General features: G+C 29.4%; 5 protein-coding genes across 12 annotated transcripts; 4 read left to right on the top strand and 1 right to left on the bottom strand.

Annotated features, from left to right (window-relative positions):
• Window positions 1–1,382: 1,382 nt before the first annotated feature.
• Window positions 1,383–9,695, top strand: LOC119608816. The gene is made up of 3 exons (XM_037963350.1): window positions 1,383–1,393; window positions 7,480–8,225; window positions 8,289–9,695. The coding sequence occupies exons 1-3, from the start codon at window positions 1,383–1,385 to the stop codon at window positions 9,563–9,565; spliced, it is 2,034 nt and encodes a 677-aa protein (XP_037819278.1). The 3' UTR covers window positions 9,566–9,695.
• A 1,472-nt stretch (window positions 9,696–11,167) lies between these two features.
• On the top strand, window positions 11,168–18,370 carry LOC119608820 (thioredoxin-2). The gene is made up of 3 exons (XM_037963353.1): window positions 11,168–11,382; window positions 17,683–17,829; window positions 17,898–18,370. Exons 1-3 carry the CDS (start codon window positions 11,359–11,361, stop codon window positions 18,045–18,047), a joined length of 321 nt encoding a protein of 106 aa, XP_037819281.1. The 5' UTR covers window positions 11,168–11,358; the 3' UTR covers window positions 18,048–18,370.
• A 2,704-nt stretch (window positions 18,371–21,074) lies between these two features.
• LOC119608815 (galactosylgalactosylxylosylprotein 3-beta-glucuronosyltransferase S) lies at window positions 21,075–29,765 on the top strand. Of its 8 annotated transcripts, none has more exons than XM_037963343.1 (6): window positions 21,081–21,446; window positions 21,626–22,070; window positions 27,486–27,761; window positions 27,821–28,083; window positions 28,219–28,570; window positions 28,634–29,765. In XM_037963343.1, the coding sequence occupies exons 2-6, from the start codon at window positions 21,839–21,841 to the stop codon at window positions 28,693–28,695; spliced, it is 1,185 nt and encodes a 394-aa protein (XP_037819271.1). In that variant the 5' UTR covers window positions 21,081–21,446; window positions 21,626–21,838; the 3' UTR covers window positions 28,696–29,765. The 8 variants fall into 8 exon arrangements, with proteins under 8 accessions (XP_037819269.1, XP_037819271.1, XP_037819274.1 ...); XM_037963346.1 differs by having other exon boundaries at window positions 21,082–21,352; XM_037963345.1 differs by having other exon boundaries at window positions 21,082–21,352; window positions 21,593–22,070.
• Window positions 29,766–33,827: 4,062 nt separating this feature from the next.
• Window positions 33,828–48,070, top strand: LOC119608821 (lysine-specific demethylase lid). Its single transcript, XM_037963354.1, has 4 exons — window positions 33,828–35,039; window positions 40,897–42,287; window positions 42,352–43,763; window positions 43,915–48,070. The coding sequence occupies exons 2-4, from the start codon at window positions 40,955–40,957 to the stop codon at window positions 46,429–46,431; spliced, it is 5,262 nt and encodes a 1,753-aa protein (XP_037819282.1). The 5' UTR covers window positions 33,828–35,039; window positions 40,897–40,954; the 3' UTR covers window positions 46,432–48,070.
• A 9,229-nt stretch (window positions 48,071–57,299) lies between these two features.
• Window positions 57,300–59,032, bottom strand: LOC119608822 (very-long-chain (3R)-3-hydroxyacyl-CoA dehydratase 3). The gene is made up of 5 exons (XM_037963356.1): window positions 58,732–59,032; window positions 58,547–58,663; window positions 58,242–58,476; window positions 57,839–58,184; window positions 57,300–57,777 (listed from the first exon to the last, which is right to left on the bottom strand). Exons 1-5 carry the CDS (start codon window positions 58,879–58,881, stop codon window positions 57,450–57,452), a joined length of 1,176 nt encoding a protein of 391 aa, XP_037819284.1. The 5' UTR covers window positions 58,882–59,032; the 3' UTR covers window positions 57,300–57,449.
• Between the last annotated feature and the right edge of the window lie 13,057 nt (window positions 59,033–72,089).

The raw sequence follows: 72,089 nt of genomic DNA, 5'->3' as shown, positions 1-72,089 counted from the left end.
CTATTATCCAACCCCGGCTATTAGGGGGAGTGAAAACTAGAAATATATGAAAAAACTGTTTCAAAAGGCATTATTTAACCAAAAAAAGTTAAATTGAAAAAATTTCCAATTGAAAACCAGATTTCAATATAAATTTAATTAAAACCACTACAACATTAATAAAAAATAACAATTAAATTTATTAAAAAAAATATGTTTTAATAAACTACCACCAGGAATTTTCGAGTATTTTTTTTTTTTTTTTTGTTAATTCTCTAACAATTTATTTAACTCTCTCCCACAGACTCTTCAAAGCAATTTCTCTTGGTATTTCAATGAGCATAATTAACACACACATGTATGTGTGTATTCCTGTTAACAATGCATTTCAAATTTTTATCCGACCAATCACAAAACAGCTTTGACTGTTTACTGTTATATTTGGCCTGTGCTTGTGCTTATGTATGTGTGTTGTGTTGCTTGTTTATGTTTAGTTTGTTTAAACTTGTTAGTGCATGCTAGCTTGCTTTGTATGCTATAGACATTAATGTTTTTTGTTTAGTTTAAGGGGTTTGGAGTTAGTTGGATATGTAACGGAATTGGAGTTTTGTCGGAATTTAATGTTGGATGCTTGCTCTTGCTCTTTCTCTCTCTCTCTCTTTGAATTTGAAACTCAGCTCTGTCTGTCGTTCTTTATACAAAGTTTATGCGGGTGGCTGGTTATATGGCAAAAATTTTGTTGAGTATTTGTACTCCTTCTGGTTTATTTGTTTTATTTTTTTTTTTGTTTTATGGTCTTTAGTATTAAATTTTTTTTTTGTTTAGTTTTAGTTTTTTTTTGTTTAGTTTTTTTATTTCTTCTTTTTGTTTGCATTGTTTTGTAGGTGGAGTCTCCTATTGTTTTAGTTCTGCTTGTTTTCATACATTTTACTCCCAAAGTAACCGTTAAGTGTATGGGATTTACGTATTAGTATCACAAAAGCTGTTTTGGTTTTAACCCGTGCAACGGATTATTGTTTAGTAACGCCACATAATAATTATAAACAATTTAAACAATTAACTATTTATAAACAATACAAAACAATTTGCTTAATATTTGAAAAAAATCTAGTTAAGAAAAATCTTTATAATTAAAGTTTTATAACAGAATTAAAAGATGGCTAAACGTTAATTTAAAAGTTTTGTGTGTGTGTGACATTTAATATTATAAAAATTATTAAAATTATTGTTAATAATACAAAAAAAAATATTATTTAAGTTAAGAGCATAAAAAGCAAAAAATTGAGAATATTTTAATATTTTTATCAAAAAATTTGAAAATTGAAATTAAAAGAAAGTAACTTCTTAAAGTTTTAACTAACAAATTGAATGGATTTGAAGGTGTTGCTGTGATCAACAGAAATATGGTTATATTGTAAGTCAATATTATTTAAACAATAGTTTGAAATTAAAAACTTTTTCTAAGGAAATTGTGGACTAAAAATACCAGAATCCAAATCCATCAGAATAAACTCTCTGGTCTTGTTAAGATCATTAGATATTTCTGGAAAACTTATAATTGCCGTCGCAACTGTTCTTTTGGATTTATTTCGTTTTTAAACCCAAAATTAGTTTACTTCCATAATCAAGAATCCGTTTCATAATTGATCAATATTAAAGAACTCGAATTTTCACTAAAAATTAAATTTCAATAAAAATTCAAATTTTCATTAAAACTCAAAATTTTTTGACATAAATTTTCACTAAATATTCTATATTTTCACTGAAAATACCGATATAACTTCGCGATTCTTTTACTAGAAAGTCAGATTTTTTCACTAAAAATGTAATTTTTACAAAAATGTAAATTTTCACAAAAATTTCGAATTTAGATTAAAAATTAGATTTTTTACTAAAATGCGATTCTCTACCAAAATTTCCATTTTCCACAAAAATGGCGAATTTTTACTAATAATGCGATTTATCACTAAAAAGTGAATTTTTTCACTAAAAATTTAAAATTTCACGAAAAATTTTAATTTTCACATAAATTCGATTTTCCTCAAAATGTGAATTTTTTCGCTAAAAATTCGATTTTCCGCCAAAATCTTAAATTTTTACCAAAGTGATATTGAAATGTGAAATTTCAAATCTGAAATTTTAATAAAATTGAGAATTTTGTATAAAACAAATTGCGATTTTTCACAAAAAATTGTATTTTCAAAATTCGATTCTCTACTATAATTTCGATTTTCCACAAAGATTGCGAATTTTCACTAAAAATGCGATTTATCATTAAAAAGTGAATTTTTCACTAAAAATTTAAAATTTCACGAAAAATTTAAATTTTTACATAAATTCGATTTTCCACAAAAATGTGAATTTTTTCACAAAAAATTCGATTCTCTACCAAAATTTTGATTTTCTACAAAAAATACGAATTTTAACTAAAAATGCGATTTTCACTAAAAGATGAATTTTTCATAAAAATTTTATTTTTCATAAAAACAAAATTTTGTGAATTTTTTCACTAAAAATTCGATTTTCCACCAAAGAAATCACTAAAAATTTGATTTTTCACTCAAATTTCAATTTTGAAATATAAAAATGTGAATTTTAACTAAAAATGTGATTTTTCACTAAAAATGCGAAATTTCACCAAATAATATGAAATTTCAAATCTGAAATTTTAATAAAATTGAGAATTTTTAATAAATTTTAGGGGATTATTGGTTAAATCGGCTTAAGTTTTAGATTTTAGTTTTTTGCGAAAGTTTTGAAATATAATTCTTGTGGAAATATTCCAGTTTACAGGGAACTGACTCAAGGTGGACCGACAACAGTTTTCTAAATTAAAATTCCACTTTTAACTAAACATGTTTAGGTTTTTATTGGTTAAATCGGCTTAATTTTTAGGTTTTCGGTTTTTTGGGACAATTTTGAAATTTAAGAATTCCTGTGAAAGTATTCCAGTTTACAGGGAACTGACTCAACATGGACGAACAAAACTTTGTTAAGAGCTCATTTAGTTTCTACGTTCCGTTCCGTGAGGAATCAGCTGATTCGTGTTTTCCATACGAAATGACAACGTCAATTTCACGATCTAACTAAAGGCTTACACAGACTTACGTAAGCCAAAAAGAAAACAGCTGATTCGTTACGGAACGGAACGTAGAAACTAATTAAGCTTTTTTCTAATATTTGAAATTAGAGATTCTCTGAGGAATTAGGTTCAAAGTGGGAGGTTAGAAATTAATAGGAGTTGTTTAGTAGGTGACTTATAATAATAAACTATAGTTATAATCTATAATGGAGCGAATAGAATAAACATATTCTCTTAACAGAGCACTCTAGATATAAAGTCCTCTAAAGAATTACTGCAATTAATAAGGAATAGGGTCAACATGGGCGTTCAAAAGTTAACAGGTTTTGTATATAACATGATCAACAATTGCAGTCCATAGTCCATAGGAATGTTTTAAAGAATGAGTTATAGGTAATTACTAAGATTTATATCAATTTCCGTAATTTGAGATTATTTGAATATTCAGGAAATAGTGTCCATGTAGAAGATCAATATGTTATTAGATTTTTACAAAATAGGGTCTACTACTTCAACTTAAATAACTTTGGCAGTAACAGTAGCCTTTCTTGTGTTATTTTCTTTAAACAAATTTAACAATTTGCATTTTCTTTTACATTTAAAATAAAACTAATAAAAAGAGATAGACATTTCAATTTACCAATTTTAATTTCTAATTTTCTTTTCCAAACAATTTAATAAAAACATACAAACACCTACAATTCAATAAATCTCTTAATAATAATAATAAAAAAAAACAACGATAATAGAAACTCAAAATATCTAGACCACACGCACGCATTTAAAAAACAGTTAAAAGAATAGATTTTCCAAAACAACAACAAACTATTAACTCTATCGGACAACAGAACAAAAAAATATCCATAATAAAAACACGAAAACATAATTTACTCATTGATAACAAACATTATAATGATGTCAAAACAAACCAAAACACAACAAAAACAAAACAATAAAGTTGTAGTATCTCTAATACCTTGTTGTCAAAAATATAAAAAAAGGCCTAAAGGTTAAGAAGACAACACAAGACAACAAAAAGAAAGGACCGAAGAGTACAAAACAATAGATGGATGCTGATGCTGATGATGATCATCTTGTAGGTGACAAACTTATTATGTTCAATGTTTATAAAGATCATCGAAACGACTAAACTATATGACACACTATCAGCCACACAAACAACAACAACTACAATACTAAATGTGAGAAAAAATATATGTAAAAACAAATGACCAACAACACTAAGAAAGTAACTAACAACATTAGAGTGTTTGAAAGGCAGTAAAAGAAGAAGAAAGAAAGCCTTATTTAAAGATTGGGTTTTTTTTTAAAGATTACATGTTGGAAAAAAACATTGACAAAATAGAAACATTAATTAAATACTAAACAACAGCAACAACAATAACAAAAACAACACGATGGGATTATAAAATAAACAAAAGATTTTAACGCCACCAAAAGAAGGCTAAACGAATTTAAACAATAATAAACACCGTGAGTGAGCCAGTGAGTCAAAAACCACACACTTAAATTGGATTTTTAAAGGGATTCTCTTAAGTAGGGTCTTAAAGTAACTCTTATGAATGTAACCGTTAAGTGTTATAAATAGTTAAGGAGTTGCCAGACTATGATTTTTGGAAATTTCGGTATTTCTAATGCAATTTACAAAGAATAGGGTTAAGATGGATGGAAAAAAGTAAATAGAATTTGTGGGGAGTGTCGTCGACTATTACAATCCATAGTTATTAAATCCGCTAACCGAACGTGTTGAAATTAGTTATTAAGATCTTTTGCGATTTAGTAATCTCTGAGGGATGACTTTAATTATAAGGGATTGGGATCATTGTAGCCGAATGAAAGTTAATGGAATTTGTAGAGAGAGTTGCCTGATATTGGAATCAATAGTATAAATATTGAACAGGGTGATTCGAAAAGTGAAATTCTCTTAACAGGGCACCTTTTATAGAAATTGTAAAATTTAGGATTCTCTAAGGGATGACTTGAGTTTACAGGCGAAAGGATCGATAGATCTCTATCATAGAATTTGTAGACAACATATCAAGCTATTATGTTCCATAATCAGATATACTAATGGAGGGAGGTGAAGCTAGTTACTGAGATTTTTTTCCAATTGCAAAATATCGGTAATCATTGAAGGATATGACTTCAATTTTCAGGAAATAGGGTCGTCATAAGTGGTCAAAAGTTAATATGATTTGCACAGAAGTTGATCTTCTATTATAAACTATAGTCAGAATCTCTAAGAGAGTAAGTTGAAACAAGAAATTCTCTTAACAAAGCTTAATATAATGAAATTGCCCAATTTGGGTTTCTCTAAGGGATGACTTCAATTTACCGGGTTAAGGATCAATGTAGGTGGAATAAATATAGTAGAATTTGTAGACAACATGGCAAGCTAGTCCATAATCAAATTCGCTAAAAGATTTAGATTTTTTCCCAATTTCGGTAATCTTTGAGGAATGACTCTAATTCCTAACAAAAGGGGTCAACAAGGGTGGTCAAAAGTTAATAAGATTAGTACAAAAATTCGGCTACTATTATGAACTATAGTTAGAATCTCTAAAAGAGCGAGTTGGAACGCTAAGTTCTCTTAAAGAAAATGCCGAATAAGGGTTCCTCTAAGGGATAATTTCAATTTATTGGGGAAAGGATCAATGTTGGTGGAAAGGAGTTTATAGAATTTGTAAACAACATGGCAAGCTATCGTCGTCCATAATCAGATCCGCTAACGGAGCAAGTTGAAGCTAGTTACTGAGATTTACAATTCCTAGGAAATGGGGCTAAAAATGTGGTCAACATAGGTGATCAAAAGTTATTTGGATTTGTACAGAAGTTGGGCCAAGCTTATAGACCAAGCTTTTATAATCGAAAGACATAGACTCGCTATAAGAACAAGCTGGCGCCAGTAATTAAAGTTTAACCAAATTTCATAATTTAGGATTCTTTGGGGAATGAACTCAATTTACTGGGAAGAAAAATATCTGAAGCGGGCAAAAGTTAATGGGATTTGTAGGAAAATTTACCTATTATTACAATACATAACCAGAATTTGTAAGAGAACTAGTTAGATCAAGAAATTCTCTTAACATAACGCCAAATAAAGAAAATTCCAAAAGTAAAAATCGAACTTTTAACAATTCTGATAGATCTGTAACTCTGTGTAAGTAAGTTTTCACTTGTAGCTTAAATTTTGGAAATTTTTTTTGCAAATCAATCTGGTAACATTGTTAACCCCCAAGAACATTAGAATAATCACCTACAAAACTCTAGTCTATTAAAGAAAAAAGCTGAGAAAATTTGTGTTAAATCACAACTTTTTTTATTAGAGTTATTAATGCTCAGATTTATATGTAGACCACACTAAGACTCGAATATTCATGTGGTCCTAATAAAAAAACAACAACAAAACAATAACCTGCTGACTTCCAAGTATCAATAATAAAATAAATTTTATGGATTTTTTTCTTTTCGAAAAGTTTCAAATTGATTATTTAGGTGTGTTATTTGTAAGATATCATGGGGTTTTTCTTTAAAATCAAATCACTTTCATTAGTGGTAACATCAGCATTATTTAAATTTAAACAGTTTTTTTGTGTGTGTTAAGGAAATCAATATTATTTGTATGGAAACGTTTAGTGTTCTGGTTGAGATAGTTTTAATTGAAAATCAACACTAGGTTGCGGGAAAAAGAGTGAGTGAGTTTTATTGCCAATTATAATTTGGGAAACAATAGCAATAATAGGTGGTATTAACTTTAGGCCCCTAAAAAGTGTGCCAGTGGAAAACATAAATCTTTTCTAGAAAGCAAAATTAAGTCATAAATAGTAAAGTTTAAGTTTGGAAATATTTGAGGAACAAGTTTGTTTTTGGATTTTAAAGAAATTTATCTCAGAATCTCTTTATATAAGTAATTCAAGCTTTAAGTTGTTATGGGATATTTTAGAGGTTAAATTCAAGCGATATTTATAGAAATTTTTAAATTTTGAATATAATTTTTAAACAAAATTCGACACTTATTATTATGACTGTAATAAATGTTTAACTTAAACAGTTTTGAGAAAATTATTGAAATTAGATTTAGTTTTTAGGTTTAAAATAGGAAATTAAACCGGAAATTTGAATTCAAAATGAGGTTTTAAAATAAAAAATATTGAATTTCAGATATTAAGAAAGGTATTTAAAAGGTAACTGTAGATTTTTATTAGCAATTAAGAGAAAAATTAAAACTTTTTCAAAACATAACTTAGACAAAAATACAATTCTAAGAAGTTGAGCTGATTTTAATAACCAAAACTGTAAAAATTACAAAATAATGAATATTTCGTGATATGTATGAACTATTTTTGTTTAATAAAACTAAAAGAAAGAAATCTGAAATAATCCATACTTTATTACAGAAATGCCTACTGCTTCAATTCCCGCAAACAGCAGCAACTGAATATGAACCATAGATCGAAGAGGGATTGGGATATCAATGATGCTGTTGTGCCGCAAGTAAATGAATCGGATTTTGATGAATTTAATGAATGGACCGACGGTCATGTACGTCTTATATATCCCCTTAGTAATGAGGAGGCCAAAAAACATATATCCGGTTGGGCCATGCGCAATACCAACAATCATAATGTTAACATTTTAAAGAAAAGTTGTTTAGGAGTTTTGGTCTGCTCACAAAATTGCACCCTCTCGAATGGCAATAGAATTAATTTAAGGCCGGCCATATGTGATAAAGCTAGAAGAAAGCAGGAAGGCAAGGCCTGTCCCAATAAGACCTGTAGAGGAGGCAGACTTGAAATCAAACCCTGTCGTGGTCATTGTGGTTATCCGGTCACTCACTTCTGGCGGCATTCTACTAATGCCATATTCTTTCAAGCCAAAGGAGTACATGATCATCCTAAGCCAGAACCTAAGAATTCCAGTGTTTCGAAGAGAGCGTTTGGTAGAGTATCCCTAGTAAGCAGAAACTCTACAGCGGTTACCAGTAAAGCGACAGGTAAAAAGTCTTCTCTGGTTAATAACTTGAGTTCCAGTTTAAGGCAAATGAAAAGTCACAGCTCTTTTCTAAATAAAGTATTAAAACGCTCCACTAAAACCACAAATGCCATGTCACATACAGCAGCCTTGGAAATATATCAATTCAATAGTAAGTTTCCTTGCCCTATAACTAAAATATATATTATTAAATGTTTCCCTTTATATTCCCCAGCTTGCAACAAATGTACCACCCGTTCACAATGCACCTGTGTTATAGAACCTTTAAATAATACATCAAGTCTAAACTATAGCAATCCCTTGCATCATTATGAATCATTAACTGCCTCGGTACCTCATCAAAACTATACACACACACATACACATAATATTTACCAGAGCAGCAGTGAAAGTTCGAATACAAAATGTGAACCCACAGCCCTATTAACCGTTAATCATCAGCATATCACCTATAATTATCCCATATATCATCATACTTCTTTGAATAACCCTACAGCAGCTATGGCTCCTTCCCCTAAAACCGCCGCAGATCAGACGTTACACTCTTGCAACACTTCCCCCTCCTCTGCTGTAAACAGTGTAACACATTATGCCAACGAAACTCTGGAACCCGCTAAAATGTCCTATCATCATTATCACACCACAGCGGCCTCAGGTTATGGCTCGGAATCTTCTTTGTGCTACAATAATAACTGTGATGGCATCTCCAACTTTAATACAAACTTAACAGCAAACTATGACTATGATTTACACCCGCCACCTCCAGCAGCAACAGCCTCCTTAAGCTCCCGACATTTAAGCACACATAATGCTAATCTAGAGCTGCAGGTTCCAGAGCTAAAGCAACCTTATCCTAGCCATACAACAGAAACGTCTGAATTCATTAATTATGCAGATTTAAAATACTCCCCTAGACAGCCCGCAGCAGCTGCCGCGCTCCCCGAAGTGCTTAATAATGAACCAGAATTCATAAACTATTCAGAGCTAAAACATTATCCTCATATCATGGAGTCTTCACAGGCAATAGCGGAAACTAAACCCTCCAAAGTAAACACAAATGAGCAGCCTTCCCACCTTTACCAGCACTCGCATAATAGATCAGTTGAAACCAACAGCCACAACTACGATAACTGTTACTATGCCAGCGCAACACGCACCAAACAGGAAAAAACTAAAGAAAAATTTCATATGGACACCACCTCCCATAATTCCACTACAGCTAATAGTTATGATTACGACTATAATCCTTCTACTAACAATTATTTTCCCCTGGCTACTGGACCCCCTAGTAATAATAACAGTTATGCCACACTTAATAACTACTATGATACAGGACCCTCAAACGCCTCACAGGCCCATTCCACTGCGCTTTATGACTACAATGGCTCGCCTTCATCTTCGTATGCTTCGTCGTATAGTTATGATCAAATGAATACACGCGGTACTAGTTTAATGGCCGGTCCACCACCCTGTCACACTTATGCTCATTAGTTTTAAGGCAACGAACGTAAAGAATTTTATTCTATTTAATATTTAAGAAATATTTTTCGTCTATTCTTCTTTTTTGTTGGCATTGAATGTTAAATTGGGAAAAAATAAAAAAAATTATTACTGATAAAAAGTTTAAAAAATTTTGATTTTATTTAAGATTAGAAAACATACCTTCAAGTTTTGAATTATGTATTAAAAGATTGTTTGGCGCTTTACTGTTTGCAAACATTTACTGGCTTAAGTGCCACCTGTATTTGAAACATAAAAATATATTTTTTAAATATTATTTGGTTTGAGTGTTTGCTAAATTTATGATTTCTTTTGGAAATTACAACTCTGTTATTCCTGTCTATGAGACAAGAAACTCAGCTGTCAAACACGTAAAATTCAACTTTTATCTAAACAAAAGACAATCATTCACAATTACAATAACCCAGCAAATAATAATGTTAGGCTTGTGATAAGTATTATTTTAATCGTCTTTCCAAATTGGCTTCTATATTTCAAACAAACTTCTCGACTTTTTGCAATTTCTGAAAAGTCGACTTTCAGACTTTTAACAATTTTGAAATTATCCACTTTTTTACTTTTAGAACTTTTTCAATATTGGCTTTTAACTTTTTCCGAATTTTATATTACAAAATTTCCTATAAAAACATCGACTTTTTTTAAATCAAAGTAAATTGTTCGAAAGTCGATTTATAGGACAGTTATTTCAAAGATAAAGTCGACTAATTTGTTCTAATAAACCGCAACCCAGCAAATAATAACTCGTATCATTAGGATTCTTTAATTCGACTTTCGAATAGAGTTGATTGAACCACGTTTCACAAAGGGTTGCTGGGTTGTTATGTTAAACACAGATATGTCAAACAAACATTTATTTATTTTATTAACAACAAAATGCATAAACCCATAACAGAGATACAAGCCGAGACGGCTCAAATCGGCGGCGGCTGGCCGCCGGTAATATTTAGCAAGCCGCGCCGCCGCCGACTTCTTTCGGCTCAAAGGCTAGGCCAGCTTAAACGTAGCCGCTGATAAAAATTGGAATCGCACATGTCTTTCAGAAAATAATTTCACCAATTTGAACAGAGTTGCCACTATTTTAAATTCTTATGGCAAATTCAAAAGAGTTGCCACACAATATTGTGCTAATATTAAAATAGTGATAACTACTATAACAATGTCCATTTTCTACAGAAAAAACTTATATAGAGACAGGTTTCTATATAACAGACTATTATACAGAGATTTTTCAATATAATAAACGCTTATAAGGTCAATTTCTGAAGAAAAAGTTAAATTGAGCCGGCAATTTAACCGCCGCCGATATTTTCTAATATAAGCCGCCGCCGCCGACCTAAAATCATTTTGCATCGGCTTGTATCTCTGACCCATAATTTTAATAATTATTTAGGTTAATAATATTATCTTCAACCCAAATTATAACCTTAAACTTATTAAATTTATTTTATCTTTTACAATAAAACATGTTAGTGTTGTTAACTACAACCCTGTTATTTAGTACGTCATGTTTATTTTATGCCTCTCCTTATTTATTATCTCTTTTATGAATTTAGTGGATTTTACTTTTGCTCCTCTCTTTCGCTATTTGTACGAATGTCATTAGCGTGTGTTTCTTTTTCTGTATCTTTCTTTACTTTTTAGGAATATTATTAAATAGCGGCATTAGTTAAATACAAGTTAAATCGTGTGGTTGTCGCAAATACTCCGCTCGATACAAGTAAATATTTTCTAAAAAGCATTTAAATTCCATCAACAAAAACAACATGGTTTACGCTGTCAAGAGCAAGGTATGTACCGAAACAAAAACAACAACTCGTAACAGGCAAATTAAATACACTAGAGAAAAAAAAAACTGGGAACTTGTGAACAAAATTAAAATGTGTTGAATAAAATTGATAAATTAATAATGTATGTGAAAGAAATCTACACTCTAAGTTGGCAAGTGCAAAAAATCTATTATGAAAAAAGTATTAAGAATGACGTGTTTTCTATATAAAATGACCCTTTTTTCTATAGTTTGACATGATTTGCTTAAAAATTAGGACATGTGGGAAAATATAAAAAAAAGTGACAGACGTACGATGTGTAGTTAAGTAATCAATGTGTCGGTCGTTTGATGGCTGCTTGGCCAACCTTTATCAATATTTTTTTATATGTGTAGAGTGTGCTATGTTTTATTTGATTATTACAACTTTGTTAAAAAAAATTAATTTTAATAATATTTGTAATTTGCCTGCCAATATCACAAGTGTTTTAGTTGTAGTCTAGCGCTGCAAACACCGACCGCATGATATCATCTCTATATGTATAGAAAGTGGGTTTTTTTCACAAACAAATTTTATTATTTTGTTTGTTAAGATTTATAGTTGTTGTATTTTTGCTTGTTTGTCCAAATATTCCATTCAAGAATTTTAAAATTTCCATTAAATGAATTCTTAATCATGGCAAAATCTTTAACAAATTCTTTACTTTAATAACTTAATAATTAACAAAGTGGTTGCTTTGCTTAATGTTCATTATTGTTGTTAATAATGCAAAGAGAAAGAGAGAGCATGAATTGACAAAAAAACCGAGAGATAAGTTGTTTTGGTAACAGGGTGAGTCATATAAAGGCAAAACAAAAGAAAAATAACGTTAGTTTGTAAAATTTTTAGTTTTAAAGGATTTTTATGAAGAAAATAGAAATTTTCTATAATAAAATGATTAATTTGTATAATTTATTAAAGAATTGTGCTAATTAAAACTTTAAATTTGTATTTTAACAAAGAAAATGTCAAAATTTTCATGAAAATGTTATTACTTTTACTTTTGAAAATATGTATTGTTTATCTTTAAACTAAAAGAGGTATTTGTTACTTTAGATTACATAATACTTATGTAGGTTTATTAAAAATCTATTTTAGGTTTTCTATGGCAACATAGTGGTCATAGTTTAATAACATTTGATATGTTTTATTTGGTGGTCATTTGCAAAGGTTAATGAAATAAGTTCTAGTGCAATTCTAGTTTAGTTCAGTTCTAGCTCACTTCTAGTTTAGTTCCTTTCTTGTTCAGTTAATAACAAAATCAACTAAAAGGAGTGTGAACTAATCGCGATGCCTTTATAGCGTTCATATATGATAATCAGCGGCTTTATAATGTTTGCTTTCACTCTATATCTACATAAAGTGATTTCATGGTTCTGAGGTGGTTATTTTTACAATCTATGAATAGGGTATAATTTGTCTAGAATTTACTTTTTTTGGGTCAATAGTGGTTTACTAACCTCAATTACAGATAATAATTATGCACAAATTTGATAAGAACCAAACAATCTACAGCTCTCTCACTATATAAACACACATTTTTATTAAAATACTTAATATTTGATAATAATATCGAAGTACAAATATACAAATAAAAATAGCAGAACTTTTTTTAATATAAAAAAGAAAAAATAGCAAAAGTTCAGCAGAGAATTATAAAAATCAAATTATAAATTTCCAGGAATATGAAAAACTCGGGTTTTTTTTTTTCAATAACGATCGAAATCTCTATAGAATTTAAATGTAGATTCATATTTTATGGAATACCGCAACGCTTTTATTTTTAGAAATATGTATTAATAAGTATGGGCTTCTCAGGTTTTTTTTAATTTTAAATAAATTCAAGGAATTTTACTTTTTTCCATGACTATTAAAACATATTTGTAGAGAATTTATTTCAATGTTAAGTAAAAGTTGTATTTTAATTACAAAAATAACAGATTCAAAGAAATTAAGAGCGAGAGTGAAAACCACAACATCCACTTAATAGCTCATAATTTTAAATGACAAATTTTAGCTTTTAATAACAAACTTTAAAATTCTTCTACTACTTTTGAATTTGTAAATTAAATTTTTTTTTTACAATTTAATATTTTTTTTATATTAATTATTTCCTATATTAGTCATATTGTTTGGATTTCATTGCTTCGTTTTTTACTTGTATGCGACTAATTTGTTATTAACTTTTCAAATTAAACCTGGTTTCTTCTTAGCATACAAAAAAATATTTGTAATCAATGACTCATGAAAAAACTTTTAAGAAAAAAATAGCTACAATTTTTTAAATGATTTATTTATACATAATAATGAAATAATTATTGTTTTTAGAAATAAATATGCAATCATCATTTAAATGTTTAGCCAAAAATTTCTAAAATAAAATTAAACAAAGAAATATCTATAAAAAAAAACAATAAATATATAGAAATATGCAAATATTTATACAAAAAGGCCATATTTAAAACAAAAGCAATATGTTATTTGATGTTTGATATTTTTTATTGCCAATTTTTAATTTATTCAATTTAATTGAATAAAAGTATCTAGGTGTTTAATTTAAAAAGTTTTAGTTCTAGTAGAGTTCTACTTCAGTTCTAGCTCAGTTCTAGTTTTGTGCTAGGTCAGTTCGGTTCTATTTCTATTCTAGTTCAGTTTTATTCTAGTTCAGTTCAGTTTTATTCTAGTTCAGATCTTGTTCAGTTTTAGTTCAGTTCTAGTTTAATTCTAGTTCAGATCTAGTTCAGTTCTAGTTCAGTTCTAGTTCAGTTCTAGTTCAGTTCTAGTTCAGTTCTAGTTCAGTTCTAGTTCAGTTCTAGTTCAGTTCTAGTTCAGTTCTAGTTCAGTTCTAGTTCAGTTCAGTTCTAGTTCAGTTCTAGTTTAGTTCTAGTTCAGTTCTAGTTCAATTCTAGTTCTAGTTCAGTTCTAGTTTAGTTCTAGTTTAGTTCTAGTTCAGTTCTAGTTTAGTTCTAGTTCAGTTCTAGTTCAGTTCTAGTTCAGTTCTAGTTCAGATCTAGTTCAGTTCTAGTTCAGTTCTAGTTCTAGTTCAGTTCTAGTTCAGTTCTAGTTCAGTTCTAGTTCAGTTCTAGTTCTAGTTCAGTTCTAGTTCAGTTCTAGTTCAGTTCTAGTTCAGTTCTAGTTCAGTTCTAGTTCAGTTCTAGTTCAGTTCTAGTTCAGTTCTAGTTCAGTTCTAGTTCAATTCTAGTTCAGTTCTAGTTCAGTTCTAGTTCAGTTCTAGTTTAGTTCTAGTTCCGTTCTAGTTTAGTTCTAGTTCAGTTCTAGTTCAATTCTAGTTCAGTTCTAGTTCAGTTCTAGTTCAGTTCTAGTTCAGTTCTAGTTCAGTTCTAGTTCAGTTCTAGTTCAGTTCTAGTTCAGTTCTAGTTCAGTTCTAGTTCAGTTCTAGTTCAGTTCTAGTTCAGTTCTAGTTCAGATCTAGTTCTGTTTAGTTCAGTTCTAGTTCAGTTCTAGTTCAGTTCTAGTTCAGTTCTAGTTCAGATCTAGTTCAGTTCTAGTTCTGTTTAGTTCAGATCTAGTTCAGTTCTAGTTCTAGTTCAGTTCTAGTTCAGTTCTAGTTCAGTTCTAGTTCAGTTCTAGTTCAGTTCTAGTTCAGTTCTAGTTCAGTTCTAGTTCAGTTCTAGTTCAGTTCTAGTTCAGTTCTAGTTCAGTTCTAGTTCAGTTCTAGTTCAGTTCTAGTTCAATTCTAGTTCAGTTCTAGTTCAGTTCTAGTTCAGTTCTAGTTTAGTTCTAGTTCCGTTCTAGTTTAGTTCTAGTTCAGTTCTAGTTCAATTCTAGTTCAGTTCTAGTTCAGTTCTAGTTCAGTTCTAGTTCAGTTCTAGTTCAGTTCTAGTTCAGATCTAGTTCTGTTTAGTTCAGTTCTAGTTCAGTTCTAGTTCAGTTCTAGTTCAGTTCTAGTTCAGTTCTAGTTCAGTTCTAGTTCAGATCTAGTTCAGTTCTAGTTCTGTTTAGTTCAGATCTAGTTCAGTTCTAGTTCAGTTCTAGTTCAGTTCTAGTTCAGTTAATGTTGGTATATATAGCATGTTGGTATATATAGCATGACATTCACTTTATTCATATTTACTCTAATTTTAATTTTTATGGTAGTGAAAAGCGAAAAACCCGCTGTGGTTTTTAGCATGAATACATGATTAAAGGTAAAAATTAGCCATTATTAAAAATAAACCAAACCTTTTATTAAATAGACCAACTACTCAAACACAGAAAAAAGTCTATAACTACCAAAAGGGGTTTGTTTTTTTTACCCCGAAGTTAAATATTTATATAAAACCAACTAACCAACCCATCATCACACCATCTAAATAACCATATTGTTATTAGGATTTTTTTATATTTTTTTTTGGATTGGACTGATAAGGAAAAAAAGTGTGTTATTTACCAAATGACAACAACTCTTTATACATACATATATTAGTTATTTATTTTTACATGTGTGTCTTTTTTGTCTCTAAACTAAAATATACCTTTTGAGCATAAAATAGCAGATTAAATTTTATAGCCTGGCGATAATATTCAAACTTATTCTCCAAAGGGGGTGTTTGGTGGAATGAATTATTAATAGTTTATGTATGCGTTAGGGTTTAAGTTGCATGTTATTCTTATTAGAATTGCATATATTTTAAGCGAATCCTCTAAAGGCTTTTAATAAAACGTTAGAAGATAGTTATTTGAATATTAATTTATTATATTTTTATTAATAAAGAAAGCTTAAACTTTTGAACTGTTGTCAAGATAATGTTATGAAATAAAAATAAATTAACTTCATTATAGTATTAACTATTAACTAAATTAATATTATAAAAATTAACTTACTGGTGGACACAAAAGTGTTAATTGTATCTAGTGTATAAAGCTCGAGCATTTTGAAAAAATTTTGCAAATAAACAAGAAAATATTACTCTTACCCTTATGGGTTATTATCAAATAATAAATATATTTTATAGTATATTCTATAGTCTAGTCTATAGTTTATTCTATAATCTAGTCTGTAGTTTTGTCTAGACTATAGTCTAGTCTATAGCCTAGTCTATAGTCTAGTCTATAGTCTAGTCTATAGTCTAGTCTATAGTCTAGTCTATAGTCTAGTCTATATTCTAGTCTATAGTCTAGTCTATAGTCTAGTCTATAGTCTAGTCTATAGTCTAGTCTATTATATAGTCTATAGTCTATTCTATAGTCTAGTCTATAGTCAAGTCAATAGTCTAATCTATAGTGTAGTCTATAGACTTACTTACTTACTTACTTACTTACTTACTTACTTACTTACTTTACTTACTTACTTACTTACTTACTTACTTACTTACTTACTTACTTACTTACTTACTTACTTACTTACTTACTTACTTACTTACTTACTTACTTACTTACTTACTTACTTACTTACTTACTTACTTACTTACTTACTTACTTACTTACTTACTTACTTACTTACTTACTTACTTACTTACTTACTTACTTACTTACTTACTTACTTACTTACTTACTTACTTACTTACTTACTTACTTACTTACTTACTTAATTAATAAATATAAGGGATAGACCCTTTCCGTATCATTTCGTCTATCCTCCACTATATGGTAATGATAACCTCCGTCTATTGCTTCAAACTCAGGCAACTAAAGCGACAGTAAAATCTCTCTTCTCTCTCTCTCTCTCTGTTATGCAATAAATTTACTATTCTCTCAATTACTAAAGATACAGAAACACAATACAAACATTAAACAACAAATAAACTAAAGCATTTTTAAATTTCAAATACTTTCTTTCTAAAAATTAAAGACATGTAATGACACATTCCATTCAGTATTAGAAAAATACCAATCTGATACTTCAAGGTCATTCAAGTAAATAAAACGGGAAGTTTATCTTCTATTCCCCTTTTTCTTAACCCAGTTAGTGCTTAGAAAATATTGTATTGTTATAGGTGTTACCAACCAAAAGTCATTAATATTTCTTTTACAAAATGTTTTGTAAATCAATAATTTCATTTATGACTCACGACACAGCAACTGCATAAAGCAACAAATTACTTAAATTATACGTAGTTAAGACGTTTTACAAGTGAACTTAAGAAAAAATACAAGTCATGTTTTAAACACACAAGTAATAAACTTAAATAGAAAAAAATTGTTTATTACATCTATTATAAACTAATAGAAAGCAAATAATTTAATTATAACAAAACACTATAACAATCAATTAGGTTAAATAACTTGTTTTATTCTATTATTTTTTAATAAGTTTATTGTTCTCTTTTTCCCTACTTACAGTCCGATTTCGATCAACAACTCGAAAATGCTGGTGAAAAATTGGTGGTAGTTGATTTCTTTGCCACCTGGTGTGGTCCCTGCAAAATGATTGCCCCCAAATTGGAAGAACTTTCCAAGGAATATGTTGACAAAATTGTCATTATCAAGGTTAGTTTTAAAATTATACACAATTAATTTGAAACTTATGTTGTGAACTTTTTTTAATTATATTTCAGGTTGATGTTGATGAATGTGAAGATATTGCCATGGAATACAACATCTCCAGCATGCCCACTTTCATTTTCATCAAGAACAAGCAAAAGGTTGAAGAATTTGCCGGTGCCAATGCCGAAAGATTGACCAACACAATCACAAAATTGGCTTAAATTTAAATTTTATAAATTTATAATAAAAATTGTGCATAATTTAACACTCCTCCGCAGCACACTTCTAAATACCCTAACACATAGTCCAATTCAATATAAATATTCATATAAATATGATTTAAAGTTTTTATTTATACCTTATTTTTTATAATTTTTCTTTTTTTAAATTTTGTTTACATTTATTTGTAATTTATTTACTTTTTTTTAATTCTACACAAAATTTCGTTTATTATTGTGAAAATCCGTTGTGAAAAAATAACATTCTTAAAACAATAAAAACCAAAACTTAATAAAAGACATTGAAGTTGTTGTAAAATCAGTTATGTAGTATTGCTTTGCCATTTTCACATAAATATAATTTTTATAAACAAAATATTACACTTACACAGACACCATAGTTAAATAAATCTAAAAATTTCAACGAAAATCGCAACATTTTTTTAGCATTTGTAGTAGAAAATTTTGTCGTTTAAACAGAATATTTTGTAAAAGAAAAGAAATAAAATAAATGTCTACATTTGTTTAAAATCTGGGTTTTAATTTATTAGTGCAATATTCGTGTATTGAAATCTGGGGAGCTAATGTGTATTTTGAATCGAAACCCCTTGTATATATGAAGTTCACAATTTCGAATGAATGTGCTTTCAAAACGAGTTGTGTGAATAGGGTCCTAGTAAATACCGGTAAACCGGTATTTTCCACACAAACTAGTATTTTTACTAAAACCTGTTATTTTTATTAAAAACCGGTTTTTCAGAATTTCTAACAGCATTTTATTAAAAAAACCGTATTTTAGCCAAAAACCTATATTATTTTTTTTTTAACAAAAACTTGTATTTTAACATAAAATTATGTTTTAACTAAAAAAAGTTTTTCATAAAAAACGGTATTTTTACCAATATTTTTACTAAGACTCTTTATTTTGAATAAAATACCGGTATTTTCTAAAAACTTTTGATATTTATAGCAAAATACTGTATTTTTATTGAAAACCCGTTATTTTTACCAAAAACCTATATTTTGGAAAAACCAAACGGATCAAAACCGATATTTTCAAAAACCAGTATTTTTAAGAAAAAAAACATATTTTTGTTAAAAAACAGTATTTTTACCAAACAATTATATTTTCATAAAAAAACAATACTTGTAGCAAATCTAAAATAAGAGGACTTATAACAGAGTATGTTCTTTTATATAAAGCCGGTATTAAAAAAATATTTATAGCACAATACTGTATTTTTATTTAAAAACCGGTATTAAAAAAACTGTTGTTTGGTAAGAAAGATTATTTTAACCAAAAACATTTATGTATTTTCCACTGAAATCCAAAACAAAAAAAACAGTATTTTTACCTAAACCCGTATTTTTACCTAAACCCAAAAACAGTATTTTTACAAAAAAAAAACTATTTTTCAAAAATTTTCATTTTAAAAAATATATAATTTTTAACAAAAATTTATCATTTTAACAAAAATACAGTGTTTTACCTAAACCCTTTATTTTAATCAAAAACCGGTATTTTCAAAAACCAGTATTTTATTTATAATTGTTTAATAAAAACTGATATCGGTTTACCAGTGTCTTAAAAAACGATATATTTCATATCATAAACTAATATTTTCAGCAAAAATATTTCATTATTTATACCAAAGCATGATATTTTATATAAAAATCGATATTTTCAATATTTTTTAAACAAGAAATGGTATTTTTTAACGATGCATTGCATTTTCACCCAAAAACTAATATACATATATACCAAAATCTAGGTTTTTTAAACCGAAAAACATTACTTTTTCTAAAAACCGGTAATTTTCCCCTTTTTATATCGAAAACCTTTTTCATTTCAACGAAATATCTGTTGGTATATTTATCAATAAAGTAATTTTTAGCTTAAAACCCCTTTTTTACTAAAAAAAAAACAAGTATTTTTAGAGTATTTTCACCAAAAAAGTAGTTTTTACCAAATCCTAATATTATGTGTCAATAATAGGTATTTTCCACAAATACGTTTCAATATTTATACTAAATAGTGATATTTTGTATAAAAACCGGTATTTTCAATATTTTTTTTAAGAAAAAATTGGTATTTTTTAAGGATTATATTTTCAGCAAAATTAGTTTTTAAGCAAAAAAAAAAAAAAAAAAAAACATTATTTTATTAAAAGTCGGTATTTTCTTTATAAAAAACAGTATTTTCAAAATTTTAAACGTAAACTGTTATTTGAAAACCAAATTTACGGAAAAAATACTAGCTTTTTCTAAAAAAAGTTCTTTTAATAAAAAACCTTCCTTGTTATTTATTTAAAAAATATTAAAACAAAAACAAATCTTTATTTTTAATAAATACTATTTATATTAAAAATATCTTCTATTATTACAGCTGCTCAACATCCGGCAACACTAGTTTATTTACATAACAAAATACAACCTTCCCAACAGCTGACTAACACAAAAAAATAATAATGTCTCGAAGGCAAAATAAGCAGAGCATAGCATACACAGATGTCTTTCAGTATCCAGAATGTCAAATCACATATGAAAAAAATATGACATTTATTGAAATCACATAGAAATATTTTCACAAATTGTCATACGCTGTCACTTTATCTTTCAAGTTGCTATAAAAGTTACTGCGAATAAGCAGATTTGGCTGTGCACCTCACACAAACACGTGTATTTCTTATGGAACCTAGGCTGCGTATCCCTAGGGCCACTTTAATTTGACGCAGCACATATAAAAAAATGATATTGCTGTGCACAGCTTGAAGAATTTTCTGTGCACAACAGAATGCTCTCTTCTGTCTCTTCTAGCTCTCTCTTAGTTCTCTCCTCGTTTTGTTGTTATTGTAAAAACTAAATAGCACATAAACAAGGTATACTAAACAAGGTACCAGCACTTGAAAGCAACTGCACAATTGTCAATTTTTTTTTATATGGAGTTTGACAAACGTGCGGTTTTTAAGTCTATGTATAAAAAATTGTAAACAATAATCAGCTGGGCAAGTGATGTCACCTTGTATTTAGTACACCCTGCACATAAATAATTAAAATTGTGCACAAATTTTAGTCGTTTAAGGAAAAGTGTTAAAAAAACATCGGGTTTAGTATTAAAAAAAAACGGAAACAATTGTATATACTATGCATTAATATATGCACATTGTATATAATACATTATACGCAATTAAAAAGTAAATAAAGTGTCTAAATTAAGCAAAAACTATTATTGTACTAAAGCTAAAATTATGAAATAATTAATTAAATCAAATGAAATGAAACTGAAGCAGAGATTTGTGAATACAAATGTAAATTAAGCAGAAAATTAAACAATAACAAAACAAATATTTACAACAACTACTGTGCAAAAAAACATAAATTAACCAGTTAATGAATAATTAAGTGTGTTGTGTTTTTTTAATCTTTTTGGTTTTTTTTACAAATGCTAAACAATTGTTTATAACTTGAAATTGTTTAGACATAAAAAGAAAAAAAAAATCGAAAACGAAAATAAGAAATTTGTATTAAAAAATTACTAATCATTAAAGAAAACAAGATAAATAAAATCGATTGTTCAACAGGAGTTAGTGTGTTTGTCAATAGTTCGTGCTGAAAGTGCTTGCAAGTGCAAATGTTGTGTAAATTAATTGGAATAACAAGTGCATCATAACAAAACACCCAACACAACCTTAAGAGTCTGTCATCAGTCATCAATAACCCAAGGTGGTAAGGGTGAGAGGCAAGACGGCTACAGCGAGCTATATAACTATTGTTAATCAATTAAAAGTGATATCATGCCCACAGCCCAGTATCGTCCTTTAGATACTGGTCATGGCAGACCAGCACAAAGTTCCGTATTACGTGGTGCTCACGGCAGCAAACTACGAGCACTATGTCCCAAAACAGCCAATAGCCGGCGTATTTTTGTTTGTGTCCTGCTGCTGATGATGCTGCTGGTCTATGTAGTCTGGTGTGCAGTGGCCAATTATACGGATGATGGTAGAGCCGATACATATACTACCTCAGGTAAATTACAACAACCACACAGTACAACCGCCAGAAGCCAGGGTTGGAATTTAGTTGCAGTGGCCGCTCCTTTAATGCTAAATCAATTAAAGACCCAACAAAATAGTAGTGCTGTAGTAGAAGCTAATGTTGTTAATGTTGCTAATAACCTGCTTTATTTTAATTCCTCAATAATTGGATTAGGTTTGAGCACCCTATCACCAGCACCAGCCGGCAATAATGGCAGTGCACGTGATATGCAACGCTTGCCAAGTGAGTAAGCCAATAATTTTGGTTGTTGTTTGTTGTCGTTCGAAAACAACAAAAGGTTACACAGGCGCATTGCATATCTTAAAACATGCGCTGGTTTTTATTATTATACCAAAAAAACAAACAGGATGTAGACATCCATGCTACCAAATTCACTATATATCACACTTACTTCATGTATATTAGACCATCTCACAGAAATGGAATTAAGAATATTATCTCATAATTTAGTTTTGTTTTATGATGATTCAAAAAAAAGTTTTAATCTAGTCCAAACTTGTATATATTCTGGTCTACAGTCTAATCTATAGTCTAGATTGTATATTACAGGCTGTAAATTTTAAACACTTGCGTCTTGCGTCTTGTTTATAGCCTAGACTAGAGTCTAATCTATAGTCAAGACTAGAGTTAAGCCTATAGACTAGAGTCTAGCCAATAGTCTAGACTTATTTTTAGTCCATAGTCTAGTCTGAGCTCTATACTAGAGTCTAAACCGTGGTTTATACTAGAGTTAAGTCTGAGGTTTAGACTAGAGTCGAATCTATAGTCTCGACTAGAGCCTAGTCTATAGTTTAGAGTGCAGTCGTCTATTCTATAGTATAGAATGGAGTTTTGTCTAAAGTCTTGACTGTAATCTAGTCCATAGTGAAGACTAGAATCTAGTCTTTAGTCTAGATTAGAATCTAGTCTTTAGTCTAAATTAGAGTTCAGTCTAGAGGTTTGTCTACAGTCTAGACTAGCGTTTTGTATATAGTTAAGGCTAGAGTTTAGTTTATAGCCTAGAGTTTAGTCTACAATGGACTCTAGTAAAGCTAGAATCTAGTCTATAGTCTAGATTAGAGTTTAGTCTATAGTCTTGACTAGAGTTTTGTCTATAGTCTAGATTAGATTTTAGTTCATAGCCTAGTCTAGGGTTTTGTCTACAGTGTAGTCTAGAGTTCAGTCTATAATCTAGATTAGAGTTTAGTCTATAGTGTATACTAGAGTCTAGTTTATAGTCTAGATAAGAGTCTAGTTTATAGTCCAGTCTTAGGTCTATACTAGAGTTCAGTCAATAATCTGGTCTTAAGTCTAATCCATAGGGTCTAGGATCTTTTGTATAGTTATGACTGGGATCAAATCTATAGTTTATAGTCTGTAGTCTAGTCTAGATGCTAGTCTGTTGTCTATTTAAGCAATCATCTTATAACCAAACTATAAGAAGGTGTTAACAGTATTTCTCTTTCTCCCTGAGACGCTCCAATATACAAATATTCCCTATTATTTACATTTAATTTTTCCCTTTAGCACAATAACCTTTTTCCAAGAAATTTTCCATTAAGCAAGCACCATCATTTACACAAATATATTGCATGTTAAATTGCACTTTAAAATCACCACACACAATCATATGGAAAAAGAAAATAAAGGTGTCATTTGGTGATGGAGCGCTGTTCTATGTAAATATTATTTATAAACATTTATTTTTTTGCTGCTATTTACATATGCATTCATTAATATATTTAATTACTATTAGCTATAGTTAGAGCAGGTAATAAGTTTTAATTGGTTTTCTATTTTCTAGTTAGAAAGATTGATATCTATAGACATTAGGAAAGTAGAAATATAGAATTTGGATGAAAAGAATTTGGAAAATAGTAACACAATGTTAAAGTTCAGTTAATAATAGAAATGCCTCATTTATATGGGAGTAAAGTTTATTTATGTTTTGGCAGGTTCGTGTTGAATGCTTAATTTAGTAATAATTGTTTTATTTTTATTACAAATCACAGCTAAATCTTTGAAAACCCTCCAATAAAATAATAAACATCCAAAAATATAAATTATATCAATAAAGGTTTCTCAAAGATTTCTCAAATACATACTCGTGTGCATATAAAAAATGCTGCGATAAGGAGAATTATTTTACAAATACCATAAAATGTTAGGTTCATTAACTTATAAATTGAAAATTAAGCAGCTACTGACCAACCCCCCCCCCCCCCCCAAAAGCAAATACTAACAGACTGAGAAACACCTAACATTTATTCAATTAAATTTTTATATAAAAGAAATTTGTAATTATAAAAATACTAAACTAAAACTAAATTAGAACAAAAAATTCACACACTATCAAATGAAAACAAAACTAAATCTAGTAGTTTATTTAAATAATAAGAAGCGCTAATGTTATTAAATGTTCAATATTTATTGAACATAAAAAAACCCCTAAACTATTATCGACATTTTAAGCATATAATAGTTATTATTAATCTATAGACCCAGATAATGAGCCTAATATATTTAAACAAACTCACACGTAATACATTCAATACGGGAAAACGTTAACGATAACGCAAGGGGGAGAAAGAATAGTTTTTAAACATTTTTGTTTATCTAGAAACAAATTTATTTGGCAATAGTAATGAGTAAGGTAAATAGTATTCATAAAAAATTAGGGTGACGTCGTAAACTATAAGTAATATATAGAGTCAAATTACGGCACTTAAAACGATTGAAATCTTAATAGTATTTGAATGAACAAATGCCCAAGTTTTTGTGATAAATTTATAAACCCGAGTATTTGGAATGTATTTATTTGGTCCATATATTAGGATGTTGTTGTTGTAACAGATTGACTGGATGTTATTCCTGGGGAGAATCGGGTCATTCCGGATCGGGGATCCAATTGTAGTGGAAACGATATATTCGGTAATGAAACCCTGTGTTTCAGTTAGACATTTTAAAACTTAAACTACTTTAGTATTTTGAAACTGAAAAATTAATTATTTTTTTTTATTGAGTGCCATCCTAATAGACATATTTAAATCTAATCTTAATTTTGTTATTTTCAATGAAAATTGTACTCTAAAATTGTACAGTTTATTGTAGATTTAGTTCTATTGGTATCTAACGAACTAATGATCTTTGAAAAAATGTTAAAAATGAGTCATTTCACTAAATGGCTAAGATTTTACTGAATGATAAGAATTTGTAGCGATTTTAACACTTGCAACTTTCATTGATTACAGAATGTATTTTGTAGATTAGACAAATTAAGCATATTTGCTAGACTTGCAAAGCTAATTACTAGCAATTGCTTTTCTAACGATTTTCTTCACTAAAACCTCACAAACTAGTTTGATATAACTTCTTAGATGTGGAACGTTTGCAAGGGTAAATAGCAAAATGTATGTTATGGTTTAGCATGTTTGCTAGACTTACAAAGCTAAATAGTCGCAAGTACTTTTCTACGAATTTTCTTCATAAAAGCCTCACAAACTTGTTTGATATAGCTAGCTAGATGTGCAATGTTTGCAAGGGTGAAAAACGCCAGTGTTTTTCTTATGATTTTTTTTTTTGAAAATCTCACAAATACGTTTGGTATAACTTAAATCAGTTGGCTTGATCTTTCAGATCTTCTAGATCTAGTTAGCAATGAACTTTAGTCTTGTAAATTAAGCCAATCTAGTAAAAGTTATCATGTTTGCAAGGGTACTTAAATACTTTTCTCAACAAATAACTTTTTTCACAAAACTCTTACAAAATGTTTGATTTACTAATGAAGTTTATCTTTGTTTTGCTCTAGCATATTTGCTAGACTTTGTTTGCAATGATTTTAGGTCTTGCATATAAGATCAAGTGTGGCAAAACAGAATTAAGTACCATTTATTATCGAGGTCAAGGAACCTAATGGAATTTGCAATGTTTACCAGAGTGTAATTGTTAGACTTGCTATGTTTGCAAGCGTAGTTTGCAATAAAGATTGATTACTGATACTTTTTCAACAATTATTTCTTTTTTGTTAAAATAACATAAATAAATTAGTTTTAGCATCAAAATTCTTCTCTTTTATGGTCTTGCATATTTGCTAGATCTTTTTTGCAATGATTTTTAGTCTTGCAAATTCAAAAATTTATAATAATTCACATTTTATTATAATTTATTGCTATAGTTTAGCCACCAGAATGATCTTTATTTGATTTACTATATTTACAAGACTTGCAAGAGTAGTTTACTATGAACAACTCAAATGACTTTTTTAAATTATAGAAATATCTAGTCGAATCATTTATTTGTTTTGAATTTGCATATTTTTTAAATCTTTTTGCATTAATTTTTAGTCTTGCAAATTTGATAAAGAGTTGCAAATCATAAATTTGTATCAAAATATTCTAGAAAATTGCTATATGTTTGCTACACTTTCTATTTTGGTATTGTATAGAAACCTTATTTGCAATGATTATTACCCTTGAAAATTAGCCTATGTTTGCAAGACTTGCAAGATTAGTAAAAGAATGAATACCAGTGATTCTTTTTACAAAACTCTCTGAAAATAGTTTGGTTTAAAGTAAAAAACTCTTTTCTACTTAAGTTTGCTTATATTTTCTAATCCTATTTGCAACGATTTTAGTCTTGCAAATATGATCAAAAACAGGAAATTACAAGCTGAAGGATACATATTCAACTTGCTATGTTTTCAAAGTCAGTTTATTAAGTTTTTTCCATGTCAAAACACTTTATTCCCGAAACTTCTCGAAAACTAGTTTTCTAGTTTGTTTTCTAGATCTTGTTTGTTATGATTTTTTGGTCTTGCAAACTTGATTATTTGTAGTAAATCATAATTTCTTCTTGCCAAGGCTGTTTACTAACAGCAAAACAAGATTTCACTGTAGACATTAAACCCCTTAGTAGATTTTCACTTTTATTTATCTCAAGCAATGTTTCAACATGTCATAACCCAATCAAGTGAATATAATTGATAAAAGTATTATACATAATCACGTGTAATTGTTATATATATACTATAGGTGACTGTCATTAATCAATGTTGAATGTTTAAGATAAGCGTTAAAAAATATACTTTTTAATAAGTTCCCCTTTGCCTTAACATTTTATGACTTGAATAAAAGTATATTACAAAAAGAATATTTAAATGACATTGAACTGAATTGTGTGTTTCTTTAAACGAAAATGATTGCATTTTTCTTGTTATGCTGCTAGACAATAAATTGTTATATATTATATATTTTTGTACATATGTAGGAAATATTGTTCAAATCTTTAAATAAATGTTAGCTAATTTATTAATAAAAAAAAACTAAAAAGTGTTTTATCTAGCTGTAAATAGAAAACATTTAGTAACATACTTTAAGGCTTTTATAAAATTTTCTTTTATATTTGCAGATCTATTTGATAGTAAACAAACCACAGAATTACCCTCCATACCCTGCACTGAATCTTTCGCCGATACACGTGTTTATATACAGGATAAACCACGTCAAGAATGGGATAATTTAACAATGATATATTTTGTTACACCCACTTATCCTAGACGGGAACAAGTGCCAGAATTAACCAGATTGGCTTATACCCTACTGCATGTACCACGTATACACTGGATAGTGGCTAATGATTATAATGCCTGCAATCCTTATTTGGATATTTTACTAAATAAATTTGGTAAGTTTTTTTTAGACTAAGAAAGCATTTTAAACATTAATTTGTCTCTTATTTTGTAGGCATACCCTTTACCCATTTATCTAGTCCCATGCCTGAACGTTTTCGTAATGTTAAATCCAAACCTAGAGGCGTTTCAAATAGACGAGCCGCCATGCAGTGGCTGCGTCAACGTAATATAACTACGGGAGTTTTATATTTTGGTGATGATGACAATACTTATGATCTCAAGTTATTTAGCGAGATACGTGAGACCAAAATTGTTTCCATGTTTCCCGTGGGTTTAATAGCCAGTTATGGTATAAGTGGTCCGGTTGTAAGGAAGGTAAGAGAAATTATATATTTATCCAGATTTTATAACTCTGTTAGTAATGAAATGGAATAATAAAGCTTAATCACGAGGGTAAAACCCATTCATTCAATTAACATATATTTTTTACTTTTTCCTCCTTCCCCGTAGGGCAAAGTTGTCGGTTTCTTAGACTCCTGGGTAGCTGGACGACGTTGGCCCGTTGATATGGCCGGATTTGCTGTAAGTTTAGCCTATATGGCAGAATATCCCAACGCCAGCATGCCCTTTAAACCAGGCTACGAAGAAGACTACTTTTTGCGTAGTGTAGCTCTGACTTTAGATAAAATTGAACCCAAAGGCAATAATTGCACCGAAATTTTAGTATGGCATACACAAACTAAAAATCATCCACGTGAAGCCGTAAAAATAAGTCAAGAATATTTAGATAATCGTTCAAATTTGGGTGCATTATTTAAGGCGCTAAATGAAATGGGTGTTTCGGAGGCTTGTGAAGAAGAGGGTAAGTAGTTTTGCTTTCTATGTGATAGACAAGTAATATTTAACTTTTTCCTTTTTATTGCAGGTAATAAGGCCATTATCAGCAGTAACGGCAAGGCTAAAGCTTTAAGTTATTATCTTAGCTGAGATACAATGCCATTTCAAGATTTTTTTCAAAAAATATTTTCAGTTTGAATTTAATTATTTTGTTAAAATTTTTTGTTATTTTTCTTTACTTTACTTTATTTTGCCAAAAAAGCACAATTCTAAGGTCAAGGCGTGAATTAAAGTAAAGTTTTGAAAATTTGAGTAAAAATATCTAACTAGAGTTAGTTAGATATTTAGCCCTATAAAATACTCTTTGTGTAATTTGTCTTCGCATATACGAGTACATCCTTAAGGATGAAAATATAAACCAGCCATTATAAATCTATTCATGACATTTATACAGATGTATGGTTATTTGTTTAATTTTGAAATTATCAGTTCATATTTTCTGACTAATACCTACAACAAAACTATTATTTAGTTTTTTTTTTTAATTTTGTAATTAATTTAGTTTTAAATTAACTTATTGCTTTCTTCTACTATTTATTTAAATTATTTGCTTTTTGTTTGTGATAATATTTAGGTCTCGCTTTTTGTAAATTAACTTAATATTTAATAATATTTTTAATTAATTTGTTTAAGCAGTGGGTATTTAACTTTAAAACAAAGTAAATTAATTACTACACAACTGGTACAATCAATCAAACAACACTTGGCAAGAAAACAACAAAAACAAATTAATTTTGTTTCTAATGAAACATTTCGAAAAGTTTAGTTGATAAAATATTAAATAGTTTATAATACATTTACATTAATTACAAATATAAGTAATAGTAATTTCCTTATTTTGTTTTTGGTTTTTCCATGGTTGTGTTTGCCAACATATATTTAATAATTGTGCGTGAATGTGTCATCTTAAGTCATTTGTTGCTATGCAATATTTTATAAACTATTAAGAAAAATTAATTTATTTTTTTGCCTTAAAAATTATAAGAAAAATTAAGATAAAACGAATAAATAATAATTATGCTATAAAACTGTAAGTCATCAAAACTAATAACTTAAAGAATAAGAAAAAGAAAACAAATCAAATCTTTAAATAAACAAATAATTTAAAAGAAAATTTAAAATTAATAAAGTAAAAGCACATAATAATGTTGCAACGAGTAACTAAAAAGAAACTATTTTTTTTTTATTTCTAAGGATTCAAAATTGTAAGTCTTTTCATCAAGATTATAGAACAGTTTAGAGTCAAGTCTAGAACAGTATAGCTAGGACTATTGAACAGTTTATAGTCAAGGCTAGTTAGGACTATAGAATATCATCTAGTCAGAACTATAGAACAGTCTACAGTCAGGACTATAGAACAGTCTATAGTCAGGACTATAGAACAGTCTATAGTCAGAACTTCAGAATCAATACTTGTCAAGATTATAGATCAGTAGGAGTATTGACAAACTTATTCACTTTTTGGCAACTTTGGTGACAAATTTCTTATGTAAACAGAAACACCAAATAAGACTACATCGATAGAACAACTTTTCACCGGCTAAATCAAAAGTCTCTTAGAGCGAAGATGTTGAGGGCGGTTTTCCGGCCAAAGCAAAACAACATATTGGCGACTCCTAATAAGACTACATCGATAGAACAACTTTTCACCTGTCCGACTAAATCAACAGTCACTTAGAGCGAAGATGCTGAGGGCGATTGTCCGGCCAAAGCAAACCCATATATTGGCCACTGGGAAGAAGCTTACAATAGAAATTCCGGTGTCAATAGGTTCACCTTTAGTTATAATAACTTTATAAATTAAGTTTTTTACTTCCGCCAGCGTAAATAATATACTTCCACTTTGTGGCCACCGGCGGAAGGGTTTCGGTTTTGACAAAATTTCCCCTAGACAAAACTAATTGTTGTATAAAAACTGAAACTCCGAATAAGACTACAGCGATAGAACAACTTTTTAACTGTCCGGCTAAATTAAAAGGCACTTACAGCAAAGATGCTGAAGGCGGTAGTCCGGCCAAAGCAAACCTATATATTGGCCACTGGGAAGAAGCTAACTATAGAAATTCCGGTGTCAATAGGTTCACCTTTAGTTATAATAACTTTACACATTAAGTTTTTTACTTCCGCCAGCGTAAATAATATACTTCCACTTTGTGGCCACCGGCGGAAGGGTTTCGGTTTTGACAATATTTCCGCTAAACAAAACAAGAAGTTTTGTACAAATTCTTTACAACATATAGCACCCACAACACTCAACATATTACACAATTTCATTCTAAACACAAATTTATTTCCTACTTTTTTAATTTGCCTTAAAACTTAAGTGAAATAACTAAGAAATCGCCATATTGTTTTGAGACTTCTAGAAATTACCCTACAAGAAATGAATGACCGAAACTAACACATACAAAATTATTTTACTAACACACTTGCAGATTTTTTTTTAGAGAATTCTATAAAAAAAATTATAATTCCATCAACAATGACAGCCAAATGACTGGTAAAATGACCGACACTGTACCAAACGTGTGGTATAAGGTTGCATTTGCATACGCAAGAGTGAAACAACTACATTTTGAATAATATTTTATTAAATTTTATATTACCATCAACAATGACAGTCAAATGACCGATCAAATGACTGTCACTGTGTTTCAGAGTTGTATTTTTCGTCGTTATAAATTCATTATTTCTGCGAAAGCCAAAGATCAAGAAGCGAAAAATTACAAAAATTTACAAAGTCTATAAATTATTAAAAATAAAGAGAATTATTATAAACTGAATTTAAAAAAAGTGGAGGAAGTGGAGCTGAAGATAAACACTTTGGAGTTTAATCAATCTATGGTAACATGAATACTTACTTTTGATTTTTATATTTCGATATTTATATGTATTTCTTTACAGACTTACTTATTTCCACAAATTAAAAAGAGCATCAGAGGATTTAAGATTCTGCGAGGTATGTAAAATGGTGAAATGATTATTAATTTATGTATATGCTTACTATATTAATAAAATTAAAAAAATTTATATCTTAAAATATTAATAAATTGTGTTTTATTATAAATTGATATAGCCGTCAGTTTTAACGGATATATTCATCAAGTATGATTAGTAAACAATGACCGATTAATACATCATTTTTTATTTGTTAACTGTGATGGATATATCCATCAAGCATGATCAGTCAATCGTGACTAATATTTATATCATCCTTGATTACTAAACATCAAAAGAGTGAGCAGCTCAAATATATGTGTTACAGTCGATATAATTCATAAGTGCGAGGGTGATGCAAGATCACATGGACACGAAAGTTTCCATCAAGTTTTTCATATTGCCCTTAAGAACTTGATAGAAACTTTGTTCTACGCAATGATCGATATTTCCTTCAGTAGTGTCAGTCAAATGACCGGTCAAATGACTGTCACTGTTCTTGTAGGGTAGTTTCTTCTATGTTGTTGTTGTAATTATTGTTTGCAACTTACCACACACAACATGACTTGCAAATTCTGGAGGCTTTGACAAAGAACACTTTTACTAAAGGAATTTCACTAAAAAACACTTTTATATGCTAATTGCACTTTTATTTAAATAATATAAGATATTTTCTTCTCATAATAAAAACAATAGAATGATTTTTTTATTTTACACTTAGCTTTTTGCTCGGCATTTTGCCCTTTTCTTGAATTGCTTATTTTTCATATATTTTCTTATTAAAATGCTGTAGATTTATTAAACTTTTCATACAAAACTTAATTATTAACACTTTTCCTATATTTTTTATATTTAATAACACTTTATTATTAATTTTCTTTTATATGAGTAACTTTTACACCTGCACGAACTGAAAACACGATCACTACTATTTTTCCTTACAACACTTCTTCTTTTCTTCTTCTTTTGTTTTACATTCAAGGGAGAATGACAATTAAAGAGGATACAGGAAATAATAAAAACACTAGAAGGTAATTATGCCGTGAGACATCTGGTGGAGAGTAGTAAAATGTAAACAAAGCACATTACCACACTGTAGGAAATATATACAAAGTGCTGCCAAGTTTACAAAAGTACTCATTTGAAAAAATAACCTGTACTTTTTTAACAACACTAGCGGAGACAAATAATGTTTAAATTTGGTAAATTGTTGGCCATTCAGAACTACCTACAAAACACTAGCAAAATTGGTCCATTTATGTATGTATATTAAAGTTTGAATTCGAAAAAAACTTGATCGGTCCTATACTTTTCAAAATATTTCTTTTTGAACGATTTGCAGAAGAAAAGTATTGGCCATCTTCCTTTTGATGTAACTAATGAAAAATAAGTTATATGTTGGAGATTATTCAAAAAGTAATGCAAATTGTGAAAAAATATAAAATATGCATTTATTAGATCTCGATTTATAATAACGTTCAAAATCTCAATTTTACAAAATAATTATACAATTTTATTAAATAAGTAAAAGACACAGTAGAAAACTTTGACGGCTTACAACCGATTTTAAGCCGTCGTCGTGATTTATGGTGTCAGCCGTCGCCGTTAAATTTTGTACGCAACAGAGACCAGCGCCGTATCGACCTTAGTCGGCTGAGCTAAACCGTCAAAGATTTTTATCAACAATAGTCGAAAAAGGGTAATCGGCTAAAATACATCCGCCTTTCATAATATATTGTATTTTTTATTTAATTACAAAGGAACAAAGAGTATTATTACTATAGGTTAAATCTTATTTATTTTAGTTGAAATCAGTTTATTACAACCGCACATCTTTGGAACTCATTACTAAGTTTTAACTATACTGCCAATTTTGATAATAATCAGGCTTCACTTGTCCTTTAAAAAATTACGTTAATATTCATAATTCACCTTTATATTCGATTAACTTTTTTATTAATTTAAATGTTCGATTAGTTGACTACTACTCGATTAATTTTAAACTCAAATATTTGTTTTTTAATTTCTCAATATTTTCATCTACTAATAAAAAGAATTGTAGATGGAAATGTGAAGAATAAAATAGTAAAATGTACGTTCAATTAACCGAATAAATCAAAATAATCCGATTAAGTTGAAATGTGGAACAATTGTTTGTTCAATTAATGATTTATAAACACAATCAATGACTACTTTTTTATAGTAAATTAACGCAGTCAAGTTGTGTATTTTCAGCCGGCTTACAAACAATTATCAGACGCCGTCGATAAATTTTATATCAGCCGACGTCGTCAAAACAATTACTCGGCACAGGTTTCTACGACATAATGTCGTCGTGTGAAAGAAAATTGTAAATCTTTGCACAAAAGTTAGAATTGCTCCTGGAATATAACCACAAAATAGTTAACAAATAGTAGAAAAACTTAAGAAAAAAACAAAATAAAAAACATTTCATGGTATTCAGACAATAAAAAGCAGCAGCAAAGTGTTTTAAAAGCAAGAAATTATTGTAAAAGTGATTTTTTAATGACGACGTCAATTTGCAAATAACAGCAGCAGCACAAGAAAAAATTTTCTAATAAAAAAAATTTTAACAACGCTGTCTGCAAGGGATATTGTGAACAGATTTCAGAAAAGAAAAGCTAAATCAAAGAACTGGAGTTTTGGAACTAAAGAAAATATTTAATATTTTTGCAATTGCTAAAGAAAAAATGCAAATCCCTAGACTATTGGCGAGCGAGGTCGACTTTTTCAAAGGCAAAGCTTAGCAGAGCTCTGCGAAATGCGTACATCCGATACCGCAGCCATTAAGGCAGAGAAAAAAGTGAAATTATTATTGTGTGTTAATCAGAAATTATATAGAAAAACTTGATATTTTTTCTTTAAAAAAAGAAGTAAACGTTTATTTATCAAGAGTATTTTGACAACATAAAGAAAAACCCTAAAACAATACAAAGGAAAAATAGACATTTTTGCCTATTTTGGGACTATATAGTGATTTATAGCTCGAGTTTTTTGCTTTTTTTCTGGCGATTGTAATAAAAATTTTGTAAAGTGAACGGTTCGGTTGGTCGTGGAAACGAATATAAAAATTAAAAAAAAATAATATAGAAAAAAATATTGTGGTGTTTGAAAATATACACGTTGGTAGTTTTTCTAACTTTTTAATTTTGATAATTAAAGAAAATCTTTTTAAAATTAAATTAATACAAAATAAAAAAATAATAAAACTTTTTTGTCCATTGTATGGCTGAATATTATGCAAAACATACTGTACTAAAAAAAGCTGGTGAACAAAAACAACAAAAAAAAAGAAAGAACAATATTCAAGTGATTTTCGTGTTTCATTTAAACAGCAGCAGAAAAAAACCTGATTTTTTTCCAATTTGGAATAGGATTTAAGCAAAAATATACAAGAAATTATAAAAAAAGCCTCCGAAAAAAAGAAAATCCAAAAACAAAAAAGAAAATAAAAACAACATTAGTGTGATTTAAAAGTAAGTAAACTTGATTAAGTAAAATATTTTCCAAAAAAAAAAAACTAGGGAAAAAAGTTGTGTATTTAATTAAAGTTTTTTTTTTGGAACCAAGAGTTACAGCGCGAGCAATGAAATTTTGCTTGAATAGAGAAAACATGCACAAACACACATATATTATGCACATACATTAATACACACAAACACTCATATGTATATACACTGTCTGTCCGTCCAACCAACCAACCATTCGTCTGTCTGTCCATCCGTTCATCTGTCTGTCTGTCGTTTTGTATGTATGTTTGCCCATACAGATATTGAAAGAGGAGGTAAAAAATATGATGTCGATTGAATCGAGTGTATATGTTTGTGTATGAATGTGTAATACTACTACTACCACTACTTTAGCTTTTCTCTCATATAACGCTCATTTCCGTAAAGATTGTCATAATTCCAAAAAAACAACCTAATTTTGACAAACAATAGCCTTAAAAACTTTACACCAATTTTACTAATTTTTTTTAAATAATTCTCCACATTTTGGAAAAAAATCTTGGTTACAGAAGTAACTTACAGAACTACAAACGCCTATATTTTATTAAACCGAATAAAAATCCCTGAGTTTTTAACTTAACACATTGTTAAAATAAATGAGCTTTATATGTACTATGTATGCGTGTGTGTTTGTCAGTGCGTGTATAGTGTTTGTTGTTGTTGGTATTTTTTTTTTATTATTTACTTTACCACTATATATGAGAGGTGTGTAAGTGGTTGTAATTTTTTTTATTAAATCTATTGTTTTGAAAAGATAATTTTAAACTTCAGAAAATTTCCCTAAAGTTTTCATCTTTCCAACTCTGTGTTCAATTTCAAATCAATTTAAACATAAAATCCTTTTAAAATACTTACTCTATCTACTACAGGGTGCAAAATGATTCGTTATCGCTTACTCTTAAATTTCACGAGTGTTAGTACAAATGTATTTTCTTTATATAAACCTCGGTGGGGGTTGTTTGCCTGATTAACAAGAACAACAACAACAGCAAAAGTTCCATAAACGGAAAAAATCTATTGCATGAGAGCTTACCCCTTAAAAAAAAACTTTAAACATAATTTGTCGTCTTTCAAACAATATTTATGATGAAACTTTATTAAACATATTGCACTATTTTGTTAAAACTATTAAAAATCTCTAACAAATTTATTTAATTTTCTAGCCTTTTGTTATAAAAAGTAATTAAATTATAATTTTAAAACTACTTTTTAAATAAGTTAATTCTTTTAAAGAAAAATGTTATTATATAGAAAAAAATCTATTTTATTAACTAATGTTTATTAGTCATAAATTTTGTTAAACTTCTATAGCTTCACAACCTGCCCATAGATCATTTTTTCTTTCTACTTTGCACTCTATGTACCACCAAATGCCAGAAATTTGACAAAACTAAACAAAATGGCGAATTTCACCACAAAGTATTTAATCAATTAAAACAAGTATTATAAAATCTTTTTAAAATTACTGAAAGAAACTATTAAATATTATTTGCTTTATAAAAAATAATAAAAAAAATTAAACAAAACTAACAATTGTTTAAAAATCTATAAATAATTCTATATCTTTGTATAAAAAATAGTAAAAAAGTGTAAAAACTAATTAATGTTTATCAATCTTATAATATCTCAATAAATTTTTGTGTGTGTTTTTTTTTTTTAATTTATTAAAAGTATTTAAATATAATTTAAAATGTTTTGTGGTTTTGCTTGCATTAATTTTGAAAACAAAAATTATATGACTAAACTATTAGTGAAAGTGTTTAAAATACTAAAATGTTATAAAAATTAACATTATTATCAATATTCTTTTAAACAAATATGTAATAAAAAATTAGAAAGAAAAGCAAACAATTTTACAAACGTTCTACAATATAATAAAAAAGTAATAAGTATGTGTTCAATGTGTATAATGTGTATATAATAAAGTGATTTCTACTAGACAGGACTATATCCTAAACTATATCTCAAAATAAAGACTAGACGATATGTAGTTCAATCTATAGATTACAGTTAGGAATGTAGACACAACTTTAGTGCAAACTTAAGAAAAAAACTATAGTCTAGACTATAAACTATTCTATAGTCGAGAATAATGGGAAGACTATAGTCCAAATTAAACAATAGACTACAGTCCACAAGACTAGTGTTTAAAATATATGAAAGAACATAATCCAGATTGTAGACGAAACTATCGACAGGACTACAGTTTAGTCCATAGTTCAGACCGCAGTGCAAACTAAAGATTATAGTCCAGACTATAGACAATGCTTATAGACAAGTCTATTGTCCAAACTATAGACAAGACTATAAACCAGAATCTCGACTAGAAATTAGAAACTCTATACTGATCTATAGAGAATATTGTAGACCAGACTTGATTTTAGAAAAGGCTATAGACTATACTAAAGATATATATAGACAAGTCAATAGTCCGGAATATAGACAAGTCCATAGTAAAGCCTATAAACCAGATTCTCGACTAGACATTAGACTTAACTGTAGACTGACCTATAGAGTATATTGTATATCAGACTATTGACATAACTAGACTATAGACTAGACTATAGTTTAGGTTAAGTCTTGACTGCATAGCAGTTTCTTTAAGAATAGTTTAAACTCAAAATATTTTAAAATTATTGTTTTTTTTAATAAAAAGAATCATATTTGCTTCAAACATCGAGGAAACCTTATAATCAACATATAATTCACAATTATTTAACACGTCTCATTTTAACCTTTTATAATTTAGGTCAAAACTTTTGAAACCTTTTTTAGATTTCATTAAACTCTTTTAATATTAATAATACTTTTCATATTAACTATAAAATTTAATAAAAGATTTCAATTACAATTGTTACAACAAAATTTCATTTGTCACTATTTATAATAGAATCTTATGAATTTATATTTGTTGGTTGGTTCGTTTGTTTGTTTGATCTGAGCCAAAGGGTACACATATTGTTGTAAAGCCATTACGATGCACATTGTAAATATTGTGCCGCCAACATATTGTACTGCAACTCTCTACTAATAACATTCATTACAAACCACACATATTTCTTCTGCACTTGCGCAATATTGTTTTTTTCTTTGAATACGTATCACCACATCTTGCCAACATAACTAACCCCTTGTCGTTTAAATTCTACTTACTATCATTTGTTTTTTTATGTTTTGTTGTACGTATTCTTAACAATAACATAAGTTGTAAACGTATTCAACTTTAGACATATTAATATACCATTCTTTTAAAATTGTTTATTTATTCATATAGTAATATGCAAGTAATATGGTAATATTTGAAGGATTTGTTAGATTTTTTTAAATTTTCTTTTAAAGTTTTGTTATGTCTTGGGGTTTTTGTTATGAGACTTGAGGTAAAGTTATATATTTTTAATTCAATTATTATAGGACAATTTTTTTGTGTTAAGAAAATAAAATCAATAATTTGTCAAGTGTCAGTTTACAGGCAATAAAATGTTTAATTGATATTAAAAAGAAATTTGTTCAAAGAATTTGGAATGTGAATAAAATTGTGAAAAAATTGTAAATACATTTTTGTTATTTAAAAGTTTTTTTTTTTTAATTTTGTGTGGTTTTTTATTCCTACATATTTTTGTTTATCGTAATTGCCTATTTTTAACTAATTGTTTTTAAGTTTGAAACAGTTACTAATAATATTAAAAAAATTAATGAGGTTTACTCACTCAGAGAACAAATTAAATTAGCTTTACCTGTGTTGTAGGTGGCAAAACGTTATAAATTAAATACAGTAATTATTTAAAAATTAAAAAAAAAAAAACAGTTCAACAAAGTGAAAATATAATGGACTATAGACTAGACTATAGACTAGACTATAGACTAGACTATAGACTAGACTATAGACTAGACTATAGACTAGACTATAGACTAGACTATAGACTAGACTATTGACTAGACTATAGACTAGACTATAGACTAGACTATAGACTAGACTATAGACTAGACTATAGACTAGACTAGACTATAGACTAGACTAGACTATAGACTAGACAATAGACCAGACTATAGACTAGACTATAGACTAGTCTATAGACTAGACTATAGACTAGACTATAGACTAGACTATAGACTAGACTATAGACTAGACTATAGACTAGACTATAGACTAGACTATAGACTAGACTATAGACTAGACTATAGACTAGACTATAGACTAGACTATAGACTAGACAATAGACTAGACATAGAATAGACTATAGACTAGACTATAGACTAGACTATAGACTAGACTATAGACTAGACTATAGACTAGACTATAGACTAGACTATAGACTAGACTATAGACTAGACTATAGACTAAACTATAGACTAGACTATAGACTAGACTATAGACTAGACTATAGACTAGACTATAGACTAGACTATAGACTAAACTATAGACTAGACTATAGACTAGACTATAGACTAGACTATAGACTAGATTATAGACTAGACTGTAGACTAGACTATAGACTAGACTGTAGAATAGACTATAGACTAGACTATAGACGAGACTATAGATTAGACTGTAGACTAGACTATAGACTAGACTATAGACTAGACAATAGACTAGACAATAGACTAGACTATAGACTAGACTATAGACTAGACAATAGACTAGACAATAGACTAGACTATAGACTAGACTATAGACTAGACTATAGACTAGACAATAGACTAGACAATAGACTAGCCAATAGACTAGACTATAGACTAGACTATAGACTAGACTATAGACTAGACTATAGACTAGACTATAGACTAGACTACAGACTAGACTATAGACTAGACTATAGACTAGACTACAGACTAGACTATAGACTAGACTATAGACTAGACTACAGACTAGACTATAGACTAGACTATAGACTAGACTATAGACTAGACTATAGACTAGACTATAGACTAGACTATAGACTAGACTATAGACTAGACTATAGACTAGACTATAGAGTAGACTATAGGCTAGACTATAGACTGGACTATAGACTGTACTAGTGAATTTAAAAAATAATGAATTTATGAAATTTATTTAGTTTTTAATAAATTTTTTTAAATCTCAATAAAATTTGCGATCTCTGTAATTTTAATAAAATGTCTAAAAACCATTAAACACCACTTGCTGTTACTTTTGATTTTCACCATTTTGTCAACTCCAGCTTTTGAACTCTAAGGAACAAAACTTGTAATAAAAAAAATATTCTGTAACACGTTGTCAAGGATATTATTTCCATTGGTGATGTAAATAGGATCATGTATTACGATTGATTTGATTTACATTTTCATTTCTAACGGGCGGAAAACAAGTTGTGTACAATAACTGATAACAAAAAAATGTAGTTTTACCCTTAAGCACTAGCAAAGCACTGTTATCAGTTAAAACTCCCTTTAATAATAAGAAAAAATCTTCATCAAACCTATACACATAGTAAAGGAAATAGGAATAACTATCTTAATTACCACAAATTTTTCGTTTTTATGAAAGTATCACCCCCCTTACTCGATACACTCGAAAGTTAATAACAACAGCAACAATAAGCAACCATACAACGTAGCCTTTTCAGTGCATATGCAATGACTATGATGAGAGTGTATTGTAACACAAACTGTGTACTTGTGTGTGTGTGTCTATTTGAAAAGTTAGCGAACACTTTCAACCCCAAAACTTTTTGTATTTTTGTTTAAAGCGTTTATTTTCTGTTTCTTTTTTTTCCAAAATGTTGTGTTTCCATTGAATGGAATTATGTAAACAACTTGTATATATCGTTTGATTAATAATAAAGTAAATATTTCTTGTTTGCAGACTCCTTAAACACGCGACAGATAGAGTAGAAACGTTGAAATAGAGAACGCAGAGAATAATGTCCACAAAGATAACTGCTTCAGCCGATAGTAGTAGTAACACTACCGCCAGTCCAGCCGCAACTTCGTCAATGTCTACTGCAGCAAATGGTTCCACAACACCCGCCAGACGTCTACGCACCAGAACCTCAACCGGTGGTAATGTAAGTGGTGGTGAATCAGCTCAAAAGAAATATGGCCCACTCACCGAAAGAAGTGACTCAATTTCCAATGCGTCCAGCACGACTACAGGAAATGAAGACAAACCAAGTGCAAGTAAAAAATATCACAACAGTTGTCCTCAACCGCCAACCAGTTCTGGCCGCAAAGAAAAGAATCATTCTCAACCTCACAGCTCCAGTACTTTCAATATGAATAAAACGGAAGAGTTTAACTTTGATACACCCTTGGAGTGTCCAGTGTTTCGCCCCACAACGGAGGAATTTAAAAATCCTTTGGCCTATATCAGTAAGATACGACCGATTGCCGAAAAATGTGGTATAGCCAAGATTTTGCCACCGGAGTCCTGGTCGCCACCGTTTGCAGTGGATGTGGATAAATTGAAATTTACGCCACGTGTTCAACGTCTCAATGAATTGGAAGCTAAAACACGTGTAAAATTAAACTTTCTCGATCAAATAGCGAAATTTTGGGAATTGCAAGGTTCTTCTCTCAAAATACCCATGGTGGAACGCAAAGCACTCGATTTATACACACTACACCGTATTGTTCAGGAAGAAGGCGGAATGGAGCAGACAACCAAGGAACGCAAATGGGCCAAAGTAGCAAATCGTATGTCTTATCCTTCTAGTAAGAGTGTGGGTGCCACGCTTAAGGCCCACTATGAACGCATTCTGCATCCTTTTGAGGTCTATACATCGGGCAAAGTTTTGGGACAAGGTAGTGGTACTGTAGGCAGTCCAGATGTTAAGCTAGAAGATGGCACCGATTACAAGGCCCATGAGATACCCACACGTCAACAAATTGCTCCACCCAATGAGACCAATGCCAGGCGTTCCAAACGTTTTGCAAATTCTAGTGCCAGCTGTGGCTTGGGCGTTAATCGTGGTGGTGTCAAAACCGAGACCAAGGAAGACTTTAAACGCGATTTATTAAGTTGTTTCAATGCTTCTGCAGCTTCAGCCGCCAATCGGGCAAATGCTGGTAATGGCATTGCCGGCTCAGCCCAAAAGAAGGCTCCCGATCCCAATGCTGCCGTGGATCCTTTAATGAAATACATTTGCCACATCTGTAATCGCGGTGATGTAGAGGAATCAATGTTATTATGCGATGGATGCGATGATTCATATCATACCTTCTGCTTGTTGCCACCTTTATCCAGTATACCAAAAGGTCTGTATTGCACAAAAGTAACAAACATTTCTAATGTTAATGTTATTTTATTTCTTCTTTTTAGGTGAATGGCTTTGTCCACGTTGTGTGGTGGAAGAGGTTAGCAAGCCCACCGAAGCCTTTGGTTTCGAACAGGCCGAACGTGAATACACTTTGCAGCAATTTGGTCAGATGGCTGATCAATTTAAAATGGACTATTTCCGTAAGCCGGTACATTTAGTGCCCACCGATTTGGTGGAGAGAGAATTCTGGCGTATAGTTTCCTCCATCGATGAGGATGTAACAGTGGAATATGGCGCTGATCTTCATACCATGGATCATGGTTCGGGTTTCCCCACAAAAAGTTCTCTCTACTTGTTACCCGGAGACCAGGAATATGCCGAATCGAGTTGGAATCTAAACAATTTGCCTTTGCTGGAAGATTCAATACTGGGACACATAAATGCCGACATTAGCGGTATGAATGCTCCTTGGATGTATGTGGGTATGTGTTTTGCCGCTTTCTGTTGGCATAACGAGGATCACTGGAGTTATTCTATCAATTATTTACATTGGGGTGAACCGAAAACCTGGTATGGTGTACCCGGCAGTTGTGCTGAGCAATTTGAGGAAACCATGAAACAGGCTGCCCCTGAATTATTTGCTTCACAGCCCGATTTATTGCATCAGCTAGTAACCATTATGAATCCCAACATATTGATGAACAATGGAGTGCCCGTTTATCGCACCGACCAGAATGCCGGTGAATTTGTGATAACATTTCCTCGTGCCTACCACGCCGGTTTTAACCAGGGCTACAATTTTGCCGAAGCGGTTAATTTCGCCCCAGCCGACTGGCTTAAAATGGGTCGTGAGTGTATAAATCACTATTCGATGTTGCGTCGTTTCTGTGTTTTCTCGCACGATGAACTTGTCTGTAAAATGGCCCTCGAGCCAGCCAAGCTGACGTTTGGCATAGCCACCGCCTGTTACATTGATATGGCTGAAATGGTTGATTCCGAGAAAAAATTACGTAAATCTCTGTTAGAATGGGGCGTTACCAGGGCAGAGCGCAAAGCATTTGAACTGATACCAGATGATGAACGCCACTGTCAAGAGTGCAATACAACATGTTTCCTTTCGGCCGTCTCTTGTGAGTGTACAAAGACTATAGTTTGCTTACGCCACTATACCGTCTTGTGCACTTGTCCACCGGATAAACATACTTTATTGTATCGCTACACACTCGATGAGATGCCCCTGATGTTACAAAAACTCAAATCTAAAGCTCAAAGTTTCGAGAGATGGTTGTCACGGTGCCGGGACATCGTAGATGCCAATACACCCACTTCAGTAACCTTGCAAGAGCTCCAAGAGTTGTGCAAGGAGGCGGAGATTAAGAAGTTTCCCTCGTCTCTATTAATTGATCGCCTTAATGCTGCTGTCTTGGAGGCAGAGAAATGTGTTACAGTGATTCAACAGTTGGGTATAAATAAGGTAAGAAACTCGTTTCCTAATATGTTAATAGTTCAGTTCTAAGTATGTTCAAGTTCAGTTCAGTTCTAGTTCTTGTTCGGTTCAGTTTTAGTTCAATTAACTTCAGTTCTATAATTCACAAAACAATGCTTATATTTTACTGTCATTTAAGGTTCGCACCCGTTCCGATAATAATTTGGAAGCTGCACAGTACAAACTCACAATGGAGGAACTTGAACTTTTTGTTCAGGAAATCGATAATCTCTGTTGTACCATCGAGGAGGGTGTTTCAGTGCGAGAACTGTTAGTTTTAGGCAAACAATTTGTAGAACGCACCAATGAAATGCTAAAGCATTCATTAGATGCTCTAGAGGAATCGGAATTGGAAGCCATTATCGGAGAAGGCAACTCACTGCGCATTGAATTGCCCCAAATGCAGCAATTAAACATGCGACTCAAACAATTAAAATGGTACAAACGTTCACAAGGCCTAAGGGCTGCCAGTGCAAAACTTACTTACGATGACGTTAAGAATTTGTTGCATGTAGCAGCCGCTGAGATTGCACCCACAGATCCCATAATTGATGCAGAAATACGCAAACTGCAAGAGATTGGAGCCTCAATAGAAGCCTGGGAATGCCAGGCCAGCAAATATTTTAATTGCAGTACGCAACGCCATGAACTGGTGGAAATTGAACAATTCCTTAAAACCGCCACTGATATAGAGGGTTTGGTGCCATCCTATAGTATACTAAAGGATGCCCTACGCAAGGCCAAAGAATGGTTAAGGTCTGTTGAACAGCTGCAAGCCAATGACCACTTTCCCTATTGTCATACTCTAGAAGCAATTGTCAATCGTGGTGCGAGTATACCCATAAGACTGGAGGAACTTTTGCGTATGCAGGGCCATCTGAAAAGTGCTCATGACTGGAAGGAGAATACCGAAAGAGCATTTTTAAAGAAAAACACCTTCTATACACTTTTGGAGGTTTTAATGCCCCGCGGAGAGTCGGTCATTATTGACTCGGATCTAAAGAAAAAATTCGAAGATGATTTCGTTAAAGAAATGAATCCTGCACAAATTGTGGAATCATTTAAAATAGCCGAGGAAAAGGAATTGCGTGATATGCGAGAACACAGACGACAAAATATGACTAAAAATCCTCTGCGCGATGACTACTGTCTCTGCAAGTCATCTTTCCAGGGTGTAATGTACAATTGTCAATTATGCCGGGATTGGTTCCATGAGGACTGTGTACCGCCGCCACCACAAACGAATTGTGCTGCAGACGAAGGCCTCAAAATGAAGTGGTTGTGTCCTTCATGTGTTCGTTCAAAGAGACCACGCCTGGAAACTATATTACCCCTGTTGGTGTCCTTACAAACGTTACCCATACGCTTGCCCGAAGATGAAGCTCTACGCTGTCTAGCGGAAAGAGCCATGAATTGGCAAGATCGTGCCCGTAAAGCCCTTACAAGTCCCGATGTTACAGCTGCCTTAGAAGTTATAGCTGCGGCGGCCCAGCAAAGGAATAACAAACAGAAGAAACGTAAAGGCGCTAAGGAGTCAGGAGCAGCACGCAAACCACGACGCAGTAGTCAACGTAACTCCAAAGATGAGGGTTCCGACAATGGCGATTCAGATGATGAGGGACGTTTACATATAGTGGAGGAAAACTTTAGTAATGATGAGGAGGAAGAGGGCGAAGCGAATGCAACAAACGATAACGCCAACAATACACACAATGGTCTCCAGTTGCAGAAGTTATTGTCCGATAGCGAAACAGACAATCTCGACGAACTGATGATGGAAGGCGACCTTCTAGAAGTATCACTCGATGAATCACAAGAACTTTGGAGGGTGCTTTCCACAGTACAACCAGCCCAGCCTTCCGAAGCAGCAGCACTTGTTGAACAGCATCAAACGATGCTTAAGCAACAGAACCAACAAAACCAACAACCGCCTTCCAGTGTCAATTCAGCAGCCGAAGACTCCAACGACAGCTTAATGGTACAGAGCAGTCCCAACAGCACTAGTAATAGTGGTAGCGGCAATGGACGCTCATCAGCCAGTGTGGTTAAGAAGCGACGTTCTCTGGATCCCACAACGGGATGTCCTGTGCCTAGGAAAAAAATTGCCACACCGAACAAACATAATGCCGGATCAAACACAACTACGACGAAAAAATCTTCACGGAAATCAGATGCCAATAGCAAGTCTGTAGCTGCAGCAGCAGCCGATGACAATTCCGAGAATTACACACCCACCAAACAATCAAATGGCGGTAACCAAAATCAAAACAATAACAGCACTGCTTCCGGTTCGCAAAAGAAACACCGCAAGCGAGTGGGAGGCAATAATAACAACAGCAACAACACAGTAACGGCTAGTCAAAAGAAGAACTCTCAAAGAGCTCAAATGGCTCAGCAGGAGGATGACGAAGAAGAATGTCGTGCCGAAAACTGTCACAAACCAACCGGACGCGAAGTTGACTGGGTGCAATGTGATGGCGGCTGTAACGAATGGTTCCACATGTATTGTGTTGGACTCAATCGCAGTCAAATCAAGGCAGATGACGACTACATTTGCATACGTTGTTCAAAGAATGTCACCGTAACCACAACGGGTGGCGGAACAGCAGCAGCAGTGACGACACAACAAAAAGGCCGCTCCCAAACGGCACGATAAATGTTGATGATGATAATGATGATAAAGGCCAGCCGTCTAAATAATTTCTTGTATACATAATAGTAAATATTCAATCGATATTAAATTTAACAAAAAAAGAAGATTCTGTTTTAAATGGGCATAATTTTTTTTTGTGAAACACACACTTTAATCCCTCCCTAACCCAAGCTACTCCCACATGTTCTTCTCCTACTACTACTACTACAGCAACTTCTCTATTACTTTGTTTTTCTATTTAGTAACAAGAGAATTACGAATACAAAACACACACGCAAAGCCAAGCAAACAACCAACCAACTAATAAACCTCTGAAATATGAAGTAAATGAATAAATGAATTAAGTTATTTTAGCACAGAATTCCTTTAACACGCAGCTAGAAACTTTACTTTCAAAACAGAACTTAAAACTAAAACTCAAAACGACGATGAGCCAAACATCATCCAATTGTTAAGGAAGAAGCAACAATTACAAATGAATTGAAATGATGACAAACCAGAAGAAATCTGCACTTGCAACTTGCAACAACTGTATATGGAAAACATAATTAATAAGAATTATATTTAGCAACAATGTATTTAGTTTTCTTTTTTTTTAATTACAGAAAGTTTTAAGCAAGAGTTCGATTTTTTCTCTACAATTTGCTAAATTGTTACTAATTAAAACGAAAAATTATAGATTGGTAGTAGTTTTTTTGTCTGAATTTTCTTTTTTTTTATATAAATATATACTTATATACATATATATAAAGAAATATATAATATTTTTATGATTTTACTGAAAATAAAAGCGATAACTTATATGTAATTTTTATTTAATTATGTTAGTTTGTATTTGTAATTTGTAATGCTTAATTAGTATGTAACACTCTGCCCAATAATAATAATAATAATATGATTAGAGTATAGCAAATATATGTATATGTGTGTATATACATATAAATATTTATTATTACATACATACATATATGCATATATATTTATATATACTTAAACAAAAAGGAAAAAAAAATAATTAAAACAAAAGAAAAAAAAGTAACAATGAGTATAAGAAAACGAGAAAAAAATTCTATAAATAATTACACCTAGATTTAAATACATAATATACATATGTACAGATAATGTACTACGGATATGTATGTATTATTTGCAAAATTTTGAAAAATATAATAAAACAAAATTTAATCAAAAATAATAACAAAACAACTCTAATAAAAACCATAAATTATATAGAAAAAGACGAAGACTAGAAAAATAAAATGAAAATTTCTTATAAACAGACAGCAGGACTGACTGACTCTCTCTCTCTCTGTCAAAGACTTATCAAAGACATAACTTTTGGACCTAACGTTTGCAACCTTTAAAGTAGTAACTTTAGCCTAAAAAACACAATTCTTTCTTTTCTTTTTAAACATATTGTACATTTTTTATTTCTTTTTTTAACGTGTAAAAATTAATTAAATTAATATATTGACTAATATAATACTTTGATTACATTTTTAGCATATAAAATCCACACACACACACACAGTTACACAACCGTACATATATATACATACATTAATAAATAAATACATACATACTTATATATATATATATTATGAACCCTTAAATTTAAATTTGATGTAATTCTATATGATTAAAAACACAAAAAAAAAAACAAAATAAATGTAGTATTTTAAACATTAGTTTAGTTTTATTTGGTTGAATCACCAGGAAGGAAATCACTTTAATGCAATTATTATACTTAATAGAACCCATGAAATATTTTGATTGCTTCTTAAAGAAGCTATCCAAACGGTTGTCCGAAAACTGTACTACTGATAGAGCCGTGAATTGACAGAATTGAGCACGAAAAGCCCATACGAGTGCCGATGTTAAGACGAGATTTAGAAGCAAAGCAAGAGCACTAAAGACGCAGAAGCAACTTGGCAGCAATCCGATGAAAATCCACCCGGGTTTACAATGGGGGGAAAACATTTGTAACAATTAAGACATCGAAGTAGAAGATGAAGCAAAGGTAATCCTAGCATATCGAAATTCTTTTAAAACTTCTCATATTTTTGTAAAATTTTAAAATTAAGTTTTAATTTTTTTGTGAAAGTTCTATTAAAAAATTCAAATTTCTAGCAAAATCTCGATATTCGTGAGATTTATAATTTAATTTTGTGAAATTTCGAATTTTGTATTAAAATTTCAAATTTTTACCAAAATTTTTTAGCAAAATTTCAAACTTCAGTGAATATTTAAAGTTTTTAGTGAAACTTTGAATTTCCAGTAAAATTTAAAATTTTTAGTGATATTTCGAATTTCTAGTCAAATTTCGAATTTATAACGAAATTTCAGTAAATTTTTTACTCGAAATTGTGAAATTTCGAATTTATGGTGAAATTTTTAAATTATAGTGAAAATTCTAAATTTTTGGTGAAATTTCAAATTTGTAGTGAAACTTTGAATTTCTAGTGACATTTTAACTTTCTAATAAAATTTAAATTTTCTAGGGAAATTTCGAATTATTAGTGAAATTTCGAATAATATTATATTTCGAATTTCTAGTGAAATTTAATATTTACATATACTGAAATATGATTAATTAGTGAAATTTTATACTCAAATTTGTAGTGAAATTTTGAATATGTGGTGAAATTCAGAATTTTTTGTGAAATTTCGAGTCTGTAGCCACTCGAAGTATCGCTACAGACTCTTCTAGTAAAATTTCAACTTTCTAGCGAAGTTTCAATTTTCTATTGAATTTCTAAAGAAATTTCGAATTTGTGGTGAAATTGCGAAAGCATATTTCGAATTATTGGTGAAACTGTATTGAAATTTCGAATTTGTAGTGAATCTTTGTATTTCTAGTGAAATTTCTAATTTCTGCGAATTTCAAGTGAAATTTCACGTTCCTAGTGAAAATTTGACATTCTACAAATTCATTCCAATTTCGCTTTTTTAATGAAATTTAAAATTTCCTGAATTCTACTGAAATTTCGAATATCTTATGAATTTTCCAATTTCCTGTGAAATTTCGAAATTCTAGTGATTTATAGTGAAATTTCGTACTCCTAGAGAAGTTTTCAAAATTCTAGTAAAATTTCGAATTTCTAATAAAACTTCGAATTTTTAATATAATTTCGAATTTCTAATGAAATTTCGAATATCTAGTCGAATTAAAAATTCTAGTGATTTATAGTGAAATTTCAAACTCCTAGTAAAGTTTTCGAAACTCTAGTGAAATTTCGAATTTCTAGAAAAATTATGAATTTCTAGTAAAATTTCAAATATTATGTAAAATTTCTAGAAATTTCTAGTTAAATATAGAAATTCTAGTCAAAATACGAATTCCATTGAAATTTCGAAACAAGTTAAACTTGGAATTTCCTGTGATACTATTTCGAATTTCTTAAATTTGGAATTTTTTGTGAAATATTAAATTTCTCACTTCTAATAAAATTTCAAATTATTAATGAAATTTCGAAAATCAAGCGAAATTTTGAATTTCTTATGTGATTTCGAAAATCTAGAGATTTGTAGTGATTTATAGCTTTATAACAAATATTAAGTAAAATTTAGGTAACACTTTGATAATCCAGCGAAAATCTAGTGAAATTCGAAATTCTATGATTTTTATAGTGAAATTTTCGAAGTTCTAGTAAAATTTCAAATTACTAGTGTAATTTTCAATATTAAGTCAAATTTTCAGTAACACTTCGAAAATCCAGCCAATTTATAGTTAAATTTCTTGTCAAATTTCGAAAGTTTAGTGAGATTTCGAATTTGTATTGAAATTTGAAAATTTTAGTAAAATTTTGAATTTTTTGTGAACTTCGAATTTCTAATCAAATTCCGAAAATCAAATGAAATTTTGAATTTATAGTAATATAACAAAAATCTAGTGAAATTGCAAAATTTCAGTGATTTATTAAAATTGTAGTGAAATTTCGAAATTTTAGTGAAATTTGAAATTTTAGTGAAAAGTTATCAAAATTTTAGTGAAATTTGAATTTCTAGTAATTTTATAACAAATTTATTGGTTAATAGCGAACTTTTTAAACTTAACTGTCAATGGTAATTTGTCATTTCCTGTCAGAAGAAGGAGAATAAACAAATAAAAACACAACACTGGGTATTAATACCGTTATATCTACAAGAGCCGACCAATACTATTTCCTTTTTATGCGTGCTTTTCCCTTTTTTTGTGAAGGCAATTTGCATGTTTTTGTTTTTGGTCTCTTCTAACTCTCTCACTTTTAAGCTTACACTCTCACGCTCTCTCGATGTGTGAATACTGACTGGTGCGTTAGTTTTTTCTTTTTTGAATTGCAAAGGAAACAAATACTCCAGTTGTGTCAGTCATTTAACCGTTGATGAATTTAGTAATAACTTTTTCGCAACTACTGTCAGCTCGTACAAATACAAAAAATTTTTAACGTGCTAAAAACAACAAGAAAAATAGAAGCAAATAGAAAGAAGAAAAAAACTTGTTAAAATAAAATTTATATACACATATAGAGAGATATATTTTTTTGTACAACAGCAAAATTCGCAAGTGAATAAAAAGAAATTTAAATAATAATAAAAAAATTGTAAAACAGTGCAAAAAATATAGAAAGAAAATTATAATGGAAAAGTCTGCAAACAACAAAAAGTTTGATTTAAAGATAAAAGTGAAAATTAATAATTAAAAAAAAGTGAGTGATTTTTACGTATCTACATATTTGTATGTGGGAATGAATGTGTGTGTATGGATATATATATGTATGTATGTAAGTGTGAATGTATGAATATGTATACGAGTGAGTGTAGAGCAATTTGGAAATGTTGCCTTGAAGCACCACACACAGGAGTGATAACTTATCCATAATAGAAAAAATGGAAACACAAAAACAACAATTTGTATAGAAAAATAAAAAAATGTATAAGGAGGTGGCCAACAATGAAACAACTAACCAACCAACCTACCACCAGTCACACAGGGGACTCTAACGTTGGGACAATGGTCTATTTAACAAAGTTATTAACATACAAAAGCAACAAAAATCATAATTGTGATTTTGATTTTTCCTCAACTAATTGATTTGACTTGATTCTTTTGCCTTTGTAAAGGTTTGTTTTTAATAAACCTGCAGAGACAAACAGACAGACAGACACACACACACATAGAGACTTATTAACTTTGTTAGCTGCAAGAGTGGGAGGTGAACAATTTCGCATTAACCCTAAATGACCGCAACACCTTTTCGGTGTATTATTTAAAAGTAACATTTAAACTTGTTTCTATTCATCTACAACAGACAGGCAGACATTTAGAATACTCTAAGCTGACATTTATAACTTTACATGAGAACACTCACTTCCTGCCCTGGAAAATTTGCCTTTTTGCTTTTCGATCATAAACTATTTATTTTCACTTTAATAATCGATTTTAAAATATACCAATGTTCATTAAAATTATAAAATTTTTCCAACACGCACATACAACAACAGCAACAACATCATGTCATGTACTTGAACTGAAAAATTAAAAAAAAAAAAAAACAAAATACAATAACAACAATAGCAAAATACATTCGCAACCAACCACACTTTATAGAAAAATGTTCAAATGGCTCCTTTATAGAGAAAATCATACAACAAAGAACCAACAATTTCTTAATTAAAAAGTTTTTAACTTCTTGCTGCTTGCTGTTGTTGTTATTATTATTATTGTTGCTTTTGTGTGTTAAACCCTTTCGAAAGAAATATGAAAGCATTGTAGCAAGAAATGTTGTTCTTGTTATTGTTATTATTATTATTTTACCATGCCTTCAGGTGTGTGTCCTTCAATGGATTTTTGTTATATAGTTTTTTTTTTGTGTACTCAACTCATCATCATCATCCATACTTTATTTTTTTAGTATGTACAATAGATACGAGGGTCGTTAGAGAAGTGTTTTATACATAATGAAAATTTAAATATTTTGCTAGAAAACGAAATTTTAGATGTTTAGTGAAAGTCTAATTTCTAGTGAACAATTCAATTTCCAAAATATTTTAAACTTTTTAGTGAAATTTTATATTTCTAGTGAAATTTCCAATTTTTAGTGAAATTTTGATTGAATTTCTAGTAAAATTATGAATTTTTTAATTTTAATTCCTATTTTTAGATAAATTGAGAAATCCCGAAATTCTAATAAAATTTGGAATTTATAGTTTAATTGCGAAATTCTAGCGATATTCCTAATTTCTAGTGAAATTTTCAGTTTTTAGTTAAGTTTCAAAAACGTACTTGGTGAAATTTCGAATTTCTAATGAAATTTCGTATTTAGTGAATACGAGAAATTGCTGTTATTCCAGTAAGTAGTGAAGTATCGATTTTTTAGTAAAATTTCGAGTTTCTAGTACAATTTTCGTAATTCTATTTGACTTTCTAATGAAATTTCGAAAAATTTAAATTTTCTTAAAAATTTTTATTAATTTTCGAAATTTTAGTAAAATTTCGAAATTCTAGTGAAATTACGAATTTTTAGTAAAATTTCTTATGAAATATCGAATTTCTCGTAAAATTTTAAATTTTTACTACTTTCGAAATTCCACTAAAATAAAACTTTCTAATTTCTAGTGAAATTTCGAATTGCATGTGAAATTTAAAATTTCAAGTGCTATTTCTAATTTCTTGTAAAATATTAAATTTCTAGTGAATTTTCGAATTTCTAGTGGAATTTAGAATTTTTGGTGAAATTTTGAATTTCTGGTAAAATTATGAATTTCTAATGAAATTTTGAATTTCTAGTCAAATTTTGAATTTCTAGTGAAATTTCGAATTTTTAGTGAAATTTTGATTGAATTTCTAGTAAAATTATGAATTTTTTATGAGATTTTGAATTTCTAGTGAAAATTTCTAATTTTTAGTGAATTTCCGTTTCTAATAAAATCTTCGAATTTCTATTTGACTTTCTAGTGAAATTTCGAATTTATTTTTTTTAAATTGAATTTCTGAAGAATTTTTATTAAATTTTCGAAATTTCGAATTTCTAGTAAAATTTCTAATTTCATGTTTAAATTTAAATATTAAATTTCTAGTGAAATTTTAAACTGCTTAGTAAAATGTCTAGTAAAATTTCGAATTTCAGGTGAAATTTTGAATTTTTGGTAAATTTATGAATTTCTGGTGAAATTTTGAATTTCTAGTGAAATTTCTAATTTTTAATGAAATTTCAAATTTATAGTAAAATTTAAAATTTTTAGTGAAATTTCAAATTTTTAGTCGAATTTCTAGTGAAATTTCAAATTTCTTGTTAAATTTAGAAATCCTAGTAAAATTTCGAATTTCTGGTGAAATATCTAGTTAAATTTCTAATATGTAGTGAAATTTCAAATTTTTAGTGAAACTTCTAATTTCTAGTGAAACTTCTAATTTCTAGTGAAATTTAAAATTTTTAGTGAAATTTAAATTTTTTTTGTGAAATTTAGAATTTCTAGTGAAATTTTGAAATTCTAGTGATATTTTGAATTTTAGTAAAATTTCTAATTCTAGTGAGATTTCGAATTTTTTGAGAAATTCTAGTAAAATTTCGAATTTCATTTGAAATTCCTTATTTCTAGACAAAATTTGAATTTCGAATTTCTGAAATTGAAATGAAATTTCGAATTTAGTGAAATTGGAAATTTTAATAAATATTTAATTTCAGAAGAAAATCAAGTCAATTAAAATTTTTATATTTAAGTACATATACAGTTTTTTTAAAGAAAATTTCGTACGTAACAGTTTTTTTACCATTATATGCATTTTAGTTAAAATTTAGTTTTTAATTGAAATTAACTTTTCAAACTACCCTCGTTACTAAAACAAAATAACAAAATTGTGTGAATGTTAATGTTTATGCATGAGTGCGTGTGCTTGTATGTATATTATGTGTTATACATGCAATTTGTATTGTTTTTGTTATAATGACATTTTCATTCACACAAACAAAAAACCACAAACAAACGCAAACATTCCTGCATGCAAACAAACATATAGAGTTATTTGTATCTGATTTGTATGTGCAATTGATTTGTTGTTTATTTCACATTTAATATTACAACCAACACTATGTATGTGTTTCTAATGTAAGTTCCGCTGATTGTCCTTTCATCCGTATGTTCGTCTGTCCATTTACCACATTCATAGTGCAGTAATTTGGAGTGTCCTTTTTTTGTGTGTTATTTTATAGTTCATTGTCTATTGGTGTATGTATGTGTGTGTGTGTGTATGTTTAAGTTTGCATGTGTTCTTGGTCAGAAATAAATAAATGAATCGATGAGAATGATGAGGTTGGCTTTTTTATATTTTATTTTTTGAACAATATTTCGCGAAAAGTTATTTGTTCTAATATATAGTTAAGTGTTAGTGTGTATGTATAAATGTATAATAAATGCATTTTTCAGTTTGTATCCCTAAACTTTCACTTTTGTTGTTGTTGTTTTATAATATTGCCATTCTTTTTTGACGGTATTATTCACATCAATGTTGCTATGACACAAAATTGTTAAAAAAAGCTCCAAAATGCAAAAGACTGTAATATTCAATGTAAAATGTATAGAAAAAATCTTGGTATAACAGTTTTGTTTATATGTATAACAGTTTTTTCTGTAGAAAAATTTTAGTATAACAGTTATTTTGTGTAGAAAAATCTGAGTATAACAGTTTTTTATATAAAAAATATAAAAAAACTGTGTTCAACAGTGTGTGTTCTATATAATGCAATAATTTTTCTCGAGAAAGATATTATTTTCTATAAGGTATAAGAGTTTTTTCTTTATAAAAATCTAAGTGTAACAGTTTTTACATACATATGTGAAAAATATAAAAATTTTTGTATAACAATTTTTCTATAGACAAATTTGGGTATTACACATACATATACAAATATGTGTATAACAGTTTTTCTATAAAAAATTTGGTGTATAACAGCTTTTTCTATAGAAAAACTTACATATAACAGTTTAATCTATCGAAAAAACCTGTGTATAACAGTTATTTCTGTGCGTATAACAGTTTGTTCTATAGTAAAACTAATGTATAACAGATTGTTCCATAGAAAAATGTGTGTACAACAGTTTTTTCTATAGAAAACTTGTGTATAACAGTTTGTTCCATAGAAAAATGTGTGTATAACAGTTTTTTTCTATAAAAAACTTGTATATAACAGTTTGTTCTATCTATCAAATTTCTATATAATAGTTTTTTCTATAGAAAACTTTGTGTATAACAGTTTTATCAATTTCTATATAATAGTTTTTTCTATAGAAAACTTTTTTCCATGGAAAAATTTGTGTGTAACAGCTTGTTCCATTAGAAAATTTGTGTATAACAGCTTATTTCTATAGAAAAATCTGAGTATAACAGTATTTTCCATTAAAAACCGAAAGTAATATTTTTTTCTATAGGAAAATCTGAATATGACAGTTTTTCTGTAGAAAAAATATGTTTATAACAGTATTTTTGAGTTTTTTCTATAGAAAAATCTGTATAAGAATTCTGTATAACACTTGTTTCTATTAAAAATTTCCTAAATAAAAAACATTTCTAAAACAAATTAGAAACCACAAAACCGCTAAATTGCAACATTTAAGTTTTTCCACAAACATTTGCAAACACTCACTCACACATATTCTGTGTGAGTGTTTATGTATGAAAACTTCGTTGCTCTTTAACGAAATTTCCTTTTCGTGTTTGTTGAAGAAAGTTTTGTTGTTGTTGTTGCTGTTTTTATTCTTTTTGTTCTTGTTGTTGGTGTCCTTGTTGCTCATTTTTAAAACTCTTGGACAAACACTGTTGCTGTCAGTAGTTGCTTTTGTTTTTTTTTTATTGTTTTTTTTTTCTTTTGCATTCTTAAGAAAGTTTTTTACACTGGCTGTTGTCGACTCGAAAAAAAGAAGAAAATAAATAGTTATACTCAATTTGAAGTGGTGTTTTTTTAGTTTGTTAAAATTTTTGAAAAAGTGTTTATAGAAAAATAGTTTATATTAATTTTTAAAGTGCTATTAGTTGTTAAAAAAGATAAACATATTTTGCAACTCTATTTAACAACAGTGAGTAAATACATTAAAACATTTGTGTTTTTTAAGAATTAAGTGAAAGTGTTTGAGATCTTTAAAGAAGTTTGCCAAATTTATGGTACAGATTAGGGGCGCTATTCTGCGGAAGCATTTCTTCCCGCTTTCTCTTTAGTAAGAAGTTTGACAAACTGTCTTTGAATATTAGGAGAACTCCGAATACCTTGAAATTTTCTAATATCAAAGGAAATGCTTCAAATTTTCGAACGCCTTTTCATATCTTAAAGACTTCTTCGACGGAAGCCTTTCTTCCCATCTTCTCTTTAGTTAGTGAGTTTGAGAGGAGGAAGAAATACACCTAGGCCTCCATCGTTGGCCGAGTATGGCCGAGTATGACTTGGTAGTTCCGGTGCGAAGATCCAATTGTGGAACGTCTCCATCGGTTCTGTTATTCGCTAGTGCCTCAGGTGGGAATTGAATCCACGACCTCAGACTATTACAGTAACCACTAACCTACCGCAGGCCACTCCCACCTTCCTTTTGTATTAATTTAATTTATTAGTACGCTTATAGCTGGACTCACGTAGTAATTTGTTTTTAAGGTAGTTTGAGGGATAGAATGATAGAGTTTAGGATGAATCATAACCGGTCTATGAAAAAAGTCTCATTTAAGGTTTTAAAGTTAATATCCGACTTTAATTGTTTATTAAACTGTTAATAAGCCTACTTTGGACGGACGTAGGGATTGGCTTCGTTTGGCAATTACTTTGTTATTAAGCGGCTTTCGGCTGTCTAAAGAACGCTTAATAAAAGTAACTTTTCACTAATTTAATAAAATTTCTTCTTACTTTGGTTTATTTAATTTAGGAATCATTTATTTTATTGCAATGTGTGTCTTTTACAATTAGATGACAAAAATGTTTTTGTGTTTAATAACTTTACACAACACAATGAAATTTTAAAATGTATTAAGATTAGTAAAAAAAAACAAAACTTAACTGAAATTAATCACTATATTTACGGGCACGACGTTTTTTATTCAATTTCTTAGCGCGGGTCTTAGACATGTGAGACATAAGGAAAAATGAACCCGGTAGAATAAGTAAAATTAGATAGATTTTCAAAAAGGTGGGCATATCAAAGGCAAAGTTCCACTTGTTGGGCATTTCCACACTAAAACGTTTGGTTTCCTCAAAATAGGGTATATTGCGCAAAATAATAATGCCCTCACATAAAATACCCATGGGGTACAAAGGTATCCAAATGGTGTAACGCAACCAGGTTAATAAACCAAATTCTCGTTTCAAAATTTGGCTAATATAGTAGGGATATCTGAAAACATGAATTTCAAATAAATATTTATTTAAATTTAAAGAGCTGCAAATATATTTACCTAAAAACTTCCACTAGAGACCATATAAGAAATACATAGAACACCGCCGGCTTAGTTTGCATGCGTTCCTCAAATTCTATCATGAAAAACAACACAAAATTACGTCCTGTCACTTGCATAAAGGGCACTAGCGGACTGCCTTTGGTATAACCGAAAATGGGATGCAATACTTCTAGATATTGCATAAGTTGTATAAACTTCATGGCATTGCCTACAGCGGCATAAGTTTTCGTAATAGAATTGACACCATCACGATAATATAAAACACCCATAACACTTAATATATACAGGAAACCAATAAACTGGGCCAAATTATAGAAAACCATATAAACCTTTTTGGAGCTTTCTATAAAAATACTTATTAAAAAAACATAATGGGAAAGCATAATGGATTATCTTATACCCTTAATATAACCAATTTCTTCTTTTTGCAAACGATCATATTCTTTGGAATAATCTTCTATAACATCTCTGGGTTTTTCATCCTCCAGCAAATCGTCCTCGGTAAGCCAGCGTTCAAAATCTATCTTAAGCCATTGGGGCTTTTGAGGAGTAGCCACTAAACGTGGCCACCAACCATCTGTCAATTTCTTAATATTAAACTCCACTTTATGGTCATTCACTTTAAAGGTTGATTCCTATTAAAAGCCATAAATAAATACTTCCACATATTATTCTCTATAAGATTTCTTTAAACATTCATCTTACCTCATCATCTATGAAACCATAGAAGTGTATTTCAAATTTATAATCATTTATGCCCCTAGCGCCCAAACCTTTGGCCTTAAATTTTACTGTCTTTGTAGTAAACTCTACCTCCGGATTCTATTATAAAAAGAAAGGAAAGCTATATAAAAATATCACCTTTTATTGGGGTGTAGTACTCTATTTACCTTGGCATCCTTAAGATCAACTTTTAAAGTAATTTGTTTATCAGTTTGAGCCCAATACACAAATGGACTTAAATTTTGAACACCGGCATTTGTGTTGTTGATTGTTTGTTTAGTTTTATTAATATCTTTTTCTGTTTTAATTTCAGCCATTGCTTTTTCTTGGCACTTTGCTCTTTAGAAAACACTAAGTTTTTTCTTTTTTCCTAAAAGTGCTTGAAAAAACTATACCAAATTTTTAATACACCAATTTTTACTTAAATTTTCCCTAAAAAAGACGAATAGGCAATTGACAGTTTTGGAGTCTGCGCGTAAACAAAACTGATGGTGGTTATTGGTTACTTTTTGTTGTGAACAGCTGTGCTAAAACAGATGTTTAGCATGTTAATGTTATAACATCAATGTTTATTTTTACATTGTTTTGGCTTGGTGGACGTGAGGGGGGACGAATTGTTAAATTTTCTTGGTGACACGTTATGGGGACCAACTTTAACGAAACTATACTAATTGAACTAACTAACTAAACTAACTGTAACTAACAACTAACTACTAACTAACACTTAACGAACTAACTACTAACTACTACTACTAACTAACGAACTAACTAACTAACAACTAACCTAACTACTAACTAACTAACTAACTAACTAACTAACTAACTAACTAACTAACTAACTAACTAACTAACTAACTAACTAACTAACTAACTAACTAACTAACTAACTAACTAACTAACTAACTAACTAACTAACTAACTAACTAACTAACTAACTAACTAACTAACTAACTAACTAACTAACTAACTAACTAACTAACTACTAACTAACTAACTAACTAACTAACTAACTAACTAACTAACTAACTAACTAACTAACTAACTAACTAACTAACTAACTAACTAACTAACTAACTAACTAACTAACTAACTAACTAACTAACTAACTAACTAACTAACTAACTAACTAACTAACTAACTAACTAACTAACTAACTAACTAACTAACTAACTAACTAACTAACTAACTAACTAACTAACTAACTACTAACTAACTAACTAACTAACTAACTAACTAACTAACTAACTAACTAACTAACTAACTAACTAACTAACTAACTAACTAACTAACTAACTAACTACTAACTAACTAACTAACTAACTAACTAACTAACTAACTAACTAACTAACTAACTAACTAACTAACTAACTAACTAACTAACTAACTAACTAACTAACTAACTAACTAACTAACTAACTAACTAACTAACTAACTAACTAACTAACTAACTAACTAACTAACTACTAACTAACTAACTAACTAACTAACTAACTAACTAACTAACTAACTAACTAACTAACTAACTAACTAACTAACTAACTAACTAACTAACTAACTAACTAACTAACTAACTAACTAACTACTAACTAACTAACTAACTAACTAACTAACTAACTAACTAACTAACTAACTAACTAACTAACTAACTAACTAACTAACTAACTAACTAACTAACTAACTAACTAACTACTAACTAACTAACTAACTAACTAACTAACTAACTAACTAACTAACTAACTAACTAACTAACTAACTAACTAACTAACTAACTAACTAACTAACTAACTAACTAACTAACTAACTACTAACTAACTACTAACTAACTAACTAACTAACTAACTAACTAACTAACTAACTAACTAACTATAACTAACTAACTAACTAACTAACTAACACTACTAACTAACTAACTAACTACTAACTAACTAACTAACTAACTAACTAACTAACTAACTAACTAACTAACTAACTAACTACTACTAACTACTAACTAACTAACTACTACTAACTAACTAACTAACTACTACTAACTAACTAACTAACTACTAACTAACTAACTAACTTACTACACTTACTTACTTACTTACTTACTTACTTACTACTTACTTACTTACTTACTTACTACTTACTTACTTACTTACTTACTTACTTACTTACTTACTTACTTACTTACTTACTTACTTACTTACTTACTTACTTACTTACTTACTTACTTACTTACTTACTTACTTACTTACTTTACTTACTTACTTACTTACTTACTTACTTACTTACTTACTTACTTACTTACTTACTTACTTACTTACTTCTTACTTACTTACTTACTTACTTACTTACTTACTTACTTACTTACTTACTTACTTACTTACTTACTTACTTACTTACTTACTTACTTACTTACTTACTTACTTACTTACTTACTTACTTACTTACTACTTACTTACTTACTTACTTACTTACTTACTTACTTACTTACTTACTTACTTACTTACTACTTACTTACTTACTTACTTACTTACTTACTTACTTACTTACTTACTTACTTACTTACTTACTTACTTACTTACTTACTTACTTACTTACTTACTTACTTACTTACTTACTTACTTACTTACTTACTTACTTACTTACTTACTTACTTACTTACTTACTTACTTACTTACTTACTTACTTACTTACTTACTTACTTACTTACTTACTTACTTACTTACTTACTTACTTACTTACTTACTTACTTACTTACTTACTTACTTACTTACTTACTTACTTACTTACTTACTTACTTACTTACTTACTTACTTACTTACTTACTTACTTACTTACTTACTTACTTACTTACTTACTTACTTTACTTACTTACTTACTTACTTACTTACTTACTTACTTACTTACTTACTTACTTACTACTTACTTACTTACTTACTTACTTACTTACTTACTTACTTACTTACTTACTACTTACTTACTTACTTACTTACTTACTTACTTACTTACTTACTTACTTACTTACTTACTTACTTACTTACTTACTTACTTACTTACTTACTTACTTACTTACTTACTTACTACTTACTTACTTACTTACTTACTTACTTACTTACTTACTTACTTACTTACTTACTTACTTACTTACTTACTTACTTACTTACTTACTTACTTACTTACTTACTTACTTACTTACTTACTTACTTACTTACTTACTTACTACTTACTTACTTACTTACTTACTTACTTACTTACTTACTTACTTACTTACTTACTTACTTACTTACTTACCTTACTTACTTACTTACTTACTTACTTACTTACTTACTTACTTACTTACTTTACTTACTTACTACTTACTTACTTACTTACTTACTTACTTACTTACTTACTTACTTACTTACTTACTTACTTACTTACTTATTTTATATAAATAGATCTCCTTTTAAACTGAATTCTAGTTTTCAAAATTTTTATATTTTTTTGTAAAATTTTTCAGAATCTTAAACAATTTTAAAAATCAAATATTTTTAACAGGATTTTAATTCCATATCTTTTCAGATGCCTGTCTTGAGATTGTAAAATGAAAATGTAAGTACTTTTTTTAAAATTTTTTAAATCTACGTTTATATTGCAAAGTTTTGTAAAGGTTTTTATTTCAAATTAGATAAATGTAATGAAATACGTTTGGAATGGTTAAACTTAGTAAATTTAGAGTAGATTTACAGTTTATATTTTTGTAAATTGAAAAGATATTCTTTTTTAAATTTGATTTATATTAAACCTATGAAGCAATTGGTCTAATGTGATAAAAAGATCTTAACGCTTTTGACAGCTGTCAAACATAGATGACAATCTTTTGTTGGGTAGTTCCAAGGAGAAGTTCTTATTACAGTATGAACGTTATTAAGCTAATTTCAAAATATCAATTAGCTTTATTACGATAAGGGGAAAACCAATCTTTCAATCAAACAATATTAAAAAATATTCAAAGGAGTTTTGAAATTCAATATTCTAAAAGCCAAGATCCTTCTCTATGATAATTTCAATATTAAATTTCCCATAAACCCCATTAAATGATAATATTAATTAGATAGATTAAGATAAGTATTTAAATATTAACTTTTATAGCAATCCAACTTCAAAGGAGTTTTGAAATTCGATTTTTCTAAAAGCTTAGATCCTCCTCTGTGATAATTTCATTATTAAATTTATAACAAAAAACCGTTAGCAAATAAGATATGTACTTGTATATTACAATTGATTTGCTGGTTCTACTATTTTAATGCCCTTAAAATTAATATAATTGAAACAATTTCTTAACACACCACTAACTGCCACTCTAAGTAGGACACTAAATATGCGACCAAAATCGTTTAAGGTATAGAAAAGCATACTAACCGCGTTTTTTATTAGTTTGTCATAATATTTTAATCGATATTTACTTACAACTTTACTCTCTACATGTTTAAATAAAACAATTGAAACGGAAAAATAAATATTTAATACACAAAAGACATATTATTTTGTTACCGTTAACTGTGTCTGGGACTAGATGTCCTTTATAATGTTTTGGTTTTTTTTTTTTGGGGGTATATTTTTTGAGTGACTTTAACTCCAAACATGTGTTCACAATTATCACCACAAAAAACAACTGAAAAGAACACAATATTATTTTAGTGCATTAATGTTATTAGCCTTAACCACCTTTGTATAAATTGTATAAATATTAGAAAATGTCAAAACAGTGGGAGAGAAAAGTTTTCAAACACATAGTAATTAAAACAAAATGGCTTTAATTAAACGTATTCATTTGAAAAAAGATCTCAGTTACAAAGTATTAGTATTTTGACTCTTTTTCTTTCGACAGTTTGTAAAAGTTTAAACTTTTTAATAAACTTATTTAGTATGCTATAGTAATACTTTTAACTCTCACTGTATGTTTTGTATATATATTTCTAAAATTGAACTAAATACTTTGTCCTGTCCAAACAATATGTACACGTCAAAAGAAGTTGTTTATACATATGTGTGATTTGTTTCACACATAACAAATAGGGTTTTAGCCATCTCGAAATCCTTTAGTTCCAGAAATTTCTAAAAAGGGGGGAAATCTGAATATACTCTACAAAAAATAATTTAAATATCTCGATCCTTTGAAACTATTTTACTAAACTCTCTTTTACTTTTTCTCGATCGGTTTATTGTTTACTTTCTAAGCGAAGACTTGCACCAATAAAATTCTTTGGCGTTGACGAAGCTTATCTCTTACCTTGGGGTGAATTGGGGAATTTAGAAACAAAATAACTGGTCATTTTCTTATGATCTATTTTTGATAAAACTTTGCAGAACTTTGAACGACTTATAGCAAAGTTTTGTAGTTTTGAATATGGTCTTTAAAGTACTACTAAGACAAGATCAGAACCACCCGAAATAGTTCAAAATTTTAAATATTCTCAATTTATCAGAGTCTACACACATTTGAGGGTAGATCTGTGTTGCCGATCTTCTCAAATATAGTTGACTTGTTGCCATAAACGAACAACTGGAGGAAAAACCTTAAATAGGGGATCGGAGGAGATGGAAAGTTAATAAACCTTTGCAGAACTAAAAACTACTTATACCAGACTTTTGTAGTTTTGAATTTAGTCTTTATTGACCTACTAAGCCAAGACCAGAATCGCCCGAATTAGATCCCAATAAATATCGAATAGTCTTCTACTGATCGATTCAGCTAGCTGTCGAGTCCTTGTCTTATTGGAATCACAATACCTACTGATCTTGATCAAAAAAATTTTTTTAACATGAACTATACCAGACGGATAAGGGGACTATGTGGCTAGTAAACCTAATGATCTAGGGGAAAGATACTTTATCGGGCACTAAGATAAAGGTTGCATTATCGAAGTTTTTTCCACGTTCTTTGATATTATTATAGTCCAGGGTAGAAAGGTTTTACGGGAAACCACACTTTTTTTGGTCGATTCTATGATCAGATATCTATCTAGTTAGAAGCTCATATAATTCGGCTCATAATGATTGAAATTCCGCTTTTTAAAGTTATAACATTTGGAGTTAAAAAATAATGCCGATTTTGAGGCTATCTAGAGTCCCAAACTGGTACTACGCGAACCATTAGCCTGCAAATATCGTTAGCTAGGACTTTATTCATAATCCCTAGTATAATTCCAATCTGAACTATCTGATTAAAAACTTTCAATTAAGAAAACGAAGGTATACTAAATAAAGTTCCGGTTACATTGATATTTGTTCTTCATTCTCTTTCTAATTCCCAAAGTTTTGAAGTTACTTTTCCTCTTACTATCCAAACTTTCAGTGAAAACCCTTAATTTTATTAATTGCTTATTAACTATTTAAACCAACGCCGACAGTAGGGTACCTCTTTCAACGTTGCCTAGTACTTATTCTAGTTTATTTATTGTTTGCATTTAAGTGTGTGTCTAGAAAAAAGTATGAAGGGAGAAAAAGAATACTACATTTTTATATTAACAAATATTTAATGTTATTACAAAATAATGAGCGACCATAAGGTTACAACTAAAACCATGAAAAATCAAATGTGCTCAACACGCATTCATAAACAACAAAATGACTAATTGACTGACTAACGAACGAATAAAGTGACTGTAAAAGGACTCTTTTTTTGTTTGTTACAATATACAACCACGAAGACACAACAATATTTTTTATCTAATTCAGTTCAAATGAAACTTTTCAAGCGTATAGTATGGTGATTTGTTTGTTTATTATTTCTCTTAATACAAATTAAGAAAAAAAAACTCCCGGTTAATTATAATAGTGATTTAATTTCGAATTATTAAAGGAAATAAAGTGCAGTGACATGTTATTTAACCGATTATAAATTTAACATAATTTAACGGTTTTTCTTATATAAATTGGAATTTGGTTTCAAAATTCTAGTGCGTTTAAATGTTTTTAAAAGATGGCTTTAATAGCTCATCGTATGATGTTACGTTCGCGTTCTCGTCCTGCTCCTTCGGCGCATCAACAATTAGTCTCTAATAAAGTTGGAGTATTACTTGTACCTTCTTTAGCGGACTATTATAATGACACAAATTTAGGTCAAACTCAAGCCTCTAAGCAGCCGGGAACTGCTGCTAATACAACACAAAATCAAATTGAATTATCTCTAAATGTAGGTATTATGTTAAACGTCAATATTTTATATAGTAATAGAAAAAACATAAAAGAAAGTCGTTTTAGCTAGTTATTACTGTAAAAATTGATTTATGTTTTGTGGTGTAAATGTATCAGCACTTCAAAGATTCTATGTTGGAAATAGTAGGCCAACTATCGAAAAACACATTAAGCACCTACTGCAAAAATCTATGTTAAGAACAATTTTGTGCTGCAAGGAAAAAGTGGATAAGTCGTTTTTATGCTTTATTACATAATATTGCACTTTTACATTGTAGACAAAGAATTTAAACTTTAAAGATGTTATTAATAGTCATATAAATGGACTAGACTAGAGACTAGATTATAGACTAGACTATATACTAGACTATAGAATAGACTATATACTAGACTATATACTAGACTATAGAATAGACTATAGACTAAACTATAGATTAGATTATGGCTAGACTATAGACTAGACTATAGGACTAGGACTATAGACTAGACTATAGACTAGACTATAGACTAGACTATAGACTAGACTATAGACTAGACTATAGACTAGACTATAGACTAGACTATAGACTAATAGACTAGACTATAGACTAGACTATAGACTAGGACTATAGACTAGACTATAGACTAGACTATAGACTAGACTATGACTAGAACTATAGACTAGACTATAGCCTAGCTATAGACTAGACTATAGACAGACTATAGACTAGACTATAGACTAGACTATAGACTAGACTATAGACTAGGACTATAATAGGACTAGACTAGTAGACTAGACTATAGACTAGACTATACGAACTAGACTATAGATGACATAGACTCCGACTATAGACTAGACTAGACTAGACTAAGACTAATAGACTAGACTATAGACTAGACTATAGACTAGGACTATAGACTAGACTATAGACTAGACTATAGACTAGACTATAGGACTAGACTATAGACTAGAACTATAGACTAGACTATAGACTAGACTATAGACTAGACTATAGAATGACTAGACTAGACTAGACTAGACCTATAGACTAGACTATAGACTAGACTATAGACTAGACTATAGACTAGACTATAGACTAGACATTAGACTAGACTATAGACTAGACTATAGACTAGACTATAGACTAGACTATAGAGACTATAGACTAGACTATAGACTAGACTATAGACTAGACTATAGACTAGACTATAGACTAGACTATAGACTAGACTATAGACTAGACTATAGACTAGACTATAGACTAGACTATAGACTAGACTATAGACTAGACTATAGACTAGACTATAGACTAGACTATAGACTAGACTATAGACTAGACTATAGACTAGACTATAGACTAGACTATAGACTAGACTATAGACTAGACTATAGACTAGACTATAGACTAGACTATAGACTAGACTATAGACTAGACTATAGACTAGACTATAGACTAGACTATAGACTAGACTATAGACTAGACTATAGACTAGACTATAGACTAGACTATAGACTAGACTATAGACTAGACTATAGACTAGACTATAGACTAGACTATAGACTAGACTATAGACTAGACTATAGACTAGACTATAGACTAGACTATAGACTAGACTATAGACTAGACTATAGACTAGACTATAGACTAGACTATAGACTAGACTATAGACTAGACTATAGACTAGACTATAGACTAGACTATAGACTAGACTATAGACTAGACTATAGACTAGACTATAGACTAGACTATAGACTAGACTATAGACTAGACTATAGACTAGACTATAGATTAGACTATAGACTAGACTATAGACTAGACTATAGACTAGACTATAGACTGGACTATAGACTAGACTATAGACTAAACTATATACATGATTATAGACTAGACTTTGGACTATTACTGTTACGTTTTCGCTTATTATAACAAAAACGTGTCCTTTTTCTTTTGTTTCATAAAAAGGCTTTCCTTTCCGAAACATTTTTTCCTTAGTGATAAAACATGCAACAGATTTCCATCCTAATTAAAACTTTAAAAGCATTTATTTAAATTTTAAACTAACAGCTATGTATTTACATTACAAAAGAAACAGCTTTTTCAGTGCTTAATTTAGCAACTGTTTGCCATATGTAACCAATAATCAAAAACATATGTTGCTAAAAAGCTTGTTATTCAACTAACATTACAACATGTGTTAACAGAAAAAGCTTTTTTATTTGCGAACAAGTTTAGATGTATTTAAAAGGACAAAAGCTTTTAAGGAGAGTTAAAAGAAAATATTTCGTTACTAATATTAGCAATTATTTTTAGTCATTACAGTACACGGTAGAAAATATAGGGAAGAGTTTAAAAAAAGAGAAAGAATGGTGAGAGAAAATCTTTAAGAAAACAAAATTTAGTTAGAAATTTATTCGTAATATAAAATGATTATTAAATATAAAATATTGAACAAAATAAAACATTTTGAAAAATTTTAAATGAATTTTTTGTGAAAAATTAAATTTTACTAATAAATTGGTCCTTTCTGTAAGAAATTACATTTTTGGTCAAAAGTTTTTTAGTGAAAAAAAAAATGTAATTTCCTGTTAAAAATTCAATTGAAACTTCGGCGAGAAAAGTAAGTTTGTTGAAAGTGCAATTTTTTAGTAAAAAAATATAAATTTTTGTAAAAAATTATTTAAAAGATATGTAATTTTGAATTTGCACTTTTTAGTGAAAGTGCACTTTTTAGTTAAAATGTGTTTTTAATAAATGCAATTTTTAATAAAAAATGCACTTTTTAGTCGAAGTGTACTTTTTAGTCAAAATGCTCTAGTTAGCAATTTTTTTTTTTTTTTGGTAAAAATGTAAAATTTTTTACTTTGCACTTTTTAGTAAAAGTGCACTATAGAATGCAATTTTAAGGGAAAATTAAATTTTGGGTGAAAAATTTAATTTTTGGTAACTATGAAGAAAAAATGCTTTTCCTATGAAAATGCACTTTTCGGTGAAACTTTCATTTTTAAATGAAAATGCAATTTAGGTTAAAAAAATCGAACTTATTTTTTTTAAAAAACTCTCATTAAAATTTAAAACACTTAATCCTTTGCCAACTCTGTCTTCGATGTCACGAATTCTATATGAAATAAACCAGAATAGTTTTAGGTCCTGTATTAATATAAATTTGCGTGAGAATTAGCAATCTCTGAAAATCAAAGAGAGTCCACGTCCTGCTCATAAATTCTCACCCACACTCTAGCAAAGTGTTATTGTTTATTTTCACATTACACACGTTATTCGGTACTAAAATGTGAGAAAAACACATGAAACATGGGAAAACGAAGAAAAGAAAACATAGAGAGAAAAGTAAAAATTACTAAAACAGTAGCAACAACTACAACAATAACAGCAGCTAAATGGTGCTGCTACTGCTGTTTATATGAATGTTGTAATAGGACTAAAAGGTTATAGCGTGCCATTTTTATTTTGTGCCGTTTTTACTGCAATCTTTTTTAGTATTATTTTGCTTGCTGTTTTTTGTTGTTGTTGTTGTTGTAGGATTTTTTACACTTCGGCACACGGAAACACGACATGTCCCAGAACGTCCATGTACATTGTATACTTTAGTTGGTTGTAGGTTGTTTTTATTATTATTATTGTTGTTGTTATTGTAAGCAATATGTGCTAATATGTTTGAGTGTGTATTTTTGCTGGTTTTTCTTATTTTTGCTGAGAGAAGAAGAATTATAATGAAAAAAAAAGGTACAAGTATGTTGGCAGCAAGGTTTTTTGTTGTTGTCTTTGTTGCTGTTGTAGTTGAAATCTAAAAAGCAGGACAAAATGTTAAAATCGTTTCCACATTTGGCCAGTCAGTCGTGTTTTTGTTGTTCGTGCTTGTCGTCGTTGTGTTGTAAGCTGGAAATAAAATTTATATATTTTTTAATTTTTTCAAAATATTTTTTTTTTACAAATTGAAGTTTTTACTTAAAGCCTATTTAAAACAAAAGTGAAAGAAAATTACATGCATATATGTAATTAAATAATGTAAAATTGTTGTTGTATATAACAACTATTTGTGTGTGTTAGTGTAACAAAAGAAAAAAAATTGTCAAGAAAAATATAAAAAGTGCAATTTAAGGCAAATAAAATAAATATTCTTTGGCTGTTACAATTATAGTCCCCTAGTTTGTGTTGCTGTTTCTGTTCATTTTATAAATTTTTACTGCCACTTAGACGTATGAGTGTTAAACAATGTCAGTGTTAAATAAATCACTTATACGCCGTGTGTGATATATTATTTTCAAGGAGATTTGAGAAAAGAAAATGCTTTTGCCTGTGTGTTAAATTATTAATTAAATTTCTTATTTCTATAATAATTGCTCTAAGGAAATTTATAATAATAATCATAATAAAAAAAACCTATAAAGAAAAAATAACTATAATTATACTAAAACCAGCTGCATATAATATAAATCAAAATGTAAATAAAATCACACCCTTTTAATGGTCACATCACTTTAAGAAATACAAAAATAATAAAAAAAATGAAAAGGTGCAAATGTTTTACCACCAATCATGTTAAAAACACTACATATTTAAAATAAATTTTATTGGTTATATGTTTTCAAAATGTGTCTATAAAGTAATAAAATTTTAGCAAAAATAAACAGTGAAATAGCAAATTAATTTTAACGTATAATAATCATGAATATTTTATAATAAAATAAGTATGCAAACCTTAATGTTTTCCTTTTACACATTATTTATAGTTCATTAGTTTTCTTTTGTACTTTGATTATATTCTTTACTACCTACAACGATTTATTGTTCTCTTTTTTTACACCTGCATATGAATTTATATATATTTTTTGCGAAAATCGTTTGGATATTACATATTTACTAAAGGAGGGTTGTTTGAAAAGTTTAAGGCGTTAGAATTTCCAGATATTAAAGTTAAGCATGAATGAACATATGAAAATATTTAAAATGTTATTGAGTTTTTATAACAAATCTTTATTTAAATATTTAAGCAATTTATTGACGGAAACCTGATCTTTACGGGTTGAAAATTAAGATCATATTACAAATTTCAATTAATTGTCTTAAAAGTTTAAGTGAAGTTTTGAAACTTCCTTCTAATTCTACAGTTTTATGAAATCAATCTGCCTTACCACAAACTACTTTATCACAAAAAGAACAAGAAGAGAACTAGAGAAATCTGGTACCCTTTAATCAATTTAAATGTCTGAACTAGAACTGAACTAGAACTGAGCTAGAACTGAACTAGAACTGAACTTCTAGTTCTTCTAGAAACATAATCTTATCAGCACGTCCTCTATAATACGAACCACGTTAAACTGACCGTTTAGAAATTATATTCGAAATAAGTTTTTCGTTTACCCTCTTAATAAAATACATTACATTTCAGAATATGTATGTATGTATTTACAAAACCTACAAATGTATGAAAATTTTATTGTTAATTGTCTCCATATAGCCTTGAATGTGAGTGAACGAATGTGTGTTGTTTTGTAGATGAATGGCAACATTCACAAGAAATCAAATAAATCAGCGTAATGTTAAAAACATGTATGTATGTAAAACAATAACAGAAACAACAACAAGATTAACTGTTCTCAAAACAATAACAATAAAAATTACATGCAATGACAACAAAAATAATATTCACATATAAAAAGAACAACAAATTGCATGAGCAAACTACTACTACTACAAGCTAATAACAATAACCATAACAATAACAATAACAACAGCAATAACAACAACAAAAAAAAACTACAATAATTGTGATTGATGAACTACTCAAACATGTAAAAACACACTTTCTCATACATACACACATGTTACATTTAATGAGAGATGTATGTATGTTGGCGAAAGAGTATAAATATAAATAAGTTTGAGTATTAGGAAAATAATGAAAAAATAACAACAATAGCAACAAAAGTTTAGTGTTTACTTTAATTCCTTGCTTTAATTTGAATTGAGAGTCATATGGTAAAAAGCTACAAATAACAACAACAATGTGATTACCTTTTTATGTGCAAATATTAAAGCAAATTACAAATGCATGTTTTCTTTTAGTAGGTATTAGTGTAAATTAACATCCTTACATGTATACAAATATTTATGTACGAAGGATTTTATTGATTACTACAATAATAATGCCTACTTGTGTTGGCTTCCAGTTTCCGGCCTTTGTTAATAAAACAATTTAAAAATTCAATGCCTTTTAAAAAGCATTTTAACCCAAAAGTACTTGTAAATATTTGATCTAAACTTAAGCCTTATTATCTTGTATAATCATAATTTCTATCTTTTTTAATCTTTTTGTTTTTTCGTTAAAATTTTTTAATTTACAGCCTTTTTGCTGTAATTTT

The sequence above is a fragment of the Lucilia sericata genome, unplaced genomic scaffold (assembly GCF_015586225.1).
Source record: "Lucilia sericata isolate MDLA Ls3-8-SP2 unplaced genomic scaffold, ASM1558622v1 Contig000883F_arrow, whole genome shotgun sequence".
Lineage (NCBI taxonomy): Eukaryota > Metazoa > Arthropoda > Insecta > Diptera > Calliphoridae > Lucilia > Lucilia sericata.
This window is presented reverse-complemented; position numbering and strand designations above follow the sequence as displayed.

What these genes read in the sequence shown, in the direction of transcription:
- LOC119608815 (XM_037963341.1), top strand. Translation starts at nt 21,839, where the DNA reads ATGCCCACAGCCCAGTATCGTCCTTTAGATACTGGTCATGGCAGACCA. An exon ending in TATTTTACTAAATAAATTTG is followed by an intron (nt 27,762 to 27,820) that starts GTAAGTTTTTTT and finishes CTTATTTTGTAG; the next exon opens with GCATACCCTTTACCCATTTA. An exon ending in GGAGGCTTGTGAAGAAGAGG is followed by an intron (nt 28,571 to 28,633) that starts GTAAGTAGTTTT and finishes TTTTTATTGCAG; the next exon opens with GTAATAAGGCCATTATCAGC.
- LOC119608820 (XM_037963353.1), top strand. Translation starts at nt 11,359, where the DNA reads ATGGTTTACGCTGTCAAGAGCAAG. An exon ending in TTTACGCTGTCAAGAGCAAG is followed by an intron (nt 11,383 to 17,682) that starts GTATGTACCGAA and finishes CCCTACTTACAG; the next exon opens with TCCGATTTCGATCAACAACT. An exon ending in ACAAAATTGTCATTATCAAG is followed by an intron (nt 17,830 to 17,897) that starts GTTAGTTTTAAA and finishes ATTATATTTCAG; the next exon opens with GTTGATGTTGATGAATGTGA.
- LOC119608816 (XM_037963350.1), top strand. An exon ending in GGAAATATATCAATTCAATA is followed by an intron (nt 8,226 to 8,288) that starts GTAAGTTTCCTT and finishes TATATTCCCCAG; the next exon opens with CTTGCAACAAATGTACCACC.
- LOC119608821 (XM_037963354.1), top strand. Translation starts at nt 40,955, where the DNA reads ATGTCCACAAAGATAACTGCTTCAGCCGATAGTAGTAGTAACACTACC. An exon ending in TTTATCCAGTATACCAAAAG is followed by an intron (nt 42,288 to 42,351) that starts GTCTGTATTGCA and finishes TCTTCTTTTTAG; the next exon opens with GTGAATGGCTTTGTCCACGT. An exon ending in AACAGTTGGGTATAAATAAG is followed by an intron (nt 43,764 to 43,914) that starts GTAAGAAACTCG and finishes CTGTCATTTAAG; the next exon opens with GTTCGCACCCGTTCCGATAA.
- LOC119608822 (XM_037963356.1), bottom strand. Translation starts at nt 58,881, where the DNA reads ATGGCTGAAATTAAAACAGAAAAAGATATTAATAAAACTAAACAAACA. An exon ending in ATGGTTTCATAGATGATGAG is followed by an intron (nt 58,477 to 58,546) that starts GTAAGATGAATG and finishes GGCTTTTAATAG; the next exon opens with GAATCAACCTTTAAAGTGAA. An exon ending in TCTCTAGTGGAAGTTTTTAG is followed by an intron (nt 57,778 to 57,838) that starts GTAAATATATTT and finishes TCATGTTTTCAG; the next exon opens with ATATCCCTACTATATTAGCC.